Here is a 71,137-nt window from a genome sequence, read left to right on the forward strand (position 1 = left end):
CCTTATAAACCTCTAGTGATTGGGATTCCACAACCTCCCTGGAAACCCTATTCCAGAGTTTAACTACCCTTTGTAGTTGGAAAGGTTTCCCTAATATGCAACCTAAATCTCCCTGCCTGCAGATTTAGCCTATCACTTCTTGTTCCAGCTTCCATGGACATGGACAACGATGATCATCGTCCTCTTTATAACAGCCCCTATCATGTTTGAAGACTGTTAAGTCCAGCCTCATCCCCCTCAGTCTTCTTTTCTTAAGACTAACCGGACCCTTTAAAGAAAATCCTCATAGATCAGGTTTTCTAAACCTTTTATCATTTTTGCTGCTTTCCTCTGGACTCGCTCCAGTTTGTCTACATCTTTCTAAAAATGCATCACCCGGAACTGGACACAGGACTCCAGCTGAGGCCCCACCAGTGACAACTAAAATAGGACAATAACCTCCTGTGTCTTGCATATGACACTGCTGCTAATACATCACAGGACTGGAAGGCACCTCGAGAGGTCACCTAGTCCAGTCCCCTGCACTCATGGCAGGACTATTATAGAACATAGGGGGAAAACACATCACTATCTTAGAAGTTTGTACACTAATGTGAGAAGTATGGGGAATAAGCAGGAAGAATGTGAAATGCTGTTAATAAACAGAACTATGACATAGTTGGCATCAGGGAGACTTGATGGGATAATACACGTGACTGAATATTGGTATAGAAGGATACAGTTTGTTCAGGAAGGACAGACAGGGAAGAAAGGGAGGAGGTGTTGCCTTATATATCAAAAATGTACACACTTGGACTGAGGTTGAGATGGAAATAGGAGACAGACTTGATGAAAGTCTCTGGGTAAGGATAAAAGTGATAAAAAAAACAAGGGTGATGTCATGGTAGGGGTCCACTACAGATCAGCTATCCCAGCAGAAGAGGTGGATGAGGTCTTTTTTAAACAACTAACAAAATCATCCAAAGCACCGGACTTGCTGGTGATGAGGGACATTAACTACCCAGACACCTGTTGGGAAGAATTGTATTAGCCTTTTTCGCAACTGCATCCCATTATTGACTCACTTTCAATTTGTGATCCTCTATAAACCCCAAGCTCTTTTTCAGCATTACACCCACCTAGCTAGATATTCCCCATTTTGTTGTTGTGCTTTTGATTCTTTTACCCTTCCTAAGGGAAGTACTTTACTGACTTTCAGTTTGTTGATTTCAGACCAGTCTCTAATTTGTCAAAGTCATTTTGAATTCTAATCCTGTCCTCCAAAGTGTTTGAAAACCCTTAATATAATCTGCAAATTTTATACGCATACTCTACATTCCATTATCCAAGTCATTAATGAAATATTGAATATTACGGGGCCCAGGACTGACCCATATCTAATGAACCCCATTAGATATACCCTCCCAGTCTAACAAAGAACTACTCTTTTGAGTACGGTCTTTCAACCAGTTTTCCACCCACCTTATAATAGTTTTGTGTAGACAATGGTTCCCTAGTTTGCTTATAAGAATGACATGTGGGATTGTCTCAAATACCTTACTAAAATCAAGGTATATCATGTCTACAACTTCTCCCTATCCACTACGCCAGTAGCCCTGTCAAAGAAAGGCAGCCAATCTTGGTCTGAAGAGTCAGGAGACAAAGGTTTTTTGTAGTTGTTGTTTTTTAATGCTTAATTTGAATTTGGCTGGCTTCAGCTTGCAGATATATTGGTTCTTGTTGTGCCTTTCTCCACTAGTTTAAACAGCCCATTTAGCACCAGGAATATTCTCCCCAGGAAGGTATTTATACACCATGAACAAGTCATCACTTGATCTTTTTGACTAAACTAAACAGATTGAGCTGATTGAGATTGCCTCTCTCTGTTCGGCATTTTCTCCAGCTTTTGAATAATTTTTTGTAGCTCTTTTCAGCACCCTCTCCAATTTTTCAACATCCTTTCAAAATGTGGATATCAGAACTGGCCACTGTATTCCAGCATTGGTGTCATCAATGCCGTATACAGAAGTAAAATCACCTCTACTTCTACTCACTACTCCCCTGTTTATACATCCAAGGGCCACATTAGCCCTCTTTTGCCACAGCTTTGCACTGGAAGCTCAGGTTCAGTTCCTTGCTACTCCACATTACAAATTCCTCATGGGACTTGAGGAAGTTTCTACATCTTCTCCTGTTTCAGATCACACAAATCTCTGCTTGGAGGAGGTTGTGTTGGTTTGTCTTTATTTAAGGGGAAAGCAGGGGTGGCTACAACTGTGAATATCTTTCTCATTATCACAGGAAAGTTGAGTCAAATGGGAAACTTTTTCCCAAATTCCCTAATAAATATACTTTTATGATCATCTAGTCTGATCTCCTGCATAACACAGGCCATCTAGTACGAAGGGTAACATCCAGGCGAGGCTACAGAGTAGCAGCTGCTAAATTTGCAAGCCCTCTTGTTAATAAATGTGGCTAGAGCCCAGCTGCAGAGTTTTTCCATAGCCTGGGAACCACCCTGTGTCACTGTGTCTCCACTGCACAGAAGTAGCTGGCTGCATCTCCGAGCGTGGAGTTGCTGATATTCAGGTAGCTCAGCTTCTTGTCTGGAAAGAGCTGTGCTGTGAAATTCCCGCCCTGTGCAGTGTTCTCATCCTGATACAACATCAGGAGGAAGGCAGGGCTCTGCCCTGGGGGCTGTCTGAACCAATGCAAACTGGACAGGACCAGAGCCTGGTATCAGCAGCTGATCCTGCTGCTCTGCCCTTCCAAAGTGACCACAGACGTGTCCTGATGCACCTCCACTTGGCAGCACCCCCCTCTGTATTAAAGAGAAAATAAATCCAAGATGTTACAAGAAACCATGGATCATTTCATGTTATTGATTATGAACCACCTCTGAGCTGGTGTCAATCAGCCATAGCTCCATTGACAGGTCAATAGGCCAGGCCCCCAGCTGGTGAAAATCAGACATAGCTCCAATGGAAACTTGCACCTTTACTTAGAGCTGACAACATTTCCTTTATAGTAAATAATAGCATTTATTCTATCACACTCAGAGTCTGGTTTCACTGGTGCCACCCAGGCTCATGGGGTACATGGCAGTTCTCATTGCTGGTAGCAATCTGCTGTGGCTCAGCAGAGAAACTGGCCAGCGAGGTTCCGAGAATCAATGATCCCTCCACAGAAAGTTCAAGGCTTCAAACCAAGATCTGCGAAGGCTTTACTTCCCAATCTTCCTGAGATCAGAGAAAAGCCCAGGGTGCAATATACCCACTGCTTCTGCACTTAGGATGACATTTTCAAAAGGGCCTAGGTAATTTATCAGCCTAAAGCCCATTGACTATTAGAGGCTTAGGTTGCTAAGGAACAGGTTTTTAAAGGTATTTAGGCAGCTAAAGAAGCAGATCAGCATTGAGTGGGATTTTCAAAACCATGTAGGAACCTTATTAACAGGAAGTAGTCACCTAAGTACTTTTGAAAATTTCACTAGACACCTATCTCCTCCTGTAGGCAACTAAATACCTTTACAAACATGCCCCTAAGCTCTTTCTGAAAAGGGGCTCCTAACCCACTTAGGAACTTTTGAAAAAATGTACTCTTTGGTCCTTCTGCTGGGATTTTCAAAGGGCCCCAAGGAATTAGGTGCACAACTCCACTGAATTTCAATGGGGTTGGGGTTCCTAACTCCCTTAGGCACCTTTGAAAATACCAGCCTACAGCTTTTGCACAGGCTGGGTTGCCCTTTGTGTCACTGTACCTCCACTGCACAGAGATAGGTGGCTGCGTCTTTTGTCACAACCCAATGGCACCCTCCCTCAAGGAGTCCCCTGGGGAGGAAAATCAGCATTGTATGTTGCTAATGCTGTTGCAGGCATTGCAAGGTATTTTGGGAAGGGTTAAAGCTGTGAGTGTGGAGTGAAAGGTTCCTTTGCAGGTTGCAAGAGGCCAAAGAGGGAGGGATGGAGAAGTGAACGGGTTAACTCAATGCCTCAGCGCAGCCGAAGATAAGACGCTGGCTCCAGTCCAAGGTCACTGTGCTCGAACAGACTCTATACGGCCAAGAGGCCTTCAGCCGTATCTGTATCTTTCCCGACCCCAGCCAACAGTGAGAAAAGAGAAGAAAGTTGAACAAGACTGCAGGGGATTGCAAAAACCAGTGAGACAGTGAAGGCCAGCGAGGGGGAAAACAACAGTTTCGCGTCCCTGAAGCTGGTGTGTTTTGGGAAAGCTGAGGAAGCCACAGAAAGCCAGTTTGGACTGGTACAAAGAGCACAGGGGACAGAGGTGCCTGAACGAAACACCCCCAAAAGATCCCAGGACTTAAAACCCTCCTGAGAGCTGAAGCAAATCAGAAATTAACAGTGGACCCTGGAGGGCCTGTGCACAGGACAGAACTCTCCTCTACCCTTCCCCTTCTTCTTCTTCCATTGGATTGTGCACGTGTGAGCATGAAAGTGTGTTAGGGCTCAGGCACTAACCCTTTTTTCCTTCCTCTGAGAGATGTGAGGGCAGACCCAGCACTCACCTCTGTTAGTCTATTAATAAAGCTTTAAAATTTAGTCACTTCGTGTGCTCCTTCATCTTCTCCCGTAACGATCCTGTGGCCTCAGCCTGATCAGCTGACGCCTCAGGCAGATTGGTAACATAAATCTGTCACACTTGCAGCTGTGCCTGGGTGATGTTCAGGTAGCTGTGCTTCACTTTGGTACGGAGCTCAGCTCTGAGATTCAGCCCCCATGTGGCACGCTCGTCCTTGTACAAAATCCCCAGGAGGGCAGGGCTTTCCCCTGAGGCCTAGCGGTACCGCTGCATGTTTCTCACTGTGCCGGAGTAACTGCAGGTCAGGCTGGAGTCCTGTCCTTCAGAGCCGCTCAGGGACAGCGGGCTCTGCTCCACATTAACCTGGCAACTTACACCCAGTGGGAAAGGGAATTTAGATTTATAAATGGAATGATCAACAAATCAGGTCCCTCCATCATCCCTAAATCCCAGGAGAACAGAAGAACGCATCGTTTTCACGTTGTTCTGGAAGTCATCGCCTCCCCTGGGTTAAGATTTACAGAAGTGACTCATGATTCTTGGGTGCCCAATGTGAGACACCGTAAAGAGTCTGATTATCAGAGGCTGTGTCCCCAGCCAGCCAGAAAAGAACTACATGAATTATTTGAGGTTATTTTAAGACTGTGATCCCAAGAATGACTTATGCATGGGATTCCAGTGTGTTCTGTAGTCTAAGCTAATTAGACAGTAAGGTCTCTGAGCAAGGGAATCTCCTGTCCTGTGTTTGGACAGCGCCTTGCTCAGTGGGGTCCTGGTTCATGACTTGGGCTCCTGGGCACCAGGGTACTATAAATACTAGTGACATCTGATTTCAGCGCGGGAACATCAGTTATAGGGGAATGTTCTAGTTTCTGATTACAAGAATCATTTAAGCCATTCTTGTAAAAACTCTTAAAAGGTAACTTTATCCCAGTCTCTCTGCATCTAGGTGGGAAGGAGATTTATGAGTAGATGGATTTTTAACCTACCGGACAAAGACATGTAAGACCCAAAGGCAGGAGCTGAAGCTAGAGAAATTCAGGCTAGAGATAAGGTGACACCTCTGCAATGGTGATTAGCCATTGGAGCAACTTACCTAAGGAAGTGGGTGGATTCTCCAGTTTGGAGTCTTTAAATCAAGACTGGATGTCTTTCTCCAGCTCCACACAGAGCATGGGCCCAGTGCAGGAATCACTGGGGAAGTTATCTGGGGCGCAGGGCGTCAGACTAAATGATCACGATGTTCCCTTCTGCCTTAAAATCTATGAAACCAAGGCACCCATAATCACTCATCACTTCTGAGAATCTTGGCTCCTGTTATTATCAAGGGGTTTAAACAGCCACAGGACTTACAGTAAAGACGAATGACCAGGATCAATAGTAAGGTCGCAGAACACCTCTTCCTTGCGCTGCCCCTCATTTCTGTGACCCATGATCTAGAAGGGTTCCTGGTTCCTCATGTATTTATCATCTGCAGGCTTCTCCATCCTCTCCTGGAGCTTTTTAAATCTACTTGCATTTCTCCTGCTTGAGAAGCAAGACATGTCCTTTCTCACCCTATCAGCAAGAAGGCCCGTCCCTCCCAGACAAAATACAGACTCACTGCAGAGATCTATGCAATTACCTTCCTCTAGACTTCTTTCAAGGCGCAACACTGCCCCCAGCAGTTAAAGTCTTTGTACAGGAAGGTGGCCACTTTGTTTCACAAAAAGAAAAGGAGTACTTGTGGCACCTTAGAGACTAACCAATTTATTTGAGCATGAGCTTTCGTGAGCCACAGCTCACTTCATCAGATGTGTACCGTGGAAACTGCAGCAGACTTTATATACACACAGAGAATATGAAACAATACCTCCTCCCACCCCACTGTCCTGCTGGTAATAGCTTATCTAAAGTGATCAACAGGTGGGCCATTTCCAGCACAAATCCAGGTTTTCTCACCCTCCACCCCCCCCACACAAATTCACTAACCCAGGAACTTATCCTTGCAACAAAGCCCGTTGCCAATTATGCTCACATATCTATTCAGGGGACACCATCACAGGGCCTAATAACATCAGCCACACTATCAGAGGCTCGTTCACCTGCACATCCACCAATGTGATATATGCCATCATGTGCCAGCAATGCCCCTCTGCCATGTACATTGGTCAAACTGGACAGTCTCTACCTAAAAGAATAAATGGACACAAATCAGATGTCAAGAATTATAACATTCATAAACCAGTCGGAGAACACTTCAATCTCTCTGGTCACGCAATCACAGACATGAAGGTCGCTATCTTAAAACAAAAAAACTTCAAATCCAGACTCCAGCGAGAAACTGCTGAATTGGAATTCATTTGCAAATTGGATACTATTAATTTAGGCTTAAATAGAGACTGGGAGTGGCTAAGTCATTATGCAAGGTAGCCTGTTTCCTCTTGTTTTTTCCTACCCCCCCCCCCCCGATATTCTGGTTTAACTTGGATTTAAACTTGGAGAGTGGTCAGTTTAGACCAGCAGGAGAGTGAGTTTGTGTGTGTATGGGGGTGGGGGGGAAGTGAGAGAACCTGGATCTATGCAGGAAATAGCCCGACTTGATTATGTAAAGAGTTGTCACTTTGGATGGGCTAGCACCAGCAGGAGAGTGAATTTGTGTGGGGGGGTGGAGGGTGAGAAAACCTGGATTTGTGCTGGAAATGGCCCACCTGCTGATCACTTTAGATAAGCTATTACCAGCAGGACAGTGGGGTGGGAGGAGGTATTGTTTCATATTCTCTGTGTGTATATAAAGTCTGCTGCAGTTTCCACGGTACACATCTGATGAAGTGAGCTGTGGCTCACGAAAGCTCATGCTCAAATAAATTGGTTAGTCTCTAAGGTGCCACAAGTACTCCTTTTCTTTTTGCGAATACAGACTAACACGGCTGTTCCTCTGAAACCTGTCACTTTGTTTCACTGTCTCCACAGCACAGAAATAGCGGGCTGAGTCGGCGAGCTGAGAACCGTCGATGTGACATGGCTCCATCTCTCCCTTTTCAAGAACTCAGCTATGAAATCTGGCCTCTGGGTAACGTTCCCATCCTCATACAGGCTCAGCAGCAAGGCAGGACTTTCTCCAGGCAACTGTCTGTACCACTGTAAGCAGGATGCTGCGCCCGAGTAGCTGCAGGTCAGAGTGGAGATCTCCCCTTCAGATCTGGTCAGAGATGGAGGATTCTGATCCACTTTAATTTGGCAGCTCACCCCTGTAGACAAAGGCAAATGGAGAAGCAACAGATGAGCTTGTTCGGTTCTCATCAGCCCCTCATCTTCCCCAGCGATTGCTCCTTATAACCGTTTCTTCTTCAGCCAGAATAAATCAGAATCTCTTAATATTCTGGACAATGGTGTAAACCTGTGTGGCTCCATCAAAATCAGCACACGTCCCCTGATAAGCAGCAGCTGAGTCACTGCTCTGTTCTTGTGATATTCAGCCCAGCATCTCCTGGAGACTAGAGAGCCCTTTGGGGTCATCAGGGACTAGAACTGCTCTGGGGAACTGAGGCACCGAGAGACCAAGGAGGGGATTTCCAAAGAAGCCAGGCACTCAAGCATATTGCAGTTTCAAAGGGATTCAGGTACCAGACGCTGTTGGCCTCCTTCCAAAACCCAAGCCTATGTCACTTGCCTAAGGTCACAAAGTCTGTGGCGGAGCGGGGAAATGAGTTCACATCCCCTGAGTCCAGTCCAGTGGCTAAAGCACTAGACCTTCCTCATCCCCACATTATTATTATCTCAGTATTGGAGTAACTCTGTGCAACTCCGTGGCCTGTTCATTGCCCAGGAGAACAGGCTAGATCCTTACCGGCAATAAGCTCTATGAATTATTATTATAGCACCTGGAGACCCAGCCAAGATCAGAGCCCCTTGTGCCAGGCGCTGTAGAGACACAGAATACAAGACAATTCCTGTCCCCCAGAGCTCAACAGACAAAACCTCCACAAACATAGAACAGAACTGAACTGAGCTGGGAGGTGGGGCATTGTGCTGGACGCTGCAGAGACCCCCAGGAACTGAGATCCCTGTTATACAGGGCATTGCACAGACACAGTGTGGAAAAGCCCCCACCCTGATGAGCTCACAGTCTAAATAGACAAACTCCCCCTAGACCTACAGTAGAACTGAATGGACAGTATCACTGACAAGGATGCCAGCTGCCTTTCCATTGCTGCTCTGGGTTACTCCTCAGCGCACTGAGGCCAGGGGATGGTGCTTTTTTCCTGCCTCCAGGACAGCGATGCAAAATCTGTCTGCAGCCCTCTTTGCTGGAGGAATCACACACGTTAGTCTCACACTGTGAGCCAAGCCAATCAGGGACAAGCCCCTAGTCTCACTAAAATAGAACCATGCCCTGGAGTAACCCTTTGCCTCTGGTGTCTAGGGGAAAAGCTGCTCTCTGCCGGGCAAAGAGACAAGAGACGGGTGCAACTTGATTAACCTCAGTCTCCTTCCTCTTCGTTAGGAATGCTGCCCCCTCCTGGCCAGAGACACACACATTGAAGTACTTGTGGCACCTTAGAGACTAACCAAATAAGCTCAAATTGAGCTCAAATAAATTGGTTAGTCTCTAAGGTGCCACAAGTACTCCTTTTCTTTTTGCGAATACAGACTAACACGGCTGTTACTCTGAAATAAATTGAAGTGAATCCCCCTGTGGTTGTGACTGTTGGTATGTTTTGTGTCTGTGTTAAATAGTTCCCTTTCCCCTGGGTTTAACGCTCTGACTTGCCTCCCCCTGGACAAAGGGGGGATCCCCAGAGCTGGGCTTCATGGGAATGGGCAGAGCCAGTTCTGCACAAACACCCTGCCGCTGTCTCAGCCTTGTGCTGTAGGGCGCAGCCTGTGGCAACTGGAGATCAGCCTCGGTTTAATCCTCAGTGTCTCATGCTCCCCCAAGGAAGGCGGCTATTTTGTGCCCCTGGTGTATCTTGTGTATCTCCATTTCTGTTTCTTATGCCTGGCTGTCTGTCCCTCTCCCTGTCGATGTATCTATAAACCCACCCAACACTTTTTTCTTTTCCCTTTCTTTTCTCCCTGTTCATTTGTTTTTATATTTTAACTATTAATTTCCTTCCCCCCTCCAAACCTCCAGGCTCCTTAGGTCAGTGGTTCTCAACCCCCGGGGGGTACACAGAGATCTTCCAGGGGGTGTATCAGCTTATCTAGAGATTTGCCTAGTTTTACAACAGACTACAGAAAAAGCGCTGGCGAAGTCAGTACAAACTAACATTTCATACAGACAATGACTGGTTTATACTGCTCTATATACTATGCACTGAAATGTAAGTAGAGTCGTTATATTTCAGTTGATTTATTTTATAATTATTTGGTACACAGGAGAAAGTCAACAATTGTTCAGTAACAGTGTGGCCGGGGCACGTCTGTATTTTTAGGTCTGATTTTGTAAACAAGTAATTTTTAAGTGAGGTGAAACTTGGGGGTATGCCAGACAAACCAGACCCTTGGAAAGGGGAACACTAGTCTGGAAAGGTTGAGAGCCGCTCCCTTGGGGGTCTTTCCCTAGGAGGTATTCCCCAAGTGCATTCCCTCCTCAGCCTCTCTGTCTCAGCTCCCGACCCATGCGACGGGGATCCTTGCACAGCCCTGCCTCACCTGGGGGTGGGGGGCTGACCGTGTTAAGGAAGGTGACGCACGCTCAGAGATGCACTGTGTAAGAAGTAGGTGGTGGTGTTGTACCGCCAGCCAGCCTGACAGCTACCCTCCAGCTGGGGAGTTTTTGCACAGGCTGCCAGTGCTCCTGTGTCACTGTGTCTCCACGGCGCAGAAGTAGGTGGCTGCATCTCCCAGCTGTGATTCTCTGATGTGCAGGGAGCTCAGCTGCTTCCCCTTGTCGAGCTCCGCCGTGAGGTTGGGCTCCTTGGTTTGTTTCCCATCGGACACCAGAATCAGCAGGGAGACAGGCTGGCCTCCGGGAAGCTGCCTGAACCACTGCAAACTCCTGAAATTGCTCGTCGTGTAGTGGCAGGTGATGCTGCTGTTCTGCCCTTCCCGAGTGACCGCAGACAGGTTCTGGTGCACCTCGGCCTGGCAGCTCCCCCCTGCGGGCAGAAGGCAAAAGACACACCCCATAGATGACAGGGCACCTCTGCCCAGTTCACACACTGGCCGGATGCAAAGCCCGGTGGAGTTTCTCTTCATTTCCAGGGGCTTTGCATCTGGCCCACAACTGCCCTTTTCCTAGATTGCTGTATTCCTAGATTGTTCTCATCTAGGGTTAGGGGTTGGGGTTAGGGGGTTAGCCCTAGATTATTGCTGGCTGGGAGATTCCCAAAGGCACAATAATAAGAGACAGCCCTTGCCCCAAAGAGTTTACAGATTAAATAGCCAAGCAAAGGGTGGGAGGGGAAACTGAGGCACACAAAAGGGAAGGAACTCCAGCTGGCCAGAGCTGGGAATTGAACCCAGGCGTCCTGGATCCTCATCCACTCCACTACAGAGAACGGTGCCTGGCTTGCAAACCGAAGGGGAGAGGCAGGGAATTAGTTCTTGTCTCTTAAATCCACCACCACGTTCAGCATCTTCTGTAGCGTTTCCTGCCCCCAGACTTACAGGGAATGTTCACCAGGAGTAGCAGCAGCCGTGGGAACAGCAGCCAGGGTCTCTCCATTGTCCCTCAGCAAAGGAGCTTTATAGCCGGGTGTTCCCCGTTCAGTACAGAAGGTTCCTCCCCCTCACAGGTAGATTTACTTCTCCCCCTGGGGCAAATTTACCAGCTCCTCTTCCTGAAGTAGGAGCCTCTTTGGTGCCCGCAGAAGCTACGGGGTAGCCTAAGACAGAGAGGAAATGAGTCCCAGGGAGTCACTTCGCAGAACTGCTCTGAGCAAGTGGGTGTTGTGAGTGGGCGGAGCCTGGCTTCTCGGCACAGGTGAGTTGTGGGGAAGAGCAAGGGCCACTTTCAACTTCGCATCCTTGCTGGGGCTACGCCGCTTTACAGGGCTGTGAATGACCCCCAGGACTACGGACAGACACGGCCACATTGCTTATTCTATTGATGCCACAAATTGCTGAAGATGATCCTTCTCCCTCCCCTGAAATGTAACCCTCGTGAAAGTATGGTCATGACGCGGGCGACAGGGGATGGGTCACTGGATGATTCCCTGTTCTGTTCACTCCCTCTGGGGTTCCTGGCATTGGCCACTGTCAGGAGACAGGATACGGGGCAGAATGGACCTTTGGTCTGACCCAGTCTGGCCGCTCTTATGTTCTTAAGTAGATTTCAGGGGTCTAGAGGAATAATCCGCAAGTATAAGAGTCACAGGCTACTAATACACAAGGAAGTGATGTTTCCTGCTGTGTCGGGAATGACAGCGATTGCTTGAAAACGAGCTTATATCTGAGTGTTTGGTTATTAGAATATGGAGGAAGGAAAAAATGTCTCTTCTCATTCTCTGCAGTCTTCATTATCGAGCTCCCTCGCTTTCCTGATCCAGTACCTAAATAGCTAGCTAGATTTCCTGCTGCAAGTCGGTCTAGGCGTCCATTTAGCCACCTTGCCCGCTGCTTTGTCCATCGCTCCCTCTTGCTGCAATATCAGTCTATGTGGTATGTGAGGGCTAAGAGTAAAATCATTCCCCACACAGGCCCGAGGGCTCTACAAGTCTTTGCAAGCACATACCCACCTCCCTGACAGGCTGCCGTGGATTTTGTCCTCAAAGCACACTCGTACAAAGCACACGAGTTCACATCTGAGGGTCCAGGCTGGCTGCTGGGGAATCTGAGCGAGCTGCACCGGTTGGTGGTTTCCAGGGACCTGGTGAAGGAATCTCCCTGTTCCCAGCCACCTGTGATCCTTAATATCACGAACTGCAGGGAATCGCCCGGGACCTGCTGGCAGCAAGGGATGCTCCGCCCTCCCCGCCGGTAACTGCAGCTGAGCTGTGCGGACTGTCCCTCGCTGGAGACAGCGGATTTGTCCTGAGTGACGGCGTATGGGCCGCGGGCCCCTGTGGGGAAAACGGGGTGAGGGAGGCCAAAGGAGCGCAGGCCCAGGGAGGGGCGGGTGTTTGGTTGGAAGTCCCCTTACAGTGGAGGGCTAGAGATGAGCCACCAGGAGACAGACGGAGTTTTACAAACTGCAGGTGTCTCTGTTGTGCTCAGTAGAGCTGACCACAAAGAGACGGGATTGGCTTAAACGCAGTAATAAAATGCCAAGTGACGCCAAGCTCTTAAATCCTGTATGAGTGTGAGAGGGAAGATATGTTAGTGTGTGTGAGAGAGAGAGAATAACAAAACACAGAGAACGAAAGGGTGTAATACCTCGCAGCTGTGCAATGAGCAGAAGGAAGTTCATGGGTGCTGTGGTGTCTGTCAGACCTTGCAATGAAGGGCAGGACTGGGTCCCTTTGCCTAGAGATCTGAGTCTGACACAGGACATTCTCTGGGTGTGGGCTGCATTCTGGGGGCAGGTTTATCTAGGAGTGTGCCGTGTTGTTGTAGCTGTGTGGGTCCCACTCTATTGGAGGGACAAGGTGGGTGAGGTCATATCTTTTATTGGACCAACTTCTGTTGGTGGGAGAGACCGGCTTCCCAGCGGAGGAAGAGCTCTGTGTAGCTGGAAAACTTGTCTCCGCAATAGAAGTTGGTCCAATCGAGGATATTATCATCTAGGAGTGTGCATGGATCTCTTTGCCTCTGAGATGAAGTGTGTGTGTGTGTGTGTGTGTGTGCGTGGTTTCACTGTGGTTTCGTTTCTGGCTGTGTGTTAGAATCTGTCTATGTGTGTGTGTGAATCTAGGTGAGAGAGAGAGTCTGTGTTTATCTGGGCAAGTGCGTGTGTGTGTCTCAGGTTGTATGAGAGATTACTTGTGTGTGCCGTGTGTGTGCTGTGTGTGTGCCTCTGTGTGAGAATGTCGGTGTGCATGTTTCCAGTCTGAAAGTGTCTGACCTGAGTAACAGGGAAAATCACATGGGAATTACTGAATTTAAGGGAATTTTGCACCTAACTCCAAAGGAATTAAGGGTAGGGTTTGAGGTGACAAAGGATAAAAGCCTTAGGGTTTGGGGTAAAGGCTAAGGTTAGGGAAATCTATGCTGGACGGTTTAAGATTATGCTTCGCTTTTAATGCGCAATGAGTGTCTAATTCCCTTGGAATCCTCTGAAAATTCGAGACCAGTTACCTAGGAGATTCACTATCCAAAAACCGAGAAGAACCCAGGTCTCCATGAAGAAAAGGAGTACTTGTGGCACCTTAGAGACTAACAAATTTATTTGAGCATAAGCTTTCCTGAGCTACGCTCACTTCATCGGATGCATTCTGATGAAGTAAGCTGTAGCTCACTAAAGCTTATGCTCAGATAAATTTGTTAGTCTCTAAGGTGCCACAAGTCCTCCTTTTCTTTTTGCGAATAAAGACTAACACGGCTGCTACTCTGAAGCCAGGTCTCCATGGTGTCTCCTTCTATACAGCCACCAAATTTCTACCTCCCAGATATTGCTCTTGCGACAGAATGAATCTAGCCTTCATGTCACCTGAAGGTAGCTCCGAATGGGGAAGGGTAATCAGAAACCCGCCGAGTGGGAGAAGGAGGAGTTTGGGGGGTGAGGAGGGGCTCATAACAGACAAATGAAACAAGCCCTGTTTAGGTTAGTCTGCAGTTGAAATCGCGGGGTGATTCAGGGAAGAAGGAGGCTTTGGAAGTCAGTTTCTGGTCCGGGACTGAGGACACCTGGCTTCTGTTCCCACCTCTGCCACCGACTCCCTGTTTGCCTTGGGACAAGCTAGTTAATGGTTCTGTGCCTCAGTGTCCCCACATGTAAAATGGCGATTGTAATATTTTTCCACCTCCTAGGGGGATTATGAGGATAAAATCTTGCGGTGCTCAGTAGTTACTGGGGAGGGGTCATATAACGACATCAATTTTTTTTTCAGTTTAATTAAATCTGAGATTTTTCCAAGGAGAAAGGAGAGCTAGACATCTAATTCTCTTAGTATCTTCTGAATGTTTTGGACAACATTCCTTAAATAATTTTCCTTTGTTTGGCCTGTTCTTCTACAGCCATTGTTGTCCCCCTCGCTTGAAATTAAAAGGAAGAGAAAGAACAGGGATTCCAAATGACAATAAGTTTTCATATTCTACAGTTGTTATGCTATACAAAGCACACGAGATTTTGAATAGGGGAGAAGGCAAAATGCCGCATTTATTGAGAATACAGCAGTTAGCATATGCTTTTTAGTTACACACACTCACCATGCACATAGTTTTGCCAGTTGATGTTTATAGTTACCAGTTTAGAGTTTGGATTAATTAATGGCCAACCAGATTGGTTGCAGAGGGGAGCCGGGCTTTGTTGGTTGCGAATTGATGCTTTTGTCGTAGTGGCAAGACGAACCCAAAGTTTTATGGCAAAGTACCCTATTTTTATAGTTTCGTTTTGATTTTTTGGTTGAAGTTTATGGATTTTGCTGTGTTAGTTTGTGATCGGTTACTTTTTAATTGGTGTTATGTTTTGGTGTTAACATTTTAACGCACCTTTGAGGGGGCCATTTTGTTTTGTTTTTAAATTTAATTAATTGTTTTATTTTTAGGGGTGTCAGCCCTCACCTTAGGGTCATTAATTTGCCTTTCCTCAGTTATGGATGTGCATTGATTTTTTTTTTTTGGCATTGATAAGTTTGTTAAATTTTTGTACTTTTCTTTTCTTGACCATTTGGCTTTCGCAATGACCTTTACAACTTTTTTTTCTCCTGATGCATGCACTTTTATTTACACAAACAGTTTTTTTACAGACACCTTTGAGAATACAAACAGCAGTATTTTATATCAAGCGAAAAGACATTGTAAATTAAACCTTGCTAAATTTTATAATCAAAACAATTTACATTGAGGCCCAGACTTTTAACGTTTTTCTAATTTACTTAACATAGACACACTACAGGATTTTGTTTTTTACTAACTAAACCTTAAAACAAAAAACTAAAAGGGCCCAATTTGTAATGCATATGGGAAACAAAATCCCATAGTCCCAAAGGGTCATTTCTTTCTGTTATTTAAAAAGAGTAACTGGCAAAATCAGATCAAATCATACATTAATTCTCATAGTACAATTATAAAATCCTAATCCTACAGAGTAAATGCAGCTGCGTTCACAGCCCTTTTCACCATATCCCTGGAAGGCATGTTTTAATCCTGTGCATTCCTGAAAAGAAATGCCTATGAGGTGCCTAACATCACCTGCCGCTGGGAAGGGAGGGTTTTTGTACGGCTCCCCCATGCGGCTGTGTCACCGTGCCCAGTGCAGGGCGCAGTAATACAGGGCTCTGTCCGCCGGCTCCAGGGCTGTGACGTTCAGCGGTTTGGCTGCGGCCACTCTAGGACTTCGCTCCTCTATAGAGAATGGACTGCGGGGCTTGATTCGGATGCTGTCGGTACCAATGGAGATAGACATAGGTATCGCTGGAAGTGTAAGAACCGCTGAGTGTCACAGATTCGCCAGCTGATCCAGACACTTCGCATTCCTTGGCTTGAGCCGAGTCTCCGGGCGCATCACCTGCAACAAGACAAACACATTCAAGGGCAACATTTAACCTGTAGTTGGGATTTGGAGTTGATTCCACCTGCATTGCAGTTTCAGGGAATTTCAAAGAAGTCTAAGGGATTTAGGCGCCTAACTCCATAGGCATTAATCCCATGAGCAGGAGAAGGGATGGGGGTTTAACGTTAGGATTAAGGAGAGGGTGTGAATAAGGGTTTAGGGTTATGGTGAGGGTCAGGTTGTAGCATTCGCGTTTTGGTTACAGTCAAGAATAAGGGTGAATGGTGCAATGGGAACTGGGAGTCTAAGGGCAGCTACAACTGTGTAAAATTCATTAGAAACCAGCGGAGAGGAAGAGGGAGGAGCTCCAGGAAACACAGTGGGTACAAGTCAGCCTGCAGCTGATATTTTAGTGTTGTTAAGGGGAGAGGGATGAGTTTGTGGACAAGGGTCTGTTCTGGGACTCAGAGACCTGCTGTGCCACAGACTCTGTGTGTGACGATGGGAAATCCTATATGCCTCAGTTTCCCCAGCTGTATAAAAGAGAGGGGCTTCTTCTAACTCATATAGCAACTGTTCAGATTTCTTAACGCACCAGGGTATCATTGGGATGGGGCATGAATATGTTTACCAGCAATAATGTCCGGGGTTATCACAAGAAAAATGTAGCGGGATGAGTTGCCCAACTCTGTTGACCTCCTTTGAAACGCCCGGCCAGAACTCCTGAAATAATTGTTTTAAATTATTTTCGTCTTTCCTCTGCTGCCTTTGCCGACAGCCCGAGTTAAAGGGAAAATCTATAGAGCATGGAAGGGTTTCCAGTGACAACCTGAGCTTATGTTTCCCAGCAGCTGATGGCGGTGCTTTGTCACGTTACCCTTCTCGGCTCTCAACACATATTCTTGGGGAAAGTGTCTTGCAATTACATAGTTCCCGAACAAATCAACTCAAAATGCAAATGTCTCGACAACAGGAGTATTTAACTGGGAATTGGTCCTGCTTTGAGCAGGGGGTTGGACTAGATGACCTTCTGGGGTCCCTTCCAACCCTGATATTCTATGATTCTATGATTCTATTGATGTGACTCTGGGAGAGTTGGTACCTGCAGCTTTACCCCACCACTCAAAACCGGGTATTTCTAACTATTTCCCCCGTATTTTAACTCTCGTGTTTTACCCCCATTTCACCATAAATGAGCAATTTACCAGTATATTGTCCATGTGAAAAGGGATTTTTTTCATTCGCATTTAATCTCAATTTGTATTTTCAACAATAGTTCACTTCATCTACATTTGTACTCACCTTTAACACTTAGAATCATAGAATCATAGAATATAAGGGTTGGAAGGGACCCCAGAAGGTCATCTAGTCCAACCCCCTGCTCAAAGCAGGACCAATTCCCAGTTAAATCATCCCAGCCAGGGCTTTGTCAAGCCTGACCTTAAAAACCTCTAAGGAAGGAGATTCTACCACCTCCCTAGGTAACGCATTCCAGTGTTTCACTACCCTCTTAGTGAAAAAGTTTTTCCTAATATCCAATCTAAACCTCCCCCACTGTAACTAGAGACCATTACTCCTCGTTCTGTCATCTGATACCATTGAGAACAGTCTAGAGCCATCCTCTTTGGAACCCCCTTTCAGGTAGTTGAAAACAGCTATCAAATCCCCCCTCATTCTTCTCTTCTGCAGGCTAAACAATCCCAGCTCCCTCAGCCTCTCCTCATAACTCATATGTTCCAGACCCCTAATCATTTTTGTTGCCCTTCGCTGGACTCTCTCCAATTTATCCACATCCTTCTTGAAGTGTGGGGCCCAAAACTGGACACAGTACTCCAGATGAGGCCTCACCAATGTCGAATAGAGGGGAACGATCACGTCCCTCGATCTGCTCGCTATGCCCCTACTTATACATCCCAAAATGCCATTGGCCTTCTTGGCAACAAGGGCACACTGCTGACTCATATCCAGCTTCTCGTCCACTGTCACCCCTAGGTCCTTTTCCGCAGAACTGCTGCCTAGCCATTCGGTCCCTAGTCTGTAGCTGTGCATTGGGTTCTTCCGTCCTAAGTGCAGGACCCTGCACTTATCCTTATTGAACCTCATCAGATTTCTTTTGGCCCAATCCTCCAATTTGTCTAGGTCCTTCTGTATCCTATCCCTCCCCTCCAGCGTATCTACCACTCCTCCCAGTTTAGTATCATCCGCAAATTTGCTGAGAGTGCAATCCACACCATCCTCCATCCTTACTTACTTTACTGTAAATGAGTTTTCCTCCACACTACATCGATACAGGTCGTCTCGTAAGCTAAGAAAAGCGCATTAATAGTTTCCTAATGAAAGATCATGCCCATAGCCAAGGGTGATGTTTAAATTAGCTCTTTAAATAAACCTGTAACTGACAAGGGGAGCTGTATCGTTAAGCAGCGTCAGGACTCAGTCTGTTTCAAGCCGCTGCTGCCCCTTTTAATGTCTGTACCTTCCCCTGTAGCAGGGCTGGGCGGGAGGAGCAGGGTTTGCACAGCTCTGCTGGGTGGCTCTGTCACTGGGCCAGGCTCAGGGCGCAGAGATACACCGCCGTGTCTGCCGGCTCCAGGGCTGCGACGTTCAGAACTGTGGAGCTGTTATCGGCCTGGGAAGAAAACCTCTCCTGGGTGAAACCTGCGGTATGGCAGCTACTCTTCCCTTTTGCTCCTCTCAGGAGGAAGTACTGCGGGGCTCGGTTCCGATACTGACGGAACCAGTAGAGACAGACACCAGCAGGGTAGCTGGTTTCATAAGAACAGCTGAGGGTCACGGTGTCTCCTTCTGACCTGGACACCAAGGGTTCATTGGACCGGACCGAGTCACCCAGCACCGCATCTGCAACAAAACACTCACGTTTAAGGACAGCCAGGTGCATTGGCAGGTCTAGGCTGTGACATTTAAAAAAGCCCGAGGGATTTATCTACCTAATTTCAAACAAATTAAGGTTAGCGTAAAAATTAAGGTTAAGGATAGCCGGGGAGTGAGGAGCTGGGTTGGGATCAAGGTTCGGGTTCTGGGTAGAACGGGAGTTGGGATCCTGATTCCATGAAACTTCTTCCAAAAAACAGCACCCGGTTACCTACTTGGTTAAAGCCGCAAAGGCTGAGAATGAAAGGTGTCTCCATGGTGCCTCAGACAGCGGCAGCCGGACAAGCTGAGAGGTCTCTGTGAAGAATCTTAAAGGCAACTTTTCGGAACAAGGACTCGGAGAGGTTAATGCGAGACCAGCCGAGCAGAAGAGGGAGGGCTTCGGGAAATGCGTAACAGACACAGGAAACGTGCTGGGTTTTGCAACTGAAGCGCCAGTGAGAACTCCTGGGACAAATTCCTCCCACTGAACTTCCTGGAAGATCGAGTTCTTACTTTCTGTCATTTTTTCTTATTGATTTTCGTTTTTATTGTCCTTCTTGTTGCTACTTGGTGAGAACTGAATTAAAGACGTTGTGGAAGACTTGAAAGCTCTGTGTTGTGTGTGCTGGTTTTGTGGGTGTGGGTGTCTTTCTGTCTGTCTCTATGTTTGTGTTTGCACGTGCGTGTGTGTCTGCGTGCTTCTGTGTGTTGTGCCTTTGTGTATCTATCCCAATGGCCCCATGCTGGGGAATGGAACTACAGCTGATTGATACCTGTGGTGGACCTGGCCCAGCTGACTCCATTTGACCCACAGTGATTCACCGCAGCTGGGAGCAGACCCACTGTGGGTAAACTGACATTAATCTGAGGTAATAAAATGGTGAATGAGGCCCATAAGTCTTCATAGGTGTCAGGCCTTGTGGTTTATACCAGCCCCATCATCTGTTTTAACCATCTGTCTGTGGCCTGGGGATACTACTCTACAGTTGTGTTTCTCATGATAGGAAAGCCAAGGGGGTGGGTTTTTGTACAGGTCTCCCTATTAAACGCCTCACAGTGTCTTCCACGAGAGCACAGAAATACATCGCCGTGTCCATCGGCTCTAGCTCTTTAATGGTTAAACTGAAGAATTTTGAGGCTTTGCTGAATTGTGCAGAAAACCGTCTCCCGGCTCCATTCTTTTCAGCGTTACTCTGATCTATTCGGAAGAGGAAATCCATTGTTCCTGATCGCTGCTGTCTGTACCAAAATAAGTAGTAATACTGCCTTGCAGTGGAGAAAGTACACTCCAGGGTGACAGTCTGACCCCCCAACTTTTCCAGCTGCCCTTGTGTTTGGGTGACACTGCCTTGTCCCTGGCTGAAACCTGCAGGGAAGGAAACAGAAAAAGTTCTCCCTAATTAAGCATGTAAAACTATTGCACATCGACAGCCACTCTCATGTGAGGAGAACGGAGGCCTTTTAGGACCTCGGGGGAGGGGCCGGGGGCTAGCCTCCCAGCCGGGAGCTCAAGGGCCGGGCAGCATGGTCCCGCGGGCCGTAGTTTGCCCACCTCTACGCTAGACCCCTGCTCTCCTCCCCGAGCTGTGAGCAGAGCCCAGGAACCTTGGATTCTAATTCCACCCCCTGCTCAAACCCAATAGGTAACAGAAGGTCTAACGTTCGTTTCCCCTTTTAGCGGACACTTACTCCAAGAGAGGAACGCTGTTGCCGTCCAAATCAAGAGTTCTGGAGCGCTCATGGTTAAATGTATCGTTCCCAGACCTTCAGGGGCTTCAGCCACCACAGTGATGGGTGCGATAGAGGAACCTGGATAGAGTACCCTCTTATGGTGAAGTTTCTCTCACAGACTCAAACCAGAGAAATTAAATCTGTGGCAAGACCATTTAGTCCTCTCCTATAGACCCCCCTTGCAGCCTGTTTCCCTCACCATGGAACAGAACTAATACCCTCCGGTAGCGTTTACCCCACCCGCTGTGGCTTTAGCTGGTTCCTGTCACGTGGCACTTTTCTAACCTCCAGATCTCTTTCGCAGCTCAGTAGGAGCAACTTAGCTCTGTCTCATCTTCGGAGACAAGAGCGCAGCAAGAATCACAAGGTCGAGCGGCTTTTTACTTTTTTCAAAGGCTAAAACACACACACACACGGGACTGCACAAGGATACCATTGCCACAGATCTGGGCAGGGCCCTCCCTGCTCAAAGCCCAGAGAAAAATTGTACTCAGGGTACTTTCTCCAGCGTAAAGCAAAATTAAGCCCGTTGACTCACGACCTGGGGATCTGGGCCATTGACGCCAATGGAGAGACGGCTGATTTGTGGCAGTTGGGGTCTGGCCCATTGAATCCAATGGAGCAACCTTTATTTACACCAGCTGAGACTTTGGCCCGTTTACGCTACTGGAGCGAGGTCTGATTCCCACCTGCTGGGGTCTGGCCCCAAAAGCAGACGGAGCTATTCATGGGAATTGTGGTGTGACAGGTACTGACATCTGGCTCATGAGGTTCTGGGTATTTTGGGAGAGGTGGGGGGACGGTTCCTGGAAAAGGGTGACATTTCCACACAGTTAGTGCCCGTGCGGTTTCCGTCACACCCTGCACCGTTTGATTCAAACCCCTGTTTATGGCTTGTTGTGTCTCTTTCTGCTGATTTCTAACTGCGCCAGTTTTGTCTCCGAGTCAAGAGAAAACTGATCACTGGATTTTTGTAAAGGTGCCTCTGTTAACCCACCTTCAGTGAAAAGAAAAGGAGTACTTGTGGCACCTTAGAGACTAACCAATTTATTTGAGCATGAGCTTTCGTGAGCTACAGAAAGCTCATGCTCAAATAAATTGGTTAGTCTCTAAGGTGCCACAAATACTCCTTTTCTTTTTGCAAATACAGACTAACACGGCTGTTCCTCTGAAACCACCTTCAGTGGTAACCTAAGGCGCTCTCAGCTATAGCACAGAAATACATCGCCGAATCGGTCAGTTCTAGCTCTGCAATTCTCAGACCCACGTATGTTTCGGGTTCCCTGAAGTCCAATGAGAACCGGCTCCCAGCCCCGTTGTGCTCGCTTCCGGCAGATCTTCGGAAGAGGCACTTCGTCTGGCCGCTGCTGTCCTGTTCGTAGACAGTATGTGTCATAACCTGCATCTTCAGTCGAGAAAGTACAGTGCAGTGTGACAGAGTCACTCTGTACCCCGATCAGCTGTCCTTCTCTTTGGGTGACACTGTTCACCTCGGTACTTAGTCCTGCCAATAACAGTAGATGCAAATTAACTATAAAAATTAGCACCGCTGTGTCTGCTGTCCACTGAGGATCTCAGAGGGTTTTCCAATAGATGTGATCTATGCCCATACACCCTATCTATCTATCTATCTATCTATCTATCTATCTATCTATCTATCTATCTATCTATCTATCTATCTATCTATCTATCCCTCCCTGTTCTGCAATATATAATTATTTGTCTCTCTATGGGTCTGTATTTTTTCTCATTCATTTTTAGAAAGCCTCAAGAGGAGATTTTCGAAGCTGCCCGCGAGATGCAGATGTCTTAAAATTAATGGGATCTGGCTGCCCAAATCCAATAGGCAGCTCTGTAAATCACAGCCCTAATACAGAATGGCATTTTTTTCTTAATATTAAACATCGTGTCCACACATTCCCAGAAATTGGTAGTTTATAATATTTTAATCTGTATAACTTGATATAACATTTTAATCACCTTTTAGTACAAAATTTGTCTGTTTGTTTGTTTTAACTCATCAAACCCCTATATGGCCTTTGGAAGCTGTTTTAAACTGATTACTTGTCTAGCCTAACAGCTTTCTTTAACGGGAATAGAAGTATTGTGGATGGGGGGAAATGGTAGACGTGGTATATCTTGACTTTAGTAAGGCTTTGGCTACTGTCTTGCAAGACCTTCTTTTTAACAAAGGAAAGCAATGGAGCATAGATGGAGCTACTACAAGGTGGGTGCGTAACTGGTTGAAAACCTCCCCTGGGCGAAACTTGCGGTATCACTGAGATCTTTATAGGACTTCGCTCCTCTCCAGAGAATGTACTGCGGGGCTCGGTGCGGATACTGCCGGTACCAGTAGAGATAGACATTACCAGAGCTGGTATCATAAGAACAGCTGAGTGTGTACTGAGTACTTGTGGCACCTTAGAGACTAACCAATTTATTTGAGCATGAGCTTTCGTGAGCTACAGCTCACTTCATCGGATGCAGTTAGTCTCTAAGGTGCCACAAGTACTCCTTTTCTTTTTGCGAATACAGACTAACACGGCTGCTACTCTGAAACCTGAGTGACAGAGTGTCTCCTTCTGATCTAGAAACTTCAGGCTCCGTGGACTGGACCGAGTCACCCAGAGCAGCACCTGCAGAAAGTCAGTCAAATTCAAGGGCAACATTTCAACTGCACTTGACCCATAGAACTGGCTCTAGGTGCATTGCAATGTAAGGTTTGGCATTTCAAACAAGACTGAAGGACTTAGGTGCCTTACACCAGAAGATTTAAAGTAATAGAGTAGGTTAGAGTTAAGTGAGAGTTAGAGAAATTGTTTGGGGATAGGTTTAGGTTAGGTAGGAGACGTGCATACAAATTTGTTAGGAGCCTTTGAAAACGAGCCCCTTTACCTAGGTGATTAAATATCCAAATACTGAGAATCAAACACTTGTCCATGATGTCTCCTATAGCGACCAAGTTTGACTCTTTCAGCTGTTGCTTCGAAGAGGCTTTTAAGCTTCTGGTCTCTGAAAGCAGCTACAAGGGGGCCAGGTTAATCAGAAACAAGCCTAAAGGAAGAGGGAGGAGTTTGGGAAACTGACCTGACCCCGGAAACACCACTGGCTCCCTATTACTCTGCAGTTGACATCGTGCGAAGATTGAGTGAAGAAGGATTGATTTGTGGGTAAGGATCTGTTCTGGGACTCACGATACCTGCCTGGCTTCTGTTCTCAGTTTTGTGACAGACTCCCGGTGTGACCCGGTGCAAACTAGTTAACTTCTCTTTGCCTCCGTTTTTCTATCTGTAAACACGACTTCTTGCTGCAAACCGGAAATACCCCGGCCTCCTGTACAGAGGAGTGATAATATTTCTCTGCCTGAGGATAAATCCTTAGGGATTCTGGGGATAAATCCTTTTCAATCACACAGATATTAAAGTGATCGGGATCATGTAGTATTGACTAATAATATAGACTGGGATTTAGTCGGGCTCCTAACACGCCTCCTAACTCTCCCCGGCTTTCATGAAAATCCCAGGAGAGATTCGTGGGAGGAATTGTTTTAAATTATTAGTGTGTTTCTTCCACAGCCTTTACTGGCATTCCGGCTGCAATGGGAGAACATTCAAATTCTGTAGAACAGTGAAAGGGGTTTCGACTCGCAACACGTATTTATTCCATTCACAAGCACATGGCACTGCTTTGCCATTAGTTCGCCACACCCCACTCCTAGGAAGCATCGCTGTTACCGGCTGGGAATTGTGCTTTTTAAAAAACAGTAATACAAAGGCATGTCAGTTACCGAACCAATCAGCCCATCCTATGAGTGTTTCTTCCCTTTGAATACTCAGGTCCCTTTGGCGGCGTGGTGCGCTGTAGCTTCCCCCCATCAGGCGCAGCCCAACATATGGAAAAACAGCGAGGAGTCCGGTAGCGCCTTAAAGACTAACCGATTTATTTGGGCATAAACTTTGGTTGTTTTTGTGCATACAGACTAACATGGCTACCCCTCTGATACTGGCCAACATACGTATTTTCACCTAATTTTTAAAAATATTTCACCCACATTTTTTCCACAAATGGGATTTTAAACAGTATTTTCTTCATATTTGACCCACTCATTTTCATCCTAATTTTTATCTGGGTTTTTATCCTCACATTTGCACTCCGCAGTTTAGTACAAATGAGCTTTTTTTTTTTTTTTTTTTTTTTTTTTGGTCCCACACTACACACGGAGAAGCCCGCTGGAGAACTGTAGAGGAAAATGTCTAAGATGATTCATGATTTAAGCTCGTGCCCTTTACATTCTCCAGGCGTGACAGTTGAATGTAGCTCTTTAAATACTTAACTCTTGGAGGGAGCTAGAACAAATAAATTGAGGTCCCCTCGTCATCCCAAAATATGCGGCTGTACAGAGTGGAAGGAGTCCCCTCCGGAGATCTGCAAACAGGATTAATCTCTGAAAATCTAGTGCAGCACGGGTGGGAGGGTTTTTGTGCGGCTCTCCTATGTGGCTCTGTCACCGTGCCACATCCAGGGCGCAGAGATACAGCGCTGTGTCTGCCGGCTCCAGGGCTGCGATGCTCAGAACTGTGGAGCTGTCATCAACCTGGGAAGAAAACCTCTTCTTGGCGAAACCTGCGGTATCACTGTCACCTCTGGCCTGCTTCGCTCCTCTCCAGAGAATGTACTGCGGGGCCTGGTTGGGAAACTGGCGGTACCAGAAGAGATAGACGTAGCCAGTAGAGCTGGTCTCATAAGAACAAGAGAGGGTCACAGCGTCTCCTTCTCTTCCAGAGAGGTGGGGTTCCCTGGACAGCACCGAGTCCCCCAGAGCAGCACCTGCAACAAAACAATCGAATTTAAGGGCATCAGTTCACCTGTACCTGACCCGCAGAGGTGCGTTGCGGTGTAAGACTGGCCATTTCGAAGAATCCTAAGGGGTTTATGCTCCCGATGGCGTTTAAAATAAGGTTAGGGCTAGAGTAAAGGCAGGTATTTAGCACTGCCCTTCGATGTCGGGTTCGGTTTAGGATTTAAGGGTCGGGGGAGAGTCAGGTTCCAGATAAGGTTGAAGGGTAAGTAGGACTTTTAACTTCCTTCGACTATCTCAGAAACCCCAGCCTGTTTACCTAGGTGATTAAATAGCCAAATGCTGAATATATAAAACGTCTCCATGATTTTTTTCCTATTGAGACGAAGTGGGACGCTCCAGATACCACAGCTAAGAGGAATCTAAATTTCACCGCTCTTCACGCAGCTACAGCTAACTGGGTGGGAGGGAGGTTCATGAGAAACCGGCACGGTGAAGGAGGGAGGGTTTTGGGGGGAAACTCTTAACAGACACAGGAAACGCCGTGAGTTGTGCTCAGTCTGCAGCTGACAAAGGGGTGACAGTGGGGTAAGAAGAGTGAGTTGGTGGCTAAGGCTCTGGGCTGGGATACAGGAAACCTGGTTTCGATTCCCAGCTCTGCTACAAACCCCCTCTCTGACCTTGAGCAAGCCAGTTGATATTTTTCTGTGGCTCCCCTTCCCTTCCTGTACAAGACAGGAATAGGACCTTCTTTCCCTCAGGGGCTGCGTCCTGAGGCTGGATAATCTGAGGCGCTCGGATATCATTCAGAAGAAGCCCATAGAAATAAGTAAGATTTTTTTAGCAAGGAAGTCTGGAATGTTCAAAGAGAACTTAAGAATTAGGTGCCCAATTCACCTGGGTTCCTTTGAACTTCCTCGCCGTATTTTTAGAACAATTATTTTAATCTCTCTCTCTCTCTCTCTCTCTCTCTCTCTGTGTGTGCGTGCGTGTGCGTGTGCGTGTGCGTGTGTGTGTCCTCCTGGTTAAAATACTTTTTTGCCAAATAGTTTTCGATTATCAAACCTCTGTTTGCTTGCAACATACATACCAGCATTGCTTTAATCTAGGTTATTATTTAAAAGTAGTGCAAGGAAACACTAGTACTCTAACAAACCACGACAGCATACACATTTTCTTTGTACATTTTCTTTCTTTCCATTTTCTTTGGCACATTGTGCCAGCAATGCCCCTCTGCCATATACATTGGTCAAACTGGACAGTCTCTACGTAAAAGAATAAATGGACACAAATCAGATGTCAAGAATTATAACATTCATAAACCAGTCGGAGAACACTTCAATCTCTCTGGTCACGCAATCACAGACATGAAGGTCGCTATCTTAAAACAAAAAAACTTCAAATCCAGACTCCAGCGAGAAACTGCTGAATTGGAATTCATTTGCAAATTGGATACTATTAATTTAGGCTTAAATAGAGACTGGGAGTGGCTAAGTCATTATGCAAGGTAGCCTGTTTCCTCTTGTTTTTTCCTACCCCCCCCCACCCCCCAGATGTTCTGGTTTAACTTGGATTTAAACTTGGAGAGTGGTCAGTTTAGATGAGCTATTACCAGCAGGAGAGTGAGTTTGTGTGTGTATGGGGGTGGGGGGGATGTGAGAAAACCTGGATTTGTGCAGGAAATAGCCCAACTTGATTGTCATGCACATTGTGTAAAGAGTTGTCACTTTGGATGGGCTAGCACCAGCAGGAGAGTGAATTTGTGTGGGGGGGTGGAGGGTGAGAAAACCTGGATTTGTGCTGGAAATGGCCCACCTGATGATCACTTTAGATAAGCTATTACCAGCAGGACAGTGGGGTGGGAGGAGGTATTGTTTCATATTCTCTGTGTATATATAAAGCCTGCTGCAGTTTCCACGATATGCATCTGAGGAAGTGAGCTGTAGCTCACGAAAGCTTATGCTCTAATAAATTGGTTAGTCTCTAAGGTGCCACAAGTACTCCTTTTCTATTTTCTTTTATGTTACCCAGCAAAACTAAAGTAACAGGGGATGGGTGAGTCTGTTGTCCCTGGAGCCTGTTGGTCAGACGCTGGAAATGGGCAACAGGGGATGGATCACTTGATGATTACCTGTTCTGTTCATTCCCTCTGGAGCACCTGGCATTGGCCACTGTCGGATACTGGGCTAGGAACAGACCATTGGTCTGACCCAGTATGGCCCTTCTTATGTTTGCACAGGGGTTTGCTTTTGGGAGGAATAGGAAGATATATTTTGACACCACCAAAAGTACTCCAAAAGATGAGTTTCTTCACAGTATAACAAATCTGTCAAGGGCCCCTGCTTCCATCCTCAATATGTCTAAATCCAATTGCAGAAAGGAAAGAGGGTTTTTGCACAGCTCTGCTATGTGGCTCTGTCACTGTGCCCTCTGCAGGGCGCAGTAATACATCGCTGTATCTGTCGGCTCCAGGACTGCTATGGTTAGAACGGTGGAGCTGTCATCAGCCTGGGAAGAAAATCTCTCTTGGGCGAAATCTGCAGTATGATCATACGTGTTTCCCTTGGCGCCTCTTTGCAGAAGGTACTGTGGGGCTCGGTTGGGATACTGGCGGTACCAGTAGAGAGAAAGGGAACTGGTGTAGCTGGTAGTGTAGGAGCAATTGATGGTTACAGAGCCTCCTTCTGTTCCAGACATTTGGGGGTCCTTAGACTGGACCGAGTCTCCCAGCACCTCACCTGCGACACAAAGATTAACCGAATGGCATCAATTCCATTGCACTCGGCACACGGAAAGAGTTTCGGGTGTTGCACTTTCGGAGGGCACTTCAAACGCGTTTAAGGGGTTTCGGCGCCCGACACCAGTGAATTGAGGATAGGGTGAGGGGTAGAGTTGAGGCTTAGGGTAAAGGTTTAGAGTTAGCGTTTGGGTTAGGAAAAGTTTTAGAATTAGAGTTAAGTGAGCTCTGGGTGCCTGGTTTCGTTAGGATGCTCCAAAGAGCCCTAGACACCTTACCTAGGTGAATAAACAGCCAAATGCTGATAAGGAAACATGCCTCCATGATTTCTCTTCTAGCGACCGAATCTGAGGTTCTCAGACGTTGCTGCTCACAGGAAAATTAACTTCACGCCTCTGAAAGCAGCTGCAGGTGGGGAAGGTTCATCAGAAACCAGCCCAAAGGAAGAGGGAGTTGTTCTGGACTTGAAACACGCTGGGTTCATGTTGGTCTGTAGCTGACAGTGAGCTAGAGAGGGAAGGTTGGGTTTGTAGTTAGAACACTGGCTAGAGACCTGGTTTTCAGCTATGATACAGACTCTCTGCATGACCTTGGACAAGTTTCTTAAGAGCTCTGTGCTTCATTTTCCCTCTATGGTGATCGTCCTATTTCTCTAGCTCATTTTGGCATTGTGAGTATAAATATCTCGAGTTACTCCAATTCTATTTTTTTTAAAAAAAGGAGGAGCCCTTGTGGCACCTTAGAGACTAACAAATTTATTTGAGCGTAAGGTTCCTGGGCTAAAACCTACTTCATCAGATGCATGCAGTGGAAAATACAGTAGGACTATATATATATACACAGAGAGAACATGAAAAAATGGGTGTTGCCATACACGCTATAACCAAAGTGATCAGTTAAGTTGAGCTATTATCAACAGGAGAAAAAAAAAACCTTCTGTAGTGATAATCAGGATGGCCCATTTCCAACAGTTGACAAGAAGGTGTGAGTAACAGTAGGGGGAAAAATTAGCATGGGGAAATAGTTTTACTTTGTGTAATGACACATCCGCTCCAGTCTCTATTCAAGCCTAGTTTAATGGTGTCCACTTTGCAAATTAATTCCAATTCAGCAGTCTCTCGTTGGAGTCTGTTTTTGAAGTTTTTTTGTTGAAGAATTTCCACTTTTAGGTTTGTAATCGAGTAACCAAAGAGACCGAAGTGTTCTCCGGCTGGTTTTTGAATGTTATAATTCTTGACGTCTGATTTGTGTCCACTTATTCTTTTGCATAGAGACTGTCCGGTTTGGCCAATGTACATGGCAGAGGGGCATTGCTGGCACATGATGGCATATATCACACTGGTGGATGTGCAGGTGAAAGAGCCTCTGATAGTGTGGCTGATGTGATTAGGCCCTATGACGGTGTCCCCTGAATAGCTATGTGGCCAGAGTTGGCAAGGATTGTAACTGGGGGGTCACATTAGCACACATAGATCTAGTAGGAATGAAGTCTGGGGTTCTCAAAGGAGAAATTTAATGGGATTTTCGTGCCTAACTCCCTTAGCCTCCTTTGAGATTCCCAGCCAAAATTCTTAGAAGAATTGTTTTAAACTGCTTTTGTCGACTTCCGATTTAAAACTGAAAATACGAGTGTATGGAAGGATTTCACATTACAATGAGTATTTATACTTCTCACCGCTAGATGGCGGAGAGACAGAAGCTTGCCTTAATCGTATTTTTCAACATTGAGGGCAATTAGCCAGTGGAACAATTTACAAAGTGTTGTAACTTTTCAATCGAGGTTGGATTCCCCCCCGCCCCAGAAAAGATGCTTTGTTAAACAGACAGGAGTTAATTCATGGAAGTACCATGGCCTGTGTTGTGACAGATATGGTGAATTCTTTCAATACCCTTGAAAAATATTACTGAATTCAGTTGAAGTATCTTAGGGGGTCCAATGTATTAAATCCAAATTTCAGAGAATTATTGTGGACGAGGGTTGTATGTAACCTCTCTAGGGGAGAGATGTGATGTGGGAACCGAATGTTCAAAGGTCTCTATGGAACAAAATGCCAGACCAAAAAGGACTTTGGGAACAAAAAATGTCGAGTGTTTGCCCGGGAAACATCCAAGGGGAGGTGAATGCAAATTCCCCAGCAGACACCCAGCCTGAGGAGTCGGCCTGTGTCTGATGAGCTATGAGCCAAGCTGGGCAGGGATGCTGTCCCCGGCCGCTGTTGGCCAGAAGCTGGGAATGAGGCGACAGGGGATGGATCACTTGCTGATTCCCTGTTCTGTTCATTCCCTCTGGGGCACCAAGCATTGACCACTGTTGGCAGACAGGACACTGGGCTAGAAGCACCTTTGTTCTGACCCAGTCTGGCCTTTCTTATGTTCTCATTACATGCAGGTAAGATTAAAGGCCCAAGCTATATAAAGGAAAGAGTAAATTATTTGTTCTGGAACTGTGGCAGTTATGACCCATCTGGAAAAACCCAGTGGTTGTGGGTTTAGAAGGACCGACATTTAGGCTGGAATCAGGGGCTGCTTGTGAGAAACCTTTTAGCATGTGGGTGGGTTGTTTGTTCTAATGTGTTTTTGTTTGTTTTTCCTGTAATGCTTTCACCCTAGAAATACATCTGCTGTTTCAGAACCAGCTGCCTGGTAACTTGTAACTGTGGCAATTACGCTGCTCGTCACCTCTGGGGAGAAAGCAAGGTACAGGAGACTGGCCTCTTGGGCTGTCTGGCTTGCTGGGAGTAACACGGTCTAGGCAGGGAACTGAACCACTCGATCAGGCAGAGAAGAGAGAGGCGGATCTAGGTGATCAGTGTGGACCCTTCTGGCTTTATAATCTATGGTTTAGGATTTCTGTTTGCGGGTTCTATGGAAGGAGTCACACGAACCAACACAATTGTCCCCCTCCTCAAAGAAGTCTGCTGAAACGGGGTGACGTCCTGAGGGCAGCAGCTTTGCGCTTCGGGGCGCCCCTAACCTCCATTGCGGCTGCGCCTGGGGAAGGTTAGTCAGAAACCCGCCGAGTGGGAGAGGGAGGAGTTTGGGGGCCTCTTAACAGACACAGGAAACAAGCTGTGTTCGGGTGAGTGTGCAGCTGAAATCGCGGGTGGTGCAGGGAAGAAAACTGGGTTTGTAATAAGTCGGTTTCTGCTCGGGGACTGAAGATACGAGGGTTCGCTTCTTAACTCTTTAATTCACCGACTTCCAGTTTGCTCTGGGACAAGCCAGGAAATCGTTCTGTGCCTCAATTTTCTTATATGTGAAATAGAGATTGTAACATTTCTCCTTCTGCCAGGGGGAATAGGAGGATAAACAGGTTGGGGCGCTAAGTAGTGACTGGGAAGGGGGTTACATAGCTACAGAGGTTGTTTTTAATTGAATGAAACCTGAAATTGTCCAAGGAGCGGTGCGAGCAGCTAAAGTCTCCTTTCAAAGTTTCAGACTATATTCTTGAAATAATTATTTTCCTTTGTTTGGCTTTTTCTTCTACAACCGTTGTTATCTCCCTCGCTAGACATTAAAAGGAAGAGTAGCTAGAAGGATTTCAGATTATAATAAACCTTCATACTTTTTCAGCAGTCCATGCAGCTGCGTTCACAGTCATATCCCCCATACACGTGGAAGGCATCCTGTTAATCCTATAGGGACTGTTGAAATTTCTTCACGCACCCATGTATCGTTGGGATGGCGCATGAACATGTTTATCAGCAATCAATGTCTGGGGCTATCATAAAAAATGTAACGGGATGAGGAGCCCAACTCCGTCACCGTCCTTTGAAACGCCAGGCCAGAACTCCTGAAAGAATATTTTTAAATTATTTTCGTCTTTCATCTGCTGCCTTTGCCTTCAGCCTCAGTTAAAGTGGAGATCTATAGAGCAGGGAACCAAGTATCAGAGGGGTAGCCTATTAGTCTGTATCTATGATTGTGTAGACCTCTATCATATCGCCCTTAGTCTTCTCTTTTCCAAGGTGAAAAGTCCAGGTTTTATTCATCTCTCCTCATATGGAAGCCAGTGTTTTAATGCAGGCGCTTTGGCGAGATTAGGAAGTATTAATCTGACAGCACCACACCCCAGCCAGAATGTGTGTTTTTAACAGCAAAACTCCCGAGGGGCTCCGCTTCCAACCTCAATGTGCAGAACATTATCTGCAGCTGGGAAGGGAGGGTTTTTGTTCGGCTCTCCTACGTGGCTGTCTCACTGTGCTCTCTGCAGGGCGCAGTAATACACCGCGCTGTCCGCCAGCTCCAGGGCTGTGATGTTCAGAGCTGTGGCGCTGTCATTAGCCTGGGAAGAAAACCTCTGCTGGGCGAAATCTGCAGTGTGGCTTTGGCGGCTGGCTGACTTCGCTCCTCTCCAGAGAATGTACTGCGGGGCCTGGTTCGGATACTGACGGTACCAGTGGAGATAGGCATAGCTATCGCTGGTGGTGTAAGAACAGCTGAGTGTCACAGAACCTCCAGCTGATCCAGACACTTCGGATTCCTTGGACTGGACCGAGTCACAGAATGCAGCACCTGCGACAAGACAAACACATTCGAGGTCATTTCATCTGTAGCTGAGCCTTGGAAACGATTCCACCTGCACTGCAATTTAAGGGAATTTCAAAGCCGTCAGAGGGATTTAGGCATCTAACTCCATAGGAATTAATGTTATGAGCAGGAGAAGGGTTAGGGTTTAACGTTAGGATTAAGGCAAGGGTATGAAGAAGAGTTTGTTTGGGGTAGGGTTTAGGGGTATGGTGAGAGCGAACTGTTAAATTGTAGCATTCGAGTTTTGGTTATAGTCTAGGATAAGGCTTAATTATAGGGTTAGGTTTAGGGTTCAATGGGAATTGAGTGTCTAGTTTCCTTAGGCTTCTTTGAAATCCCAGCCCAGTTACCTAGGAGATTGAATATCCAAATGCTGAGAAGAAAACACGTCTCCATAGTATCTGCTCTAGCGACCAAGTTTCAAACGCCCAGCTACGATCCGTCTGTGAGGGCAGCAACAACAGTGGAAGATTCATTAGAAACCAGCGCAGAGGAAGAGGGAGGAGTTTGAGGAACGCAGCGGAGCCGCTGAGATATCAGAGTGCTGGGGTGGGGGGCAGGGGTTGTGGGCAAGGGTCTGCTCTGGAACTCAGAGACCTGCTTCACCCGCCACAGACTCTGTGTGTGACGATGGGTAATCCTCTGTGCCTCCGTTTTCCTAGTTGCAAAAAAAGCTGGGGAAGGTTCCCAGCTCCTATAGGGACTGTGGAGATTTCTCGACGCATTCATGTATCATTGTGATGGGGCATGAGCATGTTTATCCGCAATCAATGTCTGGGGCTATCACAAGAAAAATGTGACGGGATGGGGAGACCAACTCCGTTACCCTCCTTTGAAATGCCCAGTCAGGACTCCTGAAAGAATTATTTTAAATAATTTTCGTCTTTCATTTGCTGCCTTTGCCATCAGCGTCAGTTTAAGCGGAGACCTATAGAGAGAGCACAGAAGGGTTTCAAAAGACAACCCGTGTTTATATTTTCCTCCAGCAAATGGTGACGCTTTGTCATGTTAAGAGTTCATGGTTCTCAGCATATAGTCTCGGGAATAGTGTCTTGCAATTAAACAGTTTCCAAGCAAATCTACCCCAAAAGGCAACTGTCTCTACAGTAGGAGCATTGATTTCACTCTGGGAGAGTTGGTAACTGTAGCTTTACACCACCACTCAAAAATGGGTATTTCCAACAATTTCCCCCTCATTTTAACTGGCCTATTTGACCCCCTTTTCACCATAAATGAGCAATTTAACAGTATATTGTCCATGTGTAAAGGAAATTTTTCATTCCAATTTTATCTCAATTTGTATTTTCAACAATAGTTCACTTTGCCTACATTTCTACTCACATTTAACCCTTGTTTTACTACAAATGATTCTCACTCACACACACACACACACACACACACACCGATATAGGTAATCCCTAACTCCAGGAAAAGAGGTGTTAATAGCGTCCTAATTAAAGATATGCCCATTATTTTATCCAAGGGCGATGTTTAAATTAGCTCTTTAAATAACATTTAACTTTTAAGGGGAGTTGTATATTTAAGCACAGCAAATACTCTCTTTCAAGCCGCTGCTGCCCCTTTTAATGTCTGTACCTTCCCCTGTAGCAGGGCTGGGCGGGAGGAGCAGGGTTTGTACAGCTCTGCTGGGTGGCTTTGTCACTGGGCCAGACTCAGGGCGCAGAGATACACCGCCGTGTCTGCCGGCTCCAGGGCTGCGATGTTCAGAATTGTGGCGCTGTCATTAGCCTGAGAAAAAAAACCTCTGCTGGGCGAAACCTGCGGTATCGCTGGCACCCTGCAGTGATCACTGCGGTATCACTGCGGTACCTCTCTGCCTCCTTTAGCTCATCCAGTTCTGCCACCCTGGCCTCCAAACCCTGTACATGGTCTTTGAGGGCCAGGAGCTCCTGGCACTGAATGCACACATATGCCACCTGCCCAAAGGGCAGGTAATCATACATGCTACACTGAGTGCAATAAACAGGATAGCCCCCACTCTGCTCCTGGGCTTCTGCCTGCATTCTCTCCTACAGCTACCTAGGTTAATGATAGGTTTTTGTTTAAACCAAGAAGTTTGATTATAGTTTAGTTTAAAGGTTTTAAAGACTGGCAATTATCTTTGAAAACTCATGGCGATCGGGGGAAGTCCTGGACAACTGGAAAAAGGCTAATGTAGTGCCCATCTTTAAAAAAGGGAAGAAGGGAGATCCTGGGAACTACAGGCCAGTCAGCCTCACCTCAGTCCCTGGAAAAATCATGGAGCAGGTCCTCAAGGAATCAATTCTGAAGCACTTAGAGGAGAGGAAAGTGATCAGGAACAGTCAGCATGGATTCACCAGGGCAAGTCATGCCTGACTAATCTAATTGCCTTCTATGACGAGATAACTGGCTCTGTGGATGAGGGGAAAGCAGTGGACGTGTTGTTCCTTGACTTTAGCAAAGCTTTTGACACTGTCTCCCACAGTATTCTTGCCAGCAAGTTAAAGAAGTATGGGCTGGATGAATGCACTATAAGGTGGATAGAAAGCTGGCTAGATTGTCGGGCTCAACGGATAGTGATCAATGGCTCCATGTCTAGTTGGCAGGCGTTATCAAGTGGAGTGCCCCAAGGGTCGGTCCTGGGGCCAGTTTTGTTCAATATCTTCATAAATGATCTGGAGGATGGTGTGGATTGCACCCTCAGCTAGTTTCCATATGACACTAAACTGGAAGGAGAGGGAGATACGCTGGAGGGTAGGGATAGGATACAGAGAGACCTAGAAAAATTGGAGGATTGGGCCAAAAGAAATCTGATGAGGTTCAACAAGGACAAGTGCAGAGTCCTGCACTTAGGATGGAAGAATCCAATGCACCGCTACAGACTAGGGACCGAATGACTAGGCAGCAGTTCTGCAGAAAAGGACCTAGGGGTTACAGTGGATGTGAAGCTGGATATGAGTCAACAGTGTGCCCTTGTTGCCAAGAAGGCCAATGGCATTTTGGGATGTATAAGTAGGGGCACTGCCAGCAGATCAGGGGCGTGATCATTCCCCTCTATTCGACACTGGTGAGGCCTCATTTGGAGTACTGTGTCCAGTTTTGGGCCCCACACTACAAGAAGGATGTGGAAAAATTGGAAAGAGTCCAGCGGAGGGCAACAAAAATGATTAGGGGACTGGAACACATGAGTTATAAGGAGAGGCTGAGAGAACTGGGGATGTTTAGTCTAAGGAATAGAAGAATGAGGGGGGATTTGATGGCTGCTTTCAGCTACCTGAAAGGGGGTTCCAAAGAGGATGGCTCTAGACTGTTCTCAGTGGTAGCAGATGGCAGAAGAAGGAGTAATGGTCTCAAGTTGCAGTGGGGGAGATTTAGGTTGGATATTAGGAAAAACTTTTTCACTAGGAGGGTGGTGAAGCAGTGGAATGGGTTACCTAGGGAAGTGGTGGAATAGCCTTCCTTAGAAGTTTTTAAGATCAGGCTTGACAAAGCCCTGCCTGGGATGATTTAATAGGGGATCGGTCCTGCTTTGAGCAGGGGGTTGGACTAGATGACCTCCTGAGGTCCCTTCCAACCCTGATATTCTATGATTCTAAGTTTACCTCACCCCCTTCCCACTCCCATTCCAAACTCCCTCTCGAAACTCCCTGTTAGTAGCCCCTGTTTTCAAAGCTCCCTGGTCGATTGCTCACTGCTTTATAAAACCCTGGCCTTCATGATAGCCCCGCCCCCTGACTAAGCCTCAGCCAATGAACAAAGACTTCTAGATTTCAAACCTTGTTTAGAATCTCACAGTTTCCGAATGAGGGCCACAGCACAGGGTCCTTCAAACAAACAAACAGACAAACGCAAGCTCAGCACACACCAAGTAACCCTCTAACACAAACATACACTACAGACAGGGCTCCCTATTAAATGCCTCAGGGTGTCTTCCCACAAAGCACAGAAATACATTGCTGAGTCCATCGGCTCTAGCTCCTTAAACTGAAGAATTTTGAGGATTTCCTGAATTGTGCAGAAAACCGTCTCCCGGCTCCATTCTTTTCAGCATTACTCTCATCTATTCAGAAGTGGAAATCCACCATCCCTGATCGTTGCTGTCTGAACCAAAATAAGTAGTAATTCTGGTTTCCAGTGGATAAAGTACACTCCAGGGTGACAGTCTGACCCCCCAACTTTTCCAGCTGCCCTTGTGTTTGCGTGACACTGCCTTGTCCCTGGCTGAAACCTGCAGGGAAGGAAAGAGATGCAGGAAAAGTTCACTCTAAGTAAGCATGTAAACCTATCGCACATCTACAGCCAGTCCTGTGTGAGGAGAACAAGAGTCCCTTTAGGACTCACGGCCTCCCAGAAATGGAAAGATTGTTTTTACGCATCTTGTACAAAGAGAATGGCGAAGGCGCAGAATGCGGGATGGGTTTGCCCAGCTTCTAGATAAGACAGCAGTGAAGGTGAAAATAGAACCCAGGGGTCCTGAATCCTAATTTTCTATGCTTTATCCACTACTGGATGATCCCCAGTCAGCTCTGGCCATAGGACCCAGGAGTCCTGATTCTCAGTCTAACTGCTCTCAACCACTAGACTCTCCTCCTCTCCCAGAAGTGGGACTAGAAACCAGGAGGCCAGACCCCTTCCCCTGCTCCCCTCCGTGACCTGTGAACAGAACCCAGGGATCTTGGCTTCTAATTCCACCCCCTGCTGAAACCCAATAGATAACAGAAACTCTAATGTTCATTTTCCCCCTTTTAGCAGGCACTTACTCAAAGAGAGGAATGCTGTTGCTGTCCAAATCAGGATTTCTGGAGCACTCATGGTTAAATATATTATCTCCAGATCTTCAGGGGCTCTAAGACACAACAATGATGGGTGCAATACAGGAACCTGAATAGAACAGAATCTTATGGTGAAGTTCCTCTCACAGAAGCAAATCAGAGACATTAAATCTGTGGCAAAACCTCCATTTAGTCCTCTCCTATAGACCCCAGTTGAAGGCTGTTTCCCTTCAAGGCTGTTTCGGCCATAGGGACCGAATGGCTAGGCAGCAGTTCTGCGGAAAAGGACCTAGGGGTGACAGTGGACGAGAAGCTGGATATGAGTCAGCAGTGTGCCCTTGTTGCCAAGAAGGCCAATGGCATTTTGGGATGTATAAGTAGGGGCATAGCGAGCAGATCGAGGGACGTGATCGTTCCCCTCTATTCGACATTGGTGAGGCCTCATCTGGAGTACTGTGTCCAGTTTTGGGCCCCACACTACAAGAAGGATGTGGATAAATTGGAGAGAGTCCAGCGAAGGGCAACAAAAATGATTAGGGGTCTGGAACACATGAGTTATGAGGAGAGGCTGAGGGAGCTGGGATTGTTTAGCCTGCAGAAGAGAAGAATGAGGGGGGATTTGATAGCTGCTTTCAACTACCTGAAAGGGGGTTCCAAAGAGGATGGCTCTAGACTGTTCTCAATGGTATCAGATGACAGAAAGAGGAGTAATGGTCTCAAGCTGCAGTGGGGGAGGTTTAGATTGGATATTAGGAAAAACTTTTTCACTAAGAGGGTGGTGAAACACTGGTCTCTAAGGTGCCACAAGTACTCCTTTTCTTTTTGCGAATACAGACTAACATGGCTGTTCCTCTGAAACTTACCTAGGGAGGTGGTAGAATCTCCTTCCTTAGAGGTTTTTAAGGTCAGGCTTGACAAAGCCCTGGCTGGGATGATTTAACTGGGAATTGGTCCTGCTTCGAGCAGGGGGTTGGACTAGATGACCTTCTGGGGTCCCTTCCAACCCTTATATTCTATGATTCTATGATTCACCATGTAACAGCTAATACCCTCCGGTAGCGTTTACCCCACCTGCTGTGGCTTTGGCTTGTTCCTGTCACCTGACACCTTTATGGCCTCCAGTCTCTTTAGCAGCTCACTAGGAGCAGCTTAGTTCTCCTCTCTTTCATCTTCGGAGACAAGAGCTCAGCAAGAAACATGAGATTGAGTGGGTATTTACGTTTTTCAAAGGCTAACACACACACACACGGAACTGTACAGGGATCCCATTTCCACAGCGAGGAGAAAAATTGTCCTCAGGGTTCTTTCTCCAGCGTGGAGCAAAGTTAAGCCCATTGATCTCAAAGTGACTATCCTTCAACAAAAAAACTTTGAAAACAGACTCCAACCAGAGACTGCTGAATTGGAATTAATTTGCAAATTGGATACAACTGACTTAGGCTTGAATAGAGACTGGGAATAGTTGATTCATTATAAAAAGTAACCTATTTCCCCTTGTTTATTATTTTTACCCCCTCCCCAACCCCCACTGTTCCGCAGACGTTCTTGTTAAACCCTGGATTTGTGCTGGAAATGGCTCACCTTGATTATCATACACTTTGTAAGGAGAGTGATCACTTTGGATGGGCTATTACCAGCAGGAGAGTAGGGTGGGGGGAGAGAAAACCTTTTGTAGTGATAAACACCCATTTTTTCATGGTTTGTGTGTATAAAAACATCTTCTGTATTTTCCACTGAATGCATCTGATGAAGTGAGCTGTAGCGCACGGAAAGCTTATGCTCAAATAAATTGGTTAGTCTCTAAGGTGCCACAAGTACTCCTTTTCTTTTTTCATGGGGTTATGCAGAGGTCTTCCAGGGGTATGTCAAGTCATCTAGATATTTACCTAGTTTTACAACAGGCTACATGAAAAGCACTAGTGAAGTCAGTACAAACTAAAATTTCACAAAAAGAAAAACAAAGTAAAACTATTTCCCCATATTTATTTCCCCACCCTCCACCCCTCACTGTTCCTCAGAGGTTCCTGTTAACTGCTGGAAATGGCCCACCTTGATTACCACTACAAAAGGTTTTCTCTCCACCCCCCCACCACTGGTAATGGCTCGTCTTGAGTGATCACTCTCCTTACAGTAAAAAGAACAGGAGGACTTGTGGCACCTTAGAGACTAACCAATTTATTTGAGCATGAGCTTTCGTGAGCTACAGCTCACTTCATCGGATGCATACCGTGGAAACTGCAGCAGACTTTATATACACACAGAGAATATGAAACAATACCTCCTCCCACCCCACTGTCCTGCTGGTAATAGCTTATCTAAAGGTTTCAGAGTAACAGCCGTGTTAGTCTGCATTCGCAAAAAGAAAAGGAGTACTTGTGGCACCTTAGAGACTAACCAATTTATTTGAGCATGAGCTTTCGTGAGCTACAGCTCACTTCATCAGATGCACTTATCTAAAGTGATCATCAGGTTGGGCCATTTCCAGCACAAATCCAGGTTCTCTCACCCTCCACCCCCCCACACAAATTCACTCTCCTGCTGGTGATAGCCCATCCAAAGTGACAACTCTTTACACAATGTGCATGATAATCAAGTTGGGCCATTTCCTGCACAAATCCAGGTTCTCTCACCCCCTCACCCCCCTCCCAAAAACCACACACACAAACTCACTATCCTGCTGGTAATAGCTCATCCAAAGTGACCACTCTCCAAGTTTAAATCCAAGTTTAACCAGAACGTCTGGGGGCGGGGTAGGGAAAAACAAGGGGAAATAGACTACCTTGCATAATGACTTAGCCACTCCCAGTCTCTATTTAAGCCTAAATTAATAGTATCCAATTTGCAAATGAATTCCAATTCAGCAGTTTCTCGCTGGAGTCTGGATTTGAAGTTTTTTTGTTTTAAGATAGCGACCTTCATGTCTGTGATTGCGTGACCAGAGAGATTGAAGTGTTCTCCGACTGGTTTATGAATGTTATAATTCTTGACATCTGATTTGTGTCCATTTATTCTTTTAGGTAGAGACTTTCCAGTTTGACCAATGTAAATTGTGCTGGAAATGGCCCAACTTGATGATCACTTTAGATAAGCTATTACCAGCAGGACAGTGGGGTGGGAGGAGGTATTGTTTCATATTCTCTGTGTGTATATAAAGTCTGCTGCAGTTTCCACGGTATGCATCCGATGAAGTGAGCTGTAGCTCAGGAAAGCTCATGCTCAAATAAATTGGTTAGTCTCTAAGGTGCCACAAGTACTCCTTTTCTTTTTGCGAATACAGACTAACACAGCTGCTACTCTGAAACTAGACATGAAATGGACTTCTTCGCCTCATCAGAAAATCAGAGGGACTTACTTGTATAAGAAGCTGGGGAAACTGAAAGACTGAAGAACAGAAAGAGAGAGCTGGATGGAGGGTTGTTGATTTCAGTGGAGCTGAAACGCTTCACAGCAGCTAAGAACCTCGCCCGACAGAGTTAGACCTGAGTTGCCGTAATGGGACAAAGATCAGAACTTCGCCCGGTGTCTTTTACAGCATGTTTCCAGCTGCAGGAAATCCTGTTACAATTTTCCACATTTTGTGAGCTGATTTATTTTATTGACAACAAATATTTTCATAGAAAGGTTGTAAATTCACATAAATATAACTGAGATAATAATGCATCGGGTTTGGTTTGCACAACATAGTGGCTATAAAACTACAGAGGGGTAGAAATGGAAAGATCCTGCCAGACATGAGAAGAGCAGAAAGAACTGAACTTGGCAGAGAAGTTTTATAAAAAACGGACAGGTAGAAAAACAGTCTCTGTCGCCCTCGGTGTGTGTGTGAGCACCTCGGTCACTTCTTGTATCGCCGGAGATGCAGCTCTGCCCCAGTGTGGGTCTCAGAGCACAGTGATACACGGCTCTGTCTTGAAAGGACACAGCCTCGATCTTCAAGGGAACCGTCTTATTATGATCGACCAGAACCGTTGAGAATTTTCCAGAGGTGAAGGTGTTCTTCTCAGCAGCAGATTTATAGGCTGTCAGGATATGCTGGGGTGGTTGGTTCGGATACTGGTGGTACCAGAAAAGATACGGGCTGCTAGAAGCAGTGGTGAAATTACACAGTAATAGTACATCGTGTCCCTCTGAGACTGTCACCTCCAGAGGAGACTGAAACACAGAATCACCTTGAACAAAACCTGTAAAGGGAACAAAAGGTCATTAAAGAACTTTCCTTTTTCTTTCTTTCTACTATGTCTGTAATTTCAATAGCATCTCATATAAAAACTGGTTTCAGCTGTTAAACCAAGTGTTGTGTTGCAAGAGGGCAGATTTCCTACAGAAAAATTGGATGAATTTTGTTGTGCTAGTTTAAATATTCTGTTTTTCTTAAATATTTTGTGTGTCCATAAGGAACTGGGTGCCTCACTCTCTTAAGCCTTTTTAAATCCTGCACTGTAATAATAGGAATTCTGAAGGTCTTACCTTTTATAAAACTTTAAATATATATACATTCAGTCCAGCTAAACATTTCTGACCTGAGTAATCAAGCAGAAGGTAGAGCTGTAGAGCCCAGCAGTAAAGCATTTTGCAGCATAAGGTTATCTTCATTCTTTTTCTGGGAGTCTTTGGTTAATTTGAAGTTCTTCCTCCTTGTTTTATAAAAGGTTAATTCCGGCTTTCAAACTTAGTTCTGCTCTTTCTGTGACCGCCTCCTCTCGTCCCCACCCTTCTAATGATGCTGAAGTCACAAGGGAACTTCTCAGTTTCTGACTCAGATATTGTTATAGAAAGAAATATCTAATGTAATGTGAAATGTCACCATCTGTAAGCCAGGGGCGCCCACGGGTGGATGTAAGAAATCATGCAAGAAAATATCAAAAGCCAACAAGAAAGCCACTTCAGAGACCTTTCTGAGACCACAAAGTCTTATATTTAAATGGAATTTCTCAGGTTGCTCAAGTTCAACCGCAAAGGATGGGCTGCAAGTAGGAGTCGTTGGTGACATTCTCTCGCCTGTGTTTTACAAGAGAGGAGACTACAAGGTCACAATTGTCCCGCCTGCCCTTAAAATCTGTATGTTTATCGATGTGGTATTTAGCTGCTTTAGGCATCTGCTTTAAACAGGTGATTCCTACCAGCCAGTCCTGATTACTTTGCTTTGGACAAAGTGTTGGTTTATCGCTTCTTTACATACAATCCCATCACTGTTCCTCTCCACACAGAACGCGCCTGCTGTACCCTCAGCGTTATGATTGATTATTGACAACACAGCCTCTGTCCTGGCTCCGGACCCCTTTATGCTACGCATTCTGCGTTATTTAAGTGTATTCTAGGAGGGCTGGGTTTAGAGCAGGACCTCTTTGTGATAGGCACTGTACACTACATGGATTCACGGTGCCCCTAGGAGACCTACTCTTACAGCAGGACTCCATGCTGCTAGGCACTGTGCAAACACAGAATTATAAAAAGATCATCCCAGTCCTAAAGACTTCCCACCCTCTGAATGAATTATTGTTGCTGTGTTCGTTGGAAGGTAATTGTAATCATCCTTATATAAGTACACGTTTTGCAGTTAATTATCAGTCACCTTCATGCAGGAAGCATTATTATTCCCTCCCCCAGACTTCATCGCCATCTTAGGAAATTTCCTTATTATTAGGGCAAAAGGGATTTCCAAGTGTTGTGGGGGGTGCTGATAAATAAGCTATTGTTATAGATCACTATAGCACTTAGACACGCCAATGAAAAGCCAAGGGGAATTAGGCACCTAATATGGTAAAGAAATTTTGAAAATCCCACCAAAGAGCAGATTTTCTTGGTATTTGGATGCCTAGCGATGTAGACAGCAACTGTCTGCCTCTTAAAGTGCTTAAATACCTGTTATAAATCTGCCCTAGGTGCTTTCAAAAATCCCCTTGGGGCAGTGGGTCTCAACCAGGCGTCCACAGAGACCTTCCAGGGGGTGCATCAACTCATCTAGAGATTTTCCTAGTTTTACAACAGGCTACATCAAAAGCACTAGCCAAGTCAGTAGAAACTAAAACTTCACTCAGACAAAACCAGAAAGTGAAACAATTTTTCAGTAATAGTCTGGGTATGGTACCTTTGTATTTTTATGTCTGATTTCGTAAGCAAGTCGTTTTTAAGTGAAGTGAAACTTGGGGGTCCACAAGAGAAATCATACTCCTGAAAGGGGTACAGTAGTCTGGAAAGCTTGAGAGACACTGCCCTCGGGCAAAGATCTTAAAGACATTTAGGCATTTTGTGGGATTTTCAAAAGCAAATAGGTGTCTCAATCTCATTAATTTCAATGGGTGTTGGGTGCCTAGATACTTTTGAAAATCCCAGGAGGCACTTAAATACCTTTTTTAAATCCGGCCCTAGGTGCCTCTCTGCATCTTTAGGCAGCTAAAACCTTTAAAATCTCTCCCATAGTTATTTGCCCAAGTCTCTATGGGTGAAACATAATTTAATCTTAAAAACAACAAGGAGTCCGGTGGCATCTTAAAGGCTGCCCGATTTATTTGAGCATAAGCTTTCCTGGGTAAAAACCCCACTTCTTCAGATGCATGGAGTGACAATTACAGATGTAGCAGGCAAGAAAAGGGAATACAACTAGGCAGGTAGCTCTGAGGGACACTTATAAATCAGCAGATAGACTGAAAAGGAGAAACTGCTACAAATAAATGGAGAAAGCTGGAGGACTGGTTCTGGCCTTGGGAGCAGAGAGAGGGTTTAATTAGCAGTGGGCCAGGCTGCATGAGCAAAGCTAACAGCTCAATTACCTGGATACAGAGTGAGTATAAAAAGGTTTAGAACAAAGCACATTTCCATTGTTTAGCGGACTCTGCTGAGTCACAAAGAGGCGGTGAAAACACAACAGCGAAGCAAGGGGATTGTTGGCTGAATGCGATAAACCGACCCACATACCTCCTTGAAAAGTCGAGAGGGGCGGATCTGACCCCAATGCCCGAACACCAGAGGAAATGAGGGGAGTGGAATGGAGTTTGTTAATAATTTCCGTGTGAAACCGTCTCTCTTTGCTGGCTCTTCAACCCACCCCAGAATTAAAAAATGTTTGTTTGTAGCTGTGACTGTCTATATGCTGTAGATAAAATGTTTAGACATGAAGCGGACTTCTTTGCCTCATCAGGGAATCAGAGAGACTTCTTGCATAAGAAGCTGGGCACACAGAAAGACTGATGGACAAAAAGAGAGAGCGTTGGATGGTTGGAAGTTGATTTCAGTGGAGCTGAAACGCTTCACAGCAGCTAAGAACCTCGCCTGACAGAGTTAGACCAGAGTTGCCGTAATGGGACAAAGATCAGAACTTCGCCCGGTGTCTTTTACAGCATGTTTCCAGCTGCAGGAAATCCTGTTACAATTTTCCACATATTGTGAGCTGATTTATTTTATTGACAACAAATATTTTCATAGAAAGGTTGTAAATTCACATAAATATAACTGAGATAATAATAGGTTTCAGAGTAGCAGCCCTGTTAGTCTGTATTCGCAAAAAGAAAAGGAGTACTTGTGGCACCTTAGAGACTAACCAATTTATTAGAGCATGAGCTTTCCTGAGCTACAGCTCACTTCATTGGATGCATAAAAGTGGAAAATGCAGCGAGGATGTTTTATACACACAGATCATGAAAAAATGGGTGTTTATCACTTCAAAAGGTTTTCTCTCCCCCCCACCCCACTCTCCTGCTGGTAATAGCTTATCTAAAGTGATCACTCTCCTTACAATGTGTATGATAATCAAGGTGGACCATTTCCAGCACAAATCCAGGGTTTAACAAGAATGTCGGGGGGGGGGGGGGTAGGAAAAAACAAGGGGAAATAGGTTACCTTGCATAATGACTAAGCCACTCCCAGTCTCTATTCAAGCCTAAGTTAATTGTATCCAATTTGCAAATGAATTCCAGTTCAGCAGATTGACAGAGCCAGAAGAGTACCCAGAAGTCACCTACTACAGGACAGGCCTAACAAAGAAAATAACAGAACGCCACTAGCCGTCACCTTTAGCCCCCAACTAAAACCTCTCCAACACAGTTAGCAAGGATCTACAACCTATCCTGAAGGACGACCCACCAATCTCACAAATCTTGGGAGACAGGGCAGTCCTTGCCTACAGACAGCCCCCCAACCTGAAGCAAATACTCACCAGCAACTACATACCACACAACAGAACCACTAACTCAGGAACCTATCCTTGCAACAAAGCCCATTGCCAACTGTGTCCACATATCTATTCAGGGGACACCATCACAGGGCCTAATCACATCAGCCACACTAGCAGAGGCTCGTTCACCTGCACATCCACCAATGTGATAGATGCCATCATGTGCCAGCAATGCCCCTCTGCCATGTTGTCAAGGTTCCTCCCCCACTCTGAACTCTAGGGTACAGATGTGGGGACCTGCATGAAAAACCTCCTAAGCTTATCTTTACCAGCTTAGGTCAAAACTTCCCCAAGGTACAAAATATTCCACCCGTCGTCCTTGGATTGGCCGCTGCCACCACCAAACTAATACTGGTTACTGGGGAAGAGCTGTTTGGACGAGTCCTTCCCCCCAAAATACTTCCCAAAACCTTGCACCCCACTTCCTGGACAAGGTTTAGTAAAAAGCCTCACCAATTTGCCTAGGTGACTACAGACCCAGACCCTTGGATCTTAAGAACAATGAACAATCCTCCCAACACTTGCACCCCACCCCCCCTTTCCTGGGAAATGTTGGATAAAAAGCCTCACCAATTTGCATAGGTGACCACAGACCCAAACCCTTGGATCTGAGAACAATGAAAAAGCATTCAGTTTCTTACAAGAAGACTTTTAATAAAAATAGAAGTAAATAGAAATAAAGAAATCCCCCCTTTAAAATCAGAGTGGTAGATATCTTACAGGGTAATTAGATTCAAAAACATAGAGAACCCCTCTAGGCAAAACCTTAAGTTACAAAAAGGATACACAGACAGAAATAGTTATTCTATTCAGCACAATTCTTTTCTCAGCCATTTAAAGAAATCATAATCTAACACATACCTAGCTAGATTACTTACTAAAAGTTCTAAGACTCCATTCCTGGTCTATCCCCGGCAGAAACCAGCACACAGACAGACACAGACCCTTTGTTTCTCTCCCTCCTCCCAGCTTTTGAAAGTATCTTGTCTCCTCATTGGTCATTTTGGTCAGGTGCCAGCGAGGTTACCTTTAGTTTCTTAACCCTTTACAGGTGAGAGGAGCTTTCCCCTGGCCAGGAGGGATTTCAAAGGGGTTTACCCTTCCCTTTATATTTATGACACATGTACATTGGGCAAACTGGCCAGTCTCTACGTAAAAAAATAAATGGACACAAATCAGATGTCAAGAATTATAACATTCATAAACCAGTGGGAGAACACTTCAATCTCTCTGGTCACGTGATTACAGACATGAAAGTTGTGATATTACAACAGAAAAACTTCAAAACCAGACTCCAAAGAGACTGCTGAATTGGAATTCATTTGCAAATTGGATACAATTAACTTAGGCTTGAATAGAGACTGGGAGTGGGTAAGTCATTATGCAAGGCAACCTATTTCCCCTTGTTTTTTCCTACCCCCCCCCCCGACGTTCTTGTTAAACCCTGGATTTGTGCTGGAAATGGCCCACCTTGATGATCATACACATTGTAAGGAGAGTGGTCACGTTAGATAAGCTATTACCAGCAGGAGAGTGGGGTGGGGGGAGAGAAAAGCTTTTGAAGTGATAAACACCCATTTTTTCATGATCTCTGTGTATAAAAACATCCTCACTGCATTTTCCACTTTCATGCATCTGATGAAGTGAGCTGTAGCTCAGGAAAGCTCATGCTCTAATAAATTGGTTAGTCTCTAAGGTGCAACAAGTCCTCCTGTTCTTTTTGAGATAATAATGCATCGGGTTTGTTTTGCACAACATAGTGGCTATAGAACTACACAGGGATAGAAACGGAAAGATCCTCCAAGACATGGGACGAGCAGAAGGAACTGAACTTGGCAGAAAAGTGTTATAAGAAAGGGTCGGGTAGTAAAACAGTCTCTGAGACCCTCGGGTGTGTGTGAACACCGTCGATCACTTCTTGTATCACCGGAGATGAAGCTCTGCCCTACTATGTACCTCGGAGCACAGTAATGCACGGCTCTGTCTTGCAAGGACACAGCCTCAATCTTCAGGGGAACCGTCCTATTATGGTCCACCAAAACTGATGAGAATTTTCCACAGGTGACCGTGTTCTTCTCAGCAGGAGATTGATTCGCTGCCAATAAATGCTCGGATGGTTGGTTCCGATACTGACGGAACCAGAAGGGATGGGCTGGTGAAAGAGGCGGTGAAATTACCCTGCAAAGTTGCGTGTTGCCCCTCTGAGATTTGCATTTCTTCAGGACACTGAAACACAGAATTACTTTGAACAAGACCTGTCAAAAGAAAAAACAGTAACTAAACTATATTTATTCAATCATAGTTTTACACAAAAGTCTCTGATGATCTGATGTAGAAACTGGTTTCCATTTTAAAGCAAAGTATCTCCAAAGGAAAGTAAAGTTCTTTCTATTAAATCATACAGTTCTCTGGTCCAGAGAATGTAGTTTTCTTTAAAAAAATTATATGTGGGATTTTCAAAAGATCTTTCGGAATGTGGGTGCCTAATTCCCCTAGGCTTATTTGGAAATCCTAGACTGTTATAACAGGACTCTTGTAGCTCTTAAACACAATAAATCATATAAATACCATCATGCAAAAAAACATTTTGCAACTTGAAATTATCCTCCTTTTTGCTAGGCCCCTTATCCAATTATAAAAATAATTCTTCCTCCTGTTTTGTTTATGAAAAGAAAGTGTATGCTGTAAAAGAGCCCTCTCTGTGACTTCCCCCTCTTCCTTCTCCTCTTTATGACAGGAGAGTAGCGAAAGAGATGCTATCCAGGGGAGAGATGGATTTAAAATAAAACACAATGTAAAATGTAATTCCCAGAACTGTCAGGCGCCCCCCTTGTAGACATAATAAATCATGCAAGTAATTTTGACAAAGTAGCTAAAAAACATAAGAATGGTCTGGCTCAGTATGGCCAATGGTCCATCTAGCCCAGTGTCCTCTTTTCCAACAATGACCAGTGCCAGGTGCTTCAGAGGGAATGACCAGAACAGGGCAATTATGAAGTGATCCATCCCCTGTTGTCCAGTCCCAGATTCTGGAAGTCAGAGAGGCTTAGGGACATCAAGAGCATGGGGCTGCATCCCTGACCATCTTGGCTACTAGCTGTTGATGGACCTCTCTTCCATGAGCCATTCAGATATTTCTCTAGATGGGGGGAGGCTTATTTTCACATGGAATTTCTCATGTTTCTCTAGAGGAATCATCAGCTGTTGGTTTGGTGCAGGAGTCATTGAGAGAAATTATCCAACCCCCTGTTATGCAGGAAGTCAAACAGCAAGTGCATAATGCTTCCTTTTGATCTTGAAAATCTGTGTATCTCTGTGTTACTTGTCTCCAGAAGAGATTATTTTAAAGATTGGATTGTTCCTACAAGCCATTCCTTAGTTACAGGAGTCTGAGGAAAGTGTTTCTTTGCTTCCTAAGGAAAAAAATCTTCTCACTAGAATTCGCCATTTAAAACCTGCTTAGTGTAAATTACTGTGAGTATTAGTGGTTATAACTCTGCCATAGCCAGTCCCAAACCCGGCTGGAATAACAGGAGAGTTGGCATCCGGCTGGCAGCCAGCCAGCCATAAAACTTTGCCAAATAAATCCATGATATGAGTCCTCTATAAGACTTATATGTAGATTTGGAAGGATTAGTTTTTTAGCAGTAAAAGTAAAAAAATGTGGATTTCACCATATGCCACACAAACCCAGGTACAAGTACTTCCCTTGATAACCCTTTTCCTCGCTGTAAATTTCAGTTAGGAAAAATGCTGCTTGAGAACTTATTTGGAGTTTGAATTATAGTTATTTACTTTGCATTTGACATACGAATTGGCAACATCATGTTTTAATGGTCACATAGCTTTAACTTTTTGGATCTCTGAGTCCTCTGTCATTAAGTAACTGTGTAAATCACCCAAGTTCTGTGATGAGTGAGGGGCATTAGGAGGAGGAGCACTGTGGGTATGTCTAGCCTCAGCTGACACCAGGGCTCCATGGTTCTGGGTGCTGCCCAGACACAGATAGAGACAAAAAGAAAGAGGAGTAGTTGTGGCTCCTTAGAAACTAACAAATTTATTTGAGCATAAATTTTTGTGGTCTGAAACCCACTTCATGGGATGCATGCAGTGGAAAATACAGTAGGAAGATATATATACACACAGAGAACATGAAAAAATGGGTGTTGTCATACCCACTATAATGACAGTGATCAGTTAAGGTGAGCTATTATCAGCAGGATTAAAAAAAAAACTTTTGTAGTGATAATCAGGATGGCCCATTTCCAACAGTTGACAAGAAGGTGTGAGTAACAGTAGGGGGGAAATAAACATGGCAAAATAGTTTTACTTTGTGTAATGACCCATCCACTCCCAGTCTTTATTCAAGCCAAATGTAATGGTGTCCAGTTTTCAAATTAATTCCAGTTCAGCAGTTTCTCTTTGGAGTCATAGAGACAGACCCTGCTGAGTTTAAACATTTGGGCTGGGATTTAAGAGCCCGAGGAAGGAAGGCCTCCATTCAATCACAGGTATTTATGGAGGCATGTATCCATCTGTTTTGATGAGTGGCATTTTCAAGAGAGGTGGTGTGTGTGTGTGTGTGTGTGTGTGTGTGTGTGTGTGTGTGTGTGTGTGTGTGTGTGCACATTCTGTAATCTGTCAGCGAGATGCTGACAGGGAGGACAGCACCTGTGTGTCTGAGCTGTGGCCCAGCCCTGCATCCCTCACTGGGGGCGAATGCTGGGTCATGGGGACGTTCTCTCTGGTCCCTCTTCCATGCAGAGCCCCTGAAGGTGAAGGGAGGGGAGGGTTTTTGTACAGCTCTGCTGTGAGGCTCTGTCACTGTGCCCGCTGCAGGGCGCAGTAATACACCGCCGTGTCTGCCAGCTCCAGGGCTGTGATGTTCAGAGCTGTGGAGTTGCCATCAGCCTGGGAAGAAAACCTCTCCTGGGCGAAGCCTGCGGTATCACTGACGTAGCTGACTTCCTTCGTTCCTCTCCGCAGGATGTACTGCGGGGCGCGGGTCGGATACTGACGGTACCAGTAGAGATAGACACCAGCAGGGTAGCTGGTTTCATATGAACAGCTGAGGGTCACGGAGCCGCCTTCAGCTCCAGACATCTGGGGTTCCCTGGGCTGGAGCGAGTCACGGTCACCCAGCACAGCACCTGCAACAAGACATAAAATGTACTAGTTGTATGCAGTCCGAGCGCTCACTACGATAACCTTGGACTGGTAGATTGAGAGAGAGGAGAAGGGGGACAGAAAGAGAGACTGCAAGGAGAGGGATTCAGAGTAGCAGCCGTGTTAGTCTGTATTCGCAAAAAGAAAAGGAGTACTTGTAGCATCTTAGAGACTCACAAATTTATTTGAGCATAAGCTTTGAGAGGGAGAGAGAGATGGGAATAGGGAGGCCGTGTGTGTCTGTGTGTACAGAGAGAGAGAGAGATTCGGGAGCAATGGGACAAACTCTATGACCAACTACCTGGATATAGAGTGAAAACAAAAAGGCTGAAAATCACACGTTTGCTCATAGTTTTAAGCAAAGTGGCTCCGATTTCAATTCCGTACTGAACCCTTCAGCCCTGAAGAGACAGCGTCCTGCCTCAGTGTGATAGACTCGCCCAATTTCTTCAGACACTGGCCTAATAAGGGGCGTATGCGGAACGCAGAGCCCTTCCTAGCCCACAGGAAATGAAGCGTGGTTGGTTTATTTCGCTTCTGAACGGCGTCCTTGCCTTCCTCAGACCTTCTTTAGCGTGTCTTGGTTTGCTGGGAAGTCTGACTCTCTTTGCAAGCGGTTACATGAAGTAGGAAGTACAGTGACTGGTTGTACATAGAGTAAATTACATGTCGGAGAAATCTAGGACCCCCACTTCCCAAAGACCAGTTTCTCAAGAATTCTTGTTTACTGGTGCACAGTGAGGAGGGAGTCCCACATATTTTTTTCCCCAATAGGAATTGCGCCTCTAGCTTTGGTGCTTCCGAAAATCCCCTCTTCCACAAACATCACATTTAAATATCCAAGTTGAATCACTCGCCAAAGACCCCCTCCCCTCCGAGGATAAATTACATCCGAGTGAACACACGGAGCTCATTCAGGGAAAGTCTGGCTTAATGCACAAAGGCTTCAAAGGATTCCCTGAATATCCGAAGAATCAACGCGGAGTCCTGTGTCACGTTAAAGACTAACACAGAAGCTTATACCCAAATAATTTGTTAGTCTTTAGGTGCCACGGGACTCCTCGTTTTTGCTGAAACAGACTAACACGGCGTGTCCCTTTGAAACCTGAATATCCCAGTATTTGAGCTTTTGCAGGAATTCCCGTTCTCAGAGTCCTCTAGCTTAGTGAGAACCTGCCACCAGCCCTCCAGATGTAAACTTTTAGGGTTGTTACAGACAGTGGGATCTGTATTCAACTGTGACTGGGAGAGAGGGGGACAGAGAGATGGGTGGTAGTGGGAAATGATAGAGTAACCTTTTGCCGTTCATTAAAATGAAAAGGACTTCAGTCTTGCTGAGAAAAATGTTCCATTTTCATCTGTTTTGAGCTTTTGTTTCTCTGAATTGGGGTGTGCTGGATTCGACTGGGTTGGGTTTCTCTGGGTTTGTGTTATGGGGTGTATGTGCGTGTGTTGGTTGGTTGGAATGAACCGGGTTTCGTTGTTTTGTATTCGGTTGGTTCGGGCTGTAATCACGCGAGCTGGGTTTGGGGTTGAATTTCATTGAGTGAGGTTGCGCTGCTTTGGGTTGGGTTTGACTGGATCGTGTTGGGATCGGTTCAGCGGGATATGGGGTTCAGGCAGGTTGGATTGATTGAGGGTTGGCTTAGATTAAACTGGGCTCAGGCGGATTCGGTTTCATGGGGGCGGGGTGTGTGAATGCACGGCCACGCGCCTTGCAGCCCGTCGGTTCCACGTGTATTGACAGAGTTCCCTTCTCTAGAAGGGCCAGGCTTGTTCTGAGAAATGTGTCCCCTGATATATGTCATAACGCGGGAGGGGAGCTCCTGAGAATATGAAATTATGGTAGTGACAAAATATTATTGAAAGTTAAACTAACTTGGTACCCTTGTTCTAGCACTTGGCATTTATAGCTTACAGTCTTTTCAATAAGAAATGTATTTTAAGCCAAATAATCTTCATTAATAGTACAAAATCAGAGGAATATACATTAGGGCAAAGTGAAGGAACTAAAGTGTGTTAGAGAAGATTAACAGAATATCAGGAAAAAAACCAGTTGCTTTCAAAGAACAGATTAGACAAACACCTGTCCAGGATGATCCAAGTACATTTGGTCCTGCTTCATCACAGGGGACTGGACCAGATGCCTCTCGATGCCCCTTCCAGCCCCGTGTTTATGATTCTATTATGTTGCCATAAACAACCCCCCGCTGACTTCTTGTACGAGTGGAGATGCAGTTCTCCCCCACTGTGGGTCTCAGAGCACAGTAATACACAGCGCTCTCCTGGTGAGAAACAGCCTCAATCTTGAAGGGAACCGTCTTATTACCCATGTACAAAGATGCTGAGAATTTTCCCTGGACAAGCGTCTGATCCGGAGCATCAAATTTCGTTTTAGTCAGTATATGCTGGGGAGGCTGGCTCGGATACTGCCGGTACCAAAACAGATACGGGCTTGAGTCACTGGTGGTGAAATTACAGTGTAAAGTTACACTTTGTCCCTCTGAGCTTCTCACTTCGGGAGGAGACTGGTCCACGGAGTCACTTTGTGCAAGACCTGTGGCGGGAAAGAGAGACTTTAAATATATCTGTGTGTACGGCTGGACCTTTTAAACTCAGTGGGACTTGGATCCCTCACTCCCTTATGCTCCTGTGAAAAGTTCAGCCGGTATCGTATAGGTCTGAATCACTCCTCAAAAACATCTCTCTCTATTCCCAGCACACTGATGACTTGGTTTGTGATGCTAACCTGGCTGTCTCTTTGCAAAAGAAAACAAAATTCCTCCTACGATTTCTTTGTTCAGAGACCTGTATTTTTGTCTTTGCAAATGCCTTTACTTCAAACGAAAGCTTTTACTCTCACCTGACTGTGGAAGCAGAAGCCAGAGCTGTACAGCCACGAACAAGAGCATTTTGCAGATTCCGGTGACCCTCCTGTTGTTACTACGATCTGCAGCTAGTCAGAGAATATCTCCTCCTCCTCTGCGTTTTTGAGAATGACCATTCATGTCCTAAAGATGAAACCTGCTTCCTCCCTGAACGTTCTGTCCTTCCTCTCAGCTTGTGACGCCACACAACGAGCAGACTCACTCAGCGTCTGGTTCCAAGTTTCTTTAATACACATACGCAACGCACTGTGAAACAGGGGTGATGTGACGGTGTAGAGCGCCCTCTGGTGGATGTAAAACAATAATGAAACAAGCAAGAAAAGCAAGCGCTCATCTCTTGTGAAAATCTGCTGCCTCCCCTCGGGTATTTCACCCGGGGTCTCTCCAGCGGAGTTCTGAGCATGAGGCCATTCTCTGGTGTCTGAACTAGGGGAGAGTTAGCGGGTTTTGAAAATTGCCCCCAAAAGATACAAATTAATCTGCCTTGGAGTCCATGCTCTGACACAAAGTTCCTGGGTGACTTTGGGCAAGTCATTGAGGGTCTGATTATTATAGGTCCTAAGGTGACTAATGAGGCAATATAGAGGCTTTCTGGTATTTTAAAATCTCCTAGGTACCTAACGCTCATTGAATCCCTCGAGGCGCCTCTCTCCATCTGAATGCACCTAAGGGCAGACTCACAAAGGGACTTAGGCACCTAAAGTGGCAAGTAGGTGCCTAAATCCCAGAATCAAGCCTTTTGGGGATTCACAAAACCCTCGTTCAGATGCCCCCAAGGCCTGTCGTGGCCTTAAATCTCTCAGTGCCTAAATTTATTCAGTAAAAGTTTGTACGGGGGGGGCAGTTGTTTTGTGTTTTTTTCCTATCAGGATGCACACTGCCATACAGGACGCAGAGGCCTAAACCCCAGAGTGATTCTCAAGATGGAGGAAGATGGGGTGATCCTGCACCTAACTCACCTGCTGGGTCCTGCTCAGTAAGTGTGCCCAGACCTCACCTATCGGATCGGCCACCTTAGGCATTTTAAATATCAGCTGGGAGAGAGGAGCAGCCCCTCCTCTTTACTTTTATCCCAGTCTTTAGGTTACTCACCTGGGATGTAGGAGACTCCTGGTTCAAGTCCCCCCTTCCACCTGAGCACCAGAAGAGATTAGAACAGGGATCTGTAACCTTGTAGGTGAGTATCCCAACTGCTGGGCTTTGGGATATTTGGGGAGGGGGGAGATCCCTCAACTGGCCTGAAAGAGCTGTTCCTCAGTGAATAAACACTGAAAGATTCATGGCCATGGGGGCGGGGGAGAGAATAAGTCTGTAGCCTGGTGAGGGGAGGACTTACCTGGGGGGGACACCCGGTGCCTCTGCTCCAATAGACTTTTTCAAATAACTTATTCACAGTGGAACAGCTTCAGTAGAAGACACTGAGGTCCCTCCCCCAGCCCAGAATGTCCCATAGCCCAGTGAGTAGCTTAACTATTGAGTTAAAAGTTACAAGGGACCTCCTCCTTCCTCCCCCGCAGCTTAATGGCAAGAGAAGGTTTGCAAATAATAATCTCAGAGAGAGGCACGTCCCTACAGCCCAGATTTAGACACCTATATATCCCTGAGAGAGGCCGGGCTTAGCGCACACACCACTCAGCTTGGTATCTCCCTGTTGGCTAGTTTAGGGGAGGAGCCGCCTAGCCTGCTGGCTTTTGTGGATCCCATATTTAGGTGTCTGTCTCTCCCAGCTCATTCTTTAGGAAGCCTGAGCCACCAACTTGAGTTTTGTGAATCCCAAAGATTTTTGTAGGCACCTGAAAGCATGTTCAGCTTCACCGCACCCAAGTTCCTTTGTGAACTCGCCATACATACCTTCTAGGAACCTCACACAGACAAATGGACTAGGCCTCACAGGTGTAACTGCGACCCCCCGTGTGCTAATCTGTTAACCAATGGGGAATATTTCTCAGGACAGCTGGAATACTTTCCCCCTCTCTGGACTCCACATTGGAAGTAGTAGAGAGGGGTTTTTATAGGGTCACTTAGTTTTTCCCACCATAAAAACTGAGGGGTCAATTAAAATACTGAGTGAGTAAAGGAAGTAAACTTCCTGCTCCTGGGTATAAAATAATGTTGTATGAGTGGGGTGGGGTGTAGAAAGAAATTTCCCCTAAGGGCAGGTTCCCGCATATCGATCCAGCGAAGGGTCCCTTGGACCTTCCTCTGAAGCATCTTGTACGGGCTACTTCTGGAGACAGAATACTGGTCTAGGTGGAGCCTGATCCACTATGATCCTGTGTTTCCTGGTTTCCTTTAAAATTGTGAGCAACCTTAGTGCTCAGCCCTAACCATAATCTTAAATCCTAACTCAAAATCCTAACGCTGAACCTAGCTCCCAACCCTGCTATTAATTCTGAACCGTTATCCCGAAACCTTGCCCTAATTCCCCCAGAGCCATAACCTAATGCCAAAATCCTAATCCTAAACATAACACCAACTTTAACCTTAAACCTAACCTAATAATTGCCACAACCCTCACCTTAACCCTAGCCTTTGCTGTAACATTACCCTTGCTTAACCCTAATACCAACTCCTAACCCTAATGACTAATGAGGCAATATAGAGGCTTTCTGGTATTTTAAAATCTAGTAGATGCCTAACTCTCATTGAATCCCTCGAGGCGCCTCTCTCCATCTGAATGCACCTAAGGGCAGACTCACAAAGGGACTTAGGCACCTAAAGTGGCAAGTAGGTGCCTAAATCCCAGAATCAAGCCTTTTGGGGATTCACAAAACCCTCGTTCAGATGCCCCCAAGGCCTGTCGTGGCCTTAAATCTCTCCGTGCCTAAATTTATTCAGTAAAATTTGCGGAGGGGGGGAAGTTGTTTTGTGTTTTTTCCTATCAGGATGCACACTGCCATGACAGGACGCGGAGGCCTAAACCCCAGAGTGATTCTCAAGATGGAGGAAGATGGGGTGATCCTGCACCTAACTCACCTGCTAGGTCCTGCCCAGTAAGTGTGCCCAGACCTCACCTATCGGATCGGCCACCATAGGCATTTTAAATACAAGCTGGGAGAAAGGAGGAGCCCCTCCTCTTTACTTTTATCCCAGTCTTTAGGTTACTCACCTGGGATGTAGGAGACTCCTGGTTCAAGGCCCCCCTTCCACCTGAGCACCAGAAGAGATTTGAACAGGGATATGTAACCTTGTAGGTGAGTATCCCAACTGCTGGGCTTTGGGATATTTGGGGAGGGGGGAGATCCCTCAACTGGCCTGAAAGAGCTGTTCCCCAGTGAATAAACACTGAAAGATTCATGGCCATGGGGGTGGGGGAGAGAATAAGTCTGTAGCCTGGTGATGGGAGGACTTACTTGGGGGGGACACCCAGTCCCTCTACTCCAATAGACTTTTTCAAATAACTTATTCACAGTGGAACAGCTTCCCCAGTAGAAGACACTGAGGTGCCCCCCCCCCCCAGCCCAGAATGTCCCATAGCCCAGTGAGTAGTTTAACTATTGAGTTAAAAGTTACAAGGGACCTCCTCCTTCCTCCCCCGCCGCTTAATGGCAAGAGAGGGTTTGCAAATAATAATCTCAGAGAGAGACATTTCCCTACAGCCCAGATTTAGGCACTTATATATCCCTGAGAGAGGCCTGGCTTAGCGCACACACCACTCAGCTTGGTATCTCCCTGTTGGCTAGTTTAGGGGAGGAGCCGCCTTGCCTGCTGTCTCTTGTGGATCCCATTCGGAGGTGTCTGTCTCTCTCAGCTCATTGTATAGAAAGTCTGGACACCAGACTTGGGTTTTGTGAATCCCAAAGATTTTTGTAGGCACCTGAAAGCATGTTCAGCTTCACCGCACCCAAGTTCCTTTGTGAACTCGCCACACATACCTTCTAGAAACCTCACTCTGTCCCTACTTTTCCGTGCATGTATATATATGCTACTCTGAAACCTATAATAAAAGAGGGGGTACTGAGACTTCCCAGCATCACAGTGGTGTTTGTGGGGTAAATGCAGCAATGTTTGTGCAGTGCTGAGGTTACATTGGGATATGGACCCAGCACAGAGATCTCAGAAGCAGGGAGAGGTAGACAGTACAGTTTAGGACAGTGAAAAAGTAATAAAAACCTGATTTTAATATTAATCTGAACCCGTAATGTCAGTCATAAACCCTAACTCAGAATCCTAATGCTAGCCCTAACTCCTGACCCTAACCATAACCAACACTCTAATCCTAACTCCAAACCCCAACTTCTTCCTAACCATAACCTAAAGTCTAATCATAAATCTCACCCTGAACATAATCTCAGCCCTAGCCTTCAATCTAACCTAACCTTTAATCAGTAATCCTAAAACTAACCCCTAACTTTAACTTTATTCTAACCCTAATTTTCAATTTAACCCTGACCCTAATCTTAAACATAACCCTGGTCCTAACCAAGACACTAAGCAGTAACTCCTATCCCTACTCTAACACTGATTTATCTACACCAACCACAACTCTTAACTATTTACAAAACCCTAATTTAATGCTAACACTAATCCCTAACGCTAATCCTAAACCCTAAACTTAAATACCAACCCTTAATCGGTCTAATTGTAATCTCCACACTTCTAGCTCCTGACTGTGCCCCAACCCAAAGTGTTAATCCTAATCCTAATCAACTTCAATAATACAAATAAATTTAACCCTACATTCTAAGCATTTAGGTATAGTCATAGTAACATTTAATCCCTTACTACTAATTGTAACCCAAATGCTACCCAGGGCTAAAATAAAAACGGGGGTGGGAGTGGGGTGCAGAATAAGACAGAGATATTGTAAATACCAAGGAATAGAGATTACACCCTGAGTTCTTGACATCCGAAGTCTCATATTTCAGTCCTTTGTGTTTTGAAGTCAGTGGTGTTTTTGTACAGCTCCCCCGGTGGCTTTGCTCTCTGTGTCTCTCATGGCGCAGTAATAGACAGCAGAGTCGCTCACTTCGCTGGAGTTTTTCTCCAGGTGGAAGGATTTGGAGTTTTTCTCGAGTTTAGCAGAGAACCCTCGACTGCGTCTCTTCTCCTCCTCGTCCGAGGCTTCATATTGTGTCAGCAACAGGCGAGGGGCCTCATGGGGATACTGCTCGTACCAGAAGAGCCCAGGAGTAGACCCAGAGTAATCATAGGTGCAGTGGAGAAGTACATGTCTTCCTTCCTGGATGGGAACGGTGCCTTTTGGTTGCATTACTGAGTCTGCACAGGTCCTTTCTGCAAAATAAAATAAAATATTAAATTGAGCAGGGCTGGAAGAAGTGTCATAGTATCGAAGGCATTTGGGGTCCCAAAATGAATTGTAGATCGGGTCCTCGCTTCCTTAAAATCCTTCCAAAATCTCAGCCAAACATAGCATGAAACATTTTGTCAAGTGTTCCTCATTTCCGAAGATCTCCTTCAATTTACTACCTCCCCAACCCTTAAAAATGGTGTCCAGATTCCTTTTATTCTTAAACTATTTACATCAGAAATGAAGAACCATTTACACATGAAGGAATCCCATCTCCTTTTCATTTTGTCACTTGAATAATTTTATATGTCCTTCATGTTGCGTCTCTCTCAGCTATCCGTTTCTTATTTAGTCATTGACAGGTTGGAAGGAAAGAAAAATAGACTAGAACGTCTTGGCCACTGCAAAAAACATGATTTATAAAATGCAAAACAATAAAATACTTCAAGTTCCCAAAACAAACTATACTCACTTGAACAAACAATTATCAAAACCATGAAGGGGAAAGAGAGCGGCATGGCCGTTTTAATAATTTTTGTTTAATAGTCCTGCAAAATCTGCCCTTTTCCACGTCCACAGCTGTGTCCTTTTCGTTCCCTGGTGCACAGAAGAGCAAAGATAAAAGTTTGCTTTGGGTGTGATGCCTTTGAAAATGATTATATCTCTGCTTTTGCAAAAGTTTAGCAGCTGCGCTAGCGGTATGCTTGTCCCCTTTCTGTCTGCAAGAGCCCTTGAACTTTTTTTGGCAATGCCCGAGGAGAAGAGTTACAGGAGGAGACTGCAGAGGCCAGAAAAGGAAAAACACTTTGTGTCACAGACAAATGGACTAGGTCTCACAGGTGTAACAGCGACCCCCTGCGTGCTAATCTGTTAACCAGTGGGGAATATTTCTCAGGACAGCTGGAATACTTTCCCCCTCTCTGGACTCCACACTGGAAGTAGTAGAGAGGGGTTTTTATAGGGTCACTTAATTTACCCACAATAAAAACTGAGGGGTCAATTAAAATATTATCCGAGTGAGTAAAGGAAGTAAACTTCCTGCTCCTGGGTATAAAATAATGTCGTATGAGTGGGGTGGGGTGTAGAAAGAAATTTCCCCTAAGGGCAACCTAAGGGCAGGTTTCCCCATATCGATTAGGGGTAGCTGGTTCCCTGGAAGGGAGGCACTGGCAAAGGGCAGTAACCCGGGGAAGGAAGCTGTAGTCTGGGAGAGACATGGGCCCTAACGTGGTGGAAACTTCGAAAGAGCAGGTACCGGCAGGTGAGACACTGCCAGAAGAGGGTGCTCCTGGACTGTGAGAACTAATTCCGTAGGACGGCCAGCAGGAGGCACCACCTCTGTGAATCTGAACCTCTGTCACACTCTTCTACCTAGTCCCATGTGTAATAGCTGCAAAACCTGGCTCATGTTATGGAAAGGGATTTATGTGGCCAGTTCTTTGGCTAGAGGCCTCTGTCGTTAAATACCTTAAGTCCCCCCTCCCCCAAGTAATTTCAAAAGAAGAATTATATTGGTCAGTTATTTTTTACTTGTTCTTTCATGCGTGCTCCGGCTTCATTATTCACTCGTGTCCCAGACACTTCCATCTTTTCTGGGTATCTTGGGAGATAAGAACATGTTCAGCTTCCTTACCATTCTCGCCATTTATTACAAATGGTACCTAGTAGTTCCCTGAGGAATGGCCTTTTCGAGGCATCTAGATGTCTGTCTAACTGCAGTAGATTTTCAGGTTTCAGAATTATATGTTAAGGTGGAAATAACATTTGAGTAGAAAGTGCATAGTTTGGTCCTTAAATTGTAGCTTTCCAATGAACAAACCTTGTTTAAATTGGTAAATGGTTCATGGAAATTCATTGTCATGTTAGCCAATGACTCTTTGGAACTCATTGGCATAAAATATATGTGATGTCAACAGTTTACCAGACCTTTTTTTTTAAAAAAAATGGGATGATTATATGGATAAATTCCAGAGTTTCCCTAATGAGGACTTAAAAATTGAAAGATGGATAAACTTTCCAATCTCAAACAAACTGATATTTGTCCAGGTTTAGGGGAGAAACTCCCCTATCAAAGATAATCCCATAACAACTACCCATTGCAAGGTGTCTTATCCCTTCCTCTGAAACAGCTGGTAGTAGAGTCAAAGAGTGAACACTGAACTGGATGGTCCTCTGTTCTGATCCAGTGTGGTAAATCCAATGTTCCTATCTTCCCAATTTCTACCTCATTCCATTTCTAAAGCCTTCACTTAGGAGACACCAGGGGAGTTGTAGGAGGAACGAATTGCTGGAAAAATGTAATGACAGGATTTGTATTTTTAGGTATCCTGTTGGGAAAAGGTGATGCACTGAATTTTTAGTCTCACAATGTCACATATTTTAATGGGTCAGATCCTCCGCTGTTGTAAACTGGAGTAGCTCAACTGTTTCCTCTGTAGTGCACTGCTTCACAACAAATGAGAAACTGGACCATTTTTCAATGGAGCTGTGGCCAGTTAACACCACCTTGGACTCTGCCCCATTCACTCTAGGGGAGATAGGCAGGCAGATTTCCACCACTAGGAATCTGGCCCATTCACTCCATAGTTGCCATGCAAATGTGTATCATTTGAGCAGCTAGGCCACAAAAATCTGTGTCCTGTCATCTTCCCCCAGCGGGTTTTTGTGCAGTGAACCTGCTGGGTGCAATCACTGTGTTGCTCATGCCACAGTAGTAGACAGCAGAGTCGCTCAGTTCACTGGAGTTTTTCTTTAGGTGGAAGCTCTCCTGTTTGTCAGGTGTGGCGGAGAACCCTCGCCTGCTCTTTCTCTCCTCCTCATACAATGCTTTATATTGTGTCAGCAAGAGGTAAGGGGCTTCATTTGGGTACTGCTCGTACCACCAGAGTGTCGGAATCGGGGTGTTGTCAAAGAAGCATTTCAGAAGCATCGGTTCCCCTTGGGATACTGTCACTCTGTCATCAGGTTGTGTCACTGACAATCCATTAGCCCCTTCTGGAAAAAAATAAAAGTTTATATAGACACACAGATGGCTCTTGGCTTGAACCTGCAGTGTTCATCTACCTCCCAAGCATCCAGAGACTGGAGGAAGGAGAAGGTTTATAAACATATGGTTACAAAAAGAAATTAGGACTAACTGTGCATCGCCTGGAACTGGATGCAGCTGCATTTCAGTTGTGGCCATTTCCACCCGATGACCGTCTGGCCCCAAACAGAGATGAAATGGTGCAGATACGCTACTCACCCAGAATCCGAAGCAGTGTAAGAACAGACACCCAGGGCAGGAACATATTTCAGGGATGAAGTGGGATGGAACCTCCTCCCCAGTCCCCACAGCCCAAGAAGGAAGCTTTTTCCTCGCCTTCCCCAACTGTGAAGAGGGGCTGGGAGGGAGAGGTTTTACTCAGGGGGGTGATGCCTTAAATACATTGGCAGCTCCTTTCCTACTGCCGCTGGTCTCCTCCGCTGAGTCACTGTGGTGCTAACCACGTAGGCAGCCCGGCGCTGCCCCTGCACTCGGCTCTTTGGCTGCTGCACGGAGCTGGAGACTCGAGGAAGGGGGAAGAGAAATTGCGGCGGGATCCGAGACCAGGCTAAACAGCGGGGCACTGAACGGCCAGCCTGAGACAGCTCTGCCAGAGAGGCGAGTCGGTGAGAAAACAGCGGCCCCTTGTGGAGAGCGTGGAGGAAGTTTTGCTAAACAACTGCTCTACACTTCGAATTAACCCTGCACCCGTCCACACAACTAAGCCCTGGTCTACACTAGGACTTTAGATCGAATTTAGCAGCGTTAAATCGATTTAAACCTGCACCCGTCCACACAATGAAGCCCTTTATTTCGACTTAAAGGGCTCTTAAAATCGATTTCCTTACTCCACCCCTGACAAGTGGATTAGCGCTTAAATCGACGTTGCCGGCTCGAATTTGGGGTACTGTGGACACAATTCGATGGTATTGGCCTCCGGGAGCTATCCCAGAGTGCTCCATTCTGACCGCTCTGGACAGCGCTCTCAACTCAGATGCACTGGCCAGGTAGACAGGAAAAGAACCGCGAACTTTTGAATCTCATTTCCTGTTTGGCCAGCGTGGCAAGCTGCAGGTGACCATGCAGAGCTCATCAGCAGAGGTGACCATGATGGAGTCCCAGAATCGCAAAAGAGCTCCAGCATGGACTGAACGGGAGGTACGGGATCTGATCGCTGTTTGGGGAGAGGAATCCGTGCTATCAGAACTCCGTTCCAGTTTTCGAAATGCCAAAACCTTTCTGAAAATCTCCCAGGGCATGAAGGACAGAGGCCATAACAGGGACCCGAAGCAGTGCCGCGTGAAACTGAAGGAGCTGAGGCAAGCCTACCAGAAAACCAGAGAGGCGAACGGCCGCTCTGGGTCAGAGCCCCAAACATGCCGCTTCTATGATGAGCTGCATGCCATTTTAGGGGGTTCAGCCACCACTACCCCAGCCGTGTTGTTTGACTCCTTCAATGGAGATGGAGGCAATACAGAAGTAGGTTTTGGGGACGAAGAAGATGATGAGGAGGAGGTTGTAGATAGCTCACAGCAAGCAAGCGGAGAAACCGGTTTTCCCGACAGCCAGGAACTGTTTCTCACCCTAGACCTGGAGCCAGTACCCCCCGAACCCACCCAAGGCTGCCTCCTGGACTCAGCAGGCGGAGAAGGGACCTCTGGTGAGTGTACCTTTTAAAATGCTATACATGGTTTAAAAGCAAGCATGTGAAAGGATTACTTTGCCCTGGCATTTGCGGTTCTGCCTTTGCAAAAGGTTTCTGGGGAGGGCAGCCTTATTTCGTCCTTCATGGTAGGACACTTTACCACTCCAGGCCAGCAACACGTACTGGGGAATCACTGTAGAACAAAGCATTGCAGTGTATGTTTGCTGGCATTCAACCAAAATCCGTTCACGCGGTGGGAGGAGGCAAAATGCGACCTTGTAACGAAAGCACATGTGCTATGTATGTAATGTTAACTTTCAAGGTTTACCCTGAAAGAGTGTAGCCACTGTTTTATAAAATGTGTCTTTTTAAATACCGCTGTCCCTTTTTTTTTCTCCACCAGCTGCATGTGTTTCAATGATCACAGGATCTTCTCCTTCCCAGAGGCTAGTGAAGCTTAGAAAGAAAAAAAAACGCACTCGCGATGAAATGTTCTCCGAGCTCATGCTGTCCTCCCACACTGACAGAGCACAGACGAATGCGTGGAGGCAAATAATGTCAGAGTGCAGGAAAGCACAAAATGACCGGGAGGAGAGGTGGAGGGCTGAAGAGAGTAAGTGGCGGGCTGAAGAGAGTAAGTGGCGGGCTGAAGACAGGGCTGAAGCTCAAAGGTGGCGGCAGCGTGATGAGAGGAGGCAGGATTCAATGCTGAGGCTGCTGCAGGACCAAACCAGTATGCTCCAGTGTATGGTTGAGCTGCAGCAAAGGCAGCTGGAGCACAGACTGCCACTGCAGCCCCTCTGTAACCAACCGCCCTCCTCCCCAAGTTCCATAGCCTCCACACCCAGACGCCCAAGAACACGGTGGGGAGGCCTCCGGCCAACCAGCCACTCCCCCACAGAGGATTGCCCAAAAAAAAGAAGGCTGGCATTCAATAAATTTTAAAGTTGTAAACTTTTAAAGTGCTGTGCTTAAAGTGCTGTGTGGCATTTTCCTTCCCTCCTCCACCACCCCTCCTGGGATACCTTGGTAGTCATCCCCCTATTTGTGTGATGAATGAATAACGAATGCATGACTGTGAAGCAGCAATGACTTTATTGGCTCTGCAAGCAATGATTAAAGGGAGGAGGGGAGGGTGGTTAGCTTACAGGGAAGTAGAGTGAACCAAGGGGCGGGGGGGTTCATCAAGGAGAAACAAACAGAACTTTTACACCGTAGCCTGGCCAGTCATGAAACTGTTTTTCAAAGCTTCTCTGATGCGTACCGCGCCCTCCTGTGCTCTTCTAACCGCCCTGGTGTCTGGCTGCGCGTAACCAGCAGCCAGGCGATTTGCCTCAACCTCCCACCCCGCCATAAACGTCTCCCCCTTACTCTCACAGATATTGTGGAGCACACAGCAAGCAGTAATAACAGTGGGAATATTGGTTTCGCTGAGGTCTAAGCGAGTCAATAAACTGCGCCAGCGCGCCTTTAAACGTCCAAATGCACATTCTACCACCATTCTGCACTTGCTCAGCCTGTAGTTGAACAGCTCCTGACCACTGTCCAGGCTGCCTGTGTACGGCTTCATGAGCCATGGCATTAAGGGGTAGGCTGGGTCCCCAAGGATACATATAGGCATTTCAACATCCCCAACAGTTATTTTCTGGTCTGGGAATAAAGTCCCTTCCTGCAGCTTTTGAAACAGACCAGAGTTCCTGAAGATGCGAGCATCATGCACCTTTCCCGGCCATCCCACGTTGATGTTGGTGAAACGTCCCTTGTGATCCACCAGAGCTTGCAGCACTATTGAAAAGTACCCCTTGCGGTTTATGTACTCGGCGGCTTGGTGCTCCGGTGCCAAGATAGGGATATGGGTTCCATCTATAGCCCCACCACAGTTAGGGAATCCCATTGCAGCAAAGCCATCCACTATGACCTGCACATTTCCCAGGGTCACTACCCTTGATATCAGCAGATCTTTGATTGCGTGGGCTACTTGCATCACAGCAGCCCCCACAGTAGATTTGCCCACTCCAAATTGATTCCCAACTGACCGGTAGCTGTCTGGCGTTGCAAGCTTCCACAGGGCTATCGCCACTCGCTTCTCAACTGTGAGGGCTGCTCTCATCTTGGTATTCATGCGCTTCAGGACAGGGGAAAGCAAGTCACAAAGTTCCATGAAAGTGCCCTTACGCATGCGAAAGTTTCGTAGCCACTGGGAATCGTCCCAGACCTGCAACACTATGCGGTCCCACCAGTCTGTGCTTGTTTCCCGAGCCCAGAATCGGCGTTCCACAGCATGAACCTGCCCCATTAGCACCATGATGCATGCATTGTCAGGGCCCATGCTTTCAGAGAAATCTGTGTCCATGTCCTGATCACTCACGGGACCGCGCTGACGTCGCCTCCTCGCCCGGTATCGCGTTGCCATGTTTTGGTGCTGCATATACTGCTGAATAATGCGTGTGGTGGTTAATGTGCTCCTAATTGCCAAAGTGAGCTGAGCGGGCTCCATGCTTGCCGTGGTATGGCGTCCGCACAGAAAAAAGGCGCGGAACGATTGTCTGCCGTTGCTCTGACGGAGGGAGGGGCGACTGACGACACGGCTTACAGGGTTGGCTTCAGGGAGCTAAAATCAACAAAGGGGGTGCCTGTACATCAAGGAGTATTTCAGGCAGGACTGCACGGAGGGTTCCAATAAGAAATGGTGCACCTAAGTTATCGTTGTTATTGGAACAAGGAGGTTAGCCTGGCCTCTGATTGATACATGGCTAGATTTACCTCGCTGCACCTTCTCTGTGAGTGACTGCAGTGTGACCTAGAGGAATGAGTCCCCTAGACAGGGGAGGAGGCAAATGAGTACAAAACAAATCTGGTCTATTTCTTGTTTTGACCCACTCCATCTATCTTTTACATCTTTGGCTGGCAGCAGACGGTGCAGAAGGACTGCATGCCATCCACATCTCATGGCTGCTTGGCAGAAGATGGTACAGTACGCCTGCTAGCCATCCCCATCTCTTGCCTGCCTGGCAGAAGATGGTGCAATACGACTGCTAGCAATCCTCATCTCTTGCCTGCCTGGCAGAAGATGGTACAGTACGACTGCTAGCAGTCCGTATCGCCTGCCTGCTCACCATAAGACGGTTCAATAGGACTGACTGCAGGACTAAAGAGAATGACCTGGTCAAGTCACTCCAAATTTAGTCCCTGCGCCCATGTCTGCCCAGGCGCTCCCAGCCGACGCGGCCAGGAGCACCTCGGACACGATGAGGACGACTACCAATCGTATTGCACCGTCTGCTGCCAGAAGGCAAGGGGTTGCTGCTACTGTGCAGCAAAGCCGTACCGCGTCTGCCAGCACCCAGGAGACATAGGGTGACGGTTACCTGAGCGGGCTCCATGCTTGCTGTGGTATGGCGTCTGCACAGGTAACTCAGGAAAAAAGGCGCGAAATGATTGTCTGCCCTTGCTTTCACGGAGGGAGGGAGGGAACGGGGGCCTGACGACACGTACCCAGAACCACCCGCGACAATGTTTTAGCCCCATCAGAGCGCTCCATTGTGACTGCTCTGGACAGCACTCTCAGATGCCCGATTGTTTGCCATTGCTCTGACGCTGGGAGGGGCGCTTACAGGGTTGGCTTCAGGGAGCTAAAATCAACAAAGGGGGTGGCTTTACATCAAGGAGTATTTCAGGCAGGACTTCACAGAGGGTTCCAATAAGAAATGGTGCACCTAAGTTATTGTCCTTATTGGAGCAAGAAGGTTAGCCTGGCCTCTGATTGATACATGGCTAGATTTACCTCGCTGCACCTTGACTGCAGTGTGATCTAGAAGAATGAGTCCCCTAGACAGGGGAGGGGGGGGAAGCAAATGAGTACAAAACAAATCTGGTCTATTTCTTGTTTTGACCCACTCCATCTATCTTTTACATCTTTGGCTGGCAGCAGACGGACTGCATGCCATCCACATCTCATGACTGCTCGGCAGAAGATGGTACAGCACGACTGCTAGCAGTCCGTATCGCCTGCCCGCTCACCATAAGACGGTTCAATAGGACTGACTGCAGGACTAAAGAGAATGACCTGGTCAAGTCACTCCAAATTTAGTCCCTGTGCCCATGTCTGCCCAGGCGCTCCTGATCGACCTCACAGAGGCGACCAGGAGCACCTCAGACATGACGATGACGGCTACCAGTCGTACTGTACCGTCTGCTGCCACAAGGCAAGGGGTTGCTGCTACTGTGTAGCAATGCCGTACCGCGTCTGCCAGCACCCAGGAGACATAGGGTGACGGTTACCTGAGCGGGCTCCATGCTTGCCATGGTATGGCGTCTGCACAGGTAACTCAGGAAAAAAGGCGCGAAATGATTGTCTGCCCTTGCTTTCACGGGGGGAGGGAGGGAACGGGAGGCTGACGATATGTACCCAGAACCACCCGCGACAATGTTTTAGCCCCATCAGGCATTGGGATCTCAACCCAGAATTCCAATGGGCAGCGGAGACTGCGGGAACTGTGGGATAGCTACCCACAGTGCAACGCTCCGGAAGTCGACGCTTGCCTCGGTACTGTGGAAGCGCTCCGCCGAGTTAATGCACTTAATGCACTTAGAGCATTTACTGTGGGGACACACACACTCGAATTTATAAAACCGATTTCTAAAAAACCGACTTCTATAAATTCGACCTTATTCCGTAGTGTAGACATACCCGAAGACATTTTTTGGACATAAAGGGCTCTTAAAAGAGGGGATTAGCGCTGAAATCGACATCGCCATTTCGAATTAGGGATAGTGTGGATGCAATTCGAAGGTATTGGCCTCAGGGAGCTATCCCACAGTGCACCATTGGACCTCTCTGGACAGCACTCTGAACTCGGATGCAATGGCCAGGTGTACAGGAAAAGCCCCGGGAACTTTTGAATCTCATTTCCTGTTTGGCCAGATGAGCTCATCAGCCCAGGTAACCATGCAGTCCCAGGATAGAAAAAGAGCTCCAGCATGGACCGAACAGGAGGTATGGGATGTGATCGCTCTATGGGGAGAGGAATCTGCTATCAGAAATATGTTCCAAAAGACAAAATGTCAAAACATTTCAAAAAATCTCAGAGGCCACGAGGGACAGAGGCTACATCAGGGATGCAACACAGTGCCACGTGAAACTTAAGGAGCTCAGACAAGCGTACCAGAAAACCAAAGAATCAAATGGATGCTCTGGGACAGAGCCCCAGACATGACGCTTCTATGATGAGCTGCATGCAATTCTAGGGGGGGCCACCACCACTACCCCACCTCTGTCCGTAGGCTCCGATGATGGGATACTCTCTGCCATGTCTGATGATTTTGCAGATGGGGAAGATGAGGAGGAGGAGGGCGACAAGCTTGGGGAGAGCACACAGCACACCGTTCTCCCCGACAGTCAGGATCTTTTTATCACCCTGACTGAAATACCCTCCCAACCCAATGAAGCCGGAGAAGGGACCTCTGGAGAGTGTACCTTTGTAAATATAATATGTTATAAAAGCAAGTGTTTTTAATGATTAAGTAGCCCTCAGGACTTGAGATGCATTCGTGGCCAGTACTGCTACTGGAAAAGTCTGTTAATGTGTCTGGGAATGGAGCGGAAATCCTCCAGGGACATCTCCATGAAGCTTTCCTGGAGGTACTCTGAAAGCCTTTTCAGAAGGTTTCTGGGGACAGCGGTCTTATTCCGTCCTCCATGGTAGGACACTTTACCATGCCATGCCAGTAGCAGGTAATCTGGTATCACTGCATGACAAAGCCTGGCAGCGTATGGTCCCAGTGTTTGCTGGCATTCAAGCAACATGCACTCTTTATCTCTCTCTCAATGAGAGTGTTATCGTTCCTGGTAACTTGGTTTAAATAGGTAAATTTAATTAAGGGGACATTCAGAGGTGCCCGTTCCTACTGGGCTGTTTGCCTGTGGCTGAAAAGAAATCCTCCCTGCGTTAGCCACGTGGGGTGGGGGAGGGGGAGAGAGAGAGCATTGGTGCTGAGATGTTCACGTTTGGCTCGCAGGGATCTTCCCTGATACCAGCCAGGGGGGGGGGGGGGGGAAGAGGTAAAGTGATCATCCCAGAGAATTGGATGCGGTGAGGGGGTTAGTTGGTTTCTGCTGCTGCACGTTAACAGAAAAACCTCAGCACTAAATGGACAACTGAACGGGCTTTGCTTGGTATGGGAAAGGAGGGTGCTGCTGTTATGAAGGTTGCAGAAGCTGAAAGACTATGGCTTACCTTGGCCATCTGCAAGCCAAAATCTGTTGCCCGGCACTGCATGTGTGATCTGTAACACCAAAGCTGCAGGTACTCAATATAAGATGCAAAATGCGACCTTGTACCAAAATCACATGTGCTATGTAATGTGAATAGTGTTGTTCACCATGAAAGAGTATAGCCATTGTTCTGTAAAATGTATCTTTTTAAATACTTCACTCCCTTTTTTTCCTCCAGCAGCTGCAAATGTTTCAAGCCTCCCTCCTCCATCCCAAAGGCTATCTCAGATAAGGCGGTGAAGAAAATGCACGCGCAATGACATGTTCTCTGAGCTCATGCAGTCGTCCGGCACTGACAGAGCTGTGTGGAGGGACACAATCGCAGAGGTCAGGAAAGTGGCCGATGAACATGAGGAGAGGTGGCAGCAGGAAGATCAGGGGAGGCAGGAGGCAAAGCTGGGGCTACTGCAGGATCAAACGGACATGCTCCGGCATCTGGTGGAGGTTCACGAATGGCAGCAGGATCACAGACTGCCACTGCCACCCCTGCTTAACCGCCCTCCCTCCTCCCCAAGTTCCATGGCCTCCTCACCCAGACGCCCAAGAAAGCGGGGGGAAGGGAGGCTCCAGGCACCCAACCACTCCACCCCAGTGGACAGCCCAAGCAACAGAAGGCTGGCATTCAACAAGTTTTAAAGTAGCCTTTTCCTTCCATCCTACCCTCTTCCCACACCCCACCTGGGCTACCTTGTGAGTTATCTCCCTATTTTTATAACCAATTAATAAAGAATACATGTTTTTAAAATGATAGTGACTTTATTTCCTTTGCAAGCAAGCCGTGATCGAAGGGGGGAGGGTGGGTGGATTACAGAGAATTTAGAGGCAACCAAGGAGGCTGGTTTTCATCAAGGAGAAACAAACAGAAGTGTCACACGGTACCCTGGCCAGTCATGAAACTGGTTTTCAAAGCTTCTCTGAAGCGCAGTGCTTCCTGCTGTGCTCTTCTAACCGCCCTGCTGTCTGGCTGCGCGTATTCAGTGGCCAGGCAATTTGTATCAACCTCCCACCCCACCATAAACGTCTCCCCCTTACTTTCACAGAGACTGTGGAGCACACAGCAAGCAGCAATAACAATGGGAATATTGACAGGTTTCAGAGGAACAGCCGTGTTAGTCTGTATTCGCAAAAAGAAAAGGAGTACTTGTGGCACCTTAGAGACTAACCAATTTATTTGAGCATGAGCTTTCGTGAGCTACACATCCACGGTATACATCTGATGAAGTGAGCTGTAGCTCACGAAAGCTCATGCTCAAAT

General features: G+C 46.4%; 1 protein-coding gene, 1 long non-coding RNA gene and 4 gene segments (V, D, J or C); 1 reads left to right on the plus strand and 5 right to left on the minus strand.

The window, feature by feature from the left end:
- Positions 1 to 9,886: 9,886 nt before the first annotated feature.
- LOC142068769 (T cell receptor alpha variable 21-like) lies at positions 9,887 to 11,327 on the minus strand. The segment is given in 2 exon segments: positions 9,887 to 10,604; positions 11,116 to 11,327. Coding segments are annotated over 2 exon segments (354 nt in total).
- Positions 11,328 to 15,983: 4,656 nt separating this feature from the next.
- LOC142068867 (uncharacterized) lies at positions 15,984 to 20,873 on the minus strand. The gene is made up of 4 exons (XR_012664789.1): positions 20,603 to 20,873; positions 19,147 to 20,279; positions 18,773 to 18,898; positions 15,984 to 16,054 (listed from the first exon to the last, which is right to left on the minus strand). It is a non-coding gene; the product is annotated as an uncharacterized LOC142068867 (long non-coding RNA).
- A 4,275-nt stretch (positions 20,874 to 25,148) lies between these two features.
- On the minus strand, positions 25,149 to 25,554 carry LOC125629025 (immunoglobulin lambda variable 1-47-like). The segment is given in 2 exon segments: positions 25,149 to 25,471; positions 25,521 to 25,554. Coding segments are annotated over 2 exon segments (357 nt in total).
- Positions 25,555 to 32,374: 6,820 nt separating this feature from the next.
- LOC125629024 (immunoglobulin lambda variable 2-23-like) lies at positions 32,375 to 33,105 on the minus strand. The segment is given in 2 exon segments: positions 32,375 to 32,694; positions 33,060 to 33,105. Coding segments are annotated over 2 exon segments (366 nt in total).
- Positions 33,106 to 50,298: 17,193 nt separating this feature from the next.
- Positions 50,299 to 51,212, minus strand: LOC142068770 (immunoglobulin lambda variable 2-23-like). The segment is given in 2 exon segments: positions 50,299 to 50,783; positions 51,101 to 51,212. Coding segments are annotated over 2 exon segments (378 nt in total).
- An 11,509-nt stretch (positions 51,213 to 62,721) lies between these two features.
- Positions 62,722 to 64,627, plus strand: LOC142068771 (uncharacterized). The gene is made up of 2 exons (XM_075118596.1): positions 62,722 to 63,623; positions 64,012 to 64,627. Exons 1-2 carry the CDS (start codon positions 63,044 to 63,046, stop codon positions 64,551 to 64,553), a joined length of 1,122 nt encoding a protein of 373 aa, XP_074974697.1. The 5' UTR covers positions 62,722 to 63,043; the 3' UTR covers positions 64,554 to 64,627.
- The last annotated feature ends 6,510 nt before the right edge of the window (positions 64,628 to 71,137 follow it).

This window comes from Caretta caretta, chromosome 13 (assembly GCF_965140235.1).
Source record: "Caretta caretta isolate rCarCar2 chromosome 13, rCarCar1.hap1, whole genome shotgun sequence".
In the NCBI taxonomy this organism is placed as follows: domain Eukaryota; kingdom Metazoa; phylum Chordata; order Testudines; family Cheloniidae; genus Caretta; species Caretta caretta.

Excerpts from the sequence above, each read along its gene's own strand:
- LOC142068771 (XM_075118596.1), top strand. The coding sequence starts at position 63,044 with ATGCAGAGCTCATCAGCAGAGGTGACCATGATGGAGTCCCAGAATCGC. Across the intron at positions 63,624-64,011 it reads AGGCGGAGAAGGGACCTCTG|CTGCATGTGTTTCAATGATC; the intron begins GTGAGTGTACCT and ends TTTCTCCACCAG.